Source organism: Poromitra crassiceps, assembly GCF_964638095.1.
Source record: "Poromitra crassiceps genome assembly, chromosome: 6".
Classification (NCBI taxonomy): Eukaryota; Metazoa; Chordata; class Actinopteri; order Beryciformes; family Melamphaidae; genus Poromitra; species Poromitra crassiceps.
The window spans coordinates 12,809,943-12,877,152 of NC_139627.1; the positions used below are offsets into that span (position 1 = coordinate 12,809,943).

Sequence of the window (67,210 nt, forward strand, 5' to 3'; positions counted from 1 at the left end):
TTATTATTTTACAAAGCCAACGTTTGTTCTGCTGGGCTTTCCAAGCATGAGAACCTGCTGGCTATCAGATGTCAACATCCATGTCCTTCTACCCATAATATCTTGCGTTTTGGGATTGTTTCCTGTAGTTATTTGTGGTGCAGTGGTTAGCGCTGCTGCCTCATCACGAGAAGGTCCTGGTCTACACACCACCAGCCACCCGCAGCAGGGCCCGAAATTAACTTTTTTACTCACCGGCCAGGTGGTGGGTAGATGGAAAAAATCCACCCGACAGGCATATTTTCTACCGGCCAAAATAATATATCGCATTTTTGTCACGTCAGGGATTCCGCTAGGCATTTTTGCAGACGGCCAATGCAGCCGGTAACCTTCCCAAATATTTACCGGCCATTGTTAAACAAAGGATGCTGTAAAATAATTGTTTAAAGAATCAATTTATTTCTCTATAGTCTATTTATTTTACAGCCTCTATACGAGGGATCAGCCGAGCAGCATTTTGGTAAACAAACCGCGTCACTGGGTGGCAACGGCAATCGAACCCTATAGAGCCCAAGTGGCGCGAGGCGTGAGTGGCTGACTCTAGCCCATACATGGGCACATACGGCCCGCGGGCGCCCCCTGTGTGGCCCGCGATGGAATTGCAAAAAAAAAAAATTTTTTTTTTTTTACAGTGCTCTTGAACGCAACATGCAATATACCTGCTGAATAAGTGTCCAAATGTTCATGTCATTCTGGGCAATACTCTTCTGTTATAGCATTTCAGTCTGAAATATGGAATATCTTTCAATAATATTTATGACTAAAAGGCTAAAAGTAATCTCATGTGTAAGAAATGACTGTTCTCTGTTCTTGTGTGACCCTCAACACAGGCTTTGAGAATCCCGGGCCACTTACTGATACTTATGCTTAAATTAACCCACTCATATTCTGGTTTATTTCAAGAAAAACATTTCGGCTAGTGGAAATTCTAATTGGCTGGTAACTTTAAAATCTAGCAGCCATATTGGCAGGTGGTGAAAAAAGTTAATTTCAAGCCCTGCAGGGAGAGCAGGTGGTGACATAGGAGTGAGTGAGGAAAAGGATCAAATATTGGTGGTTAAGACTGAATAATGAAAAAGGGGAAAAGCAAGCACACTCACAAAAAACAGTTGGTGGGTGCACGGCTCAAAATGGTCTATGAAGGAGAAGAAAAGCCAGCACTCTCAAAAATGTCCTTTTGTTAATTTAATTGAAGCAGATGGCAGGTACAAACGTTTCGACAGAAGTCTTCCTCACTGCTTCAATTAAATTAACAAAAGGACATTTTTGAGAGTGCTGGCTTTTCTTCTCCTTCATAAGACTGAATAATGACATCACAACTGTTAATTTAAAATGAGTTATTCCTCTAAACCTGGCTTCAAATGCCCCAAATTTTTCGTGCTGGCGCCGTTCAGCCCTCAGCAAAATCTGGTAGCGAGGACATTTTTTTGTGGCCCTCTCTATCATCAAAGTTGCCCATCCATGGCATGACAATATTTTTCGGCCCCCGGCAACAATCTGGGTTTCTCATGTGGCCCCCCATGAAAAATAGTTGCCCACCCCTGCTCTAGCCAGTTAACTCGTTTTAAAAACTTTTTTTTTTGTGATCAAATGTTTTTTATTTTTCACTTTCAGTTTCAGTTCACAGATCATACATGACAAAAAACAAACAGACAAGAACAAAACAATGATAAACAAATAGACAGACAAATTGTCAGGTAAAGCCATAAACTGGCAGCAAGCGACGCACCGGAATGCATCCATACCTCCTAACCTAGATAGACTATAGTCCATAGGAATCCCAGCACAGAGAAATCAATAGACCCCCTCAATATCTCCTCAGAATCTCAGTGCTAATTCCGCCGCAGCAGCAATAATGGATCACTGGGCTCATAAGGATTATATAAATTCTTTAGATAGCAACCACTGACATCACAGACTGCCAAATTCAGAGCACCACCTGTAAAAGAAAACAAAAGAAGAAGAAAACAAAACAGACTTGACGACAAATTAAAAGGAAATTAAATGAAAAGAAATCAAATGAAATCAAATGTATGGCGCCACCCTATACATCAAACTCTTGAGCTACTTCTGCTCTCACTCAGAATGTCAAAATATAAGCGATGCGATGTATAGTTTTTGAGATATTAACGTTTGTTTGACACAACTCATACTAATAACTGCCGCGGGGTTCTGCATTTCTGGGTGGCAAGCGACGTCGCGCTGATCCCTCGTATAGTCCCCGGCCGAGTCATACCAAAGGCTATAATAATGGGACCCATTTGCCTCCCTGCTTGGCACTCAGCATCAAAGGGTTGGAATTGGGGGGTTAGATCACCATATGATTCCCGAGCTCCCCCAGGGGATGGGTCAAATGCGGAGAACAGATTTCACACATTGTGTGACAAGCAGTGGGACTTTAAGACTTTACCTTATGCTCCTACTGTAGCCTATCTATCTGCATTTGCAGACACTCACGAACCCATATCTTCTGGACATTGCCTTGATGAAAACCCAACGCAGCTAAAAGTAAGAACTGCGACAGTGTCAGTGCAGACGGCGCACAACTTGAATCTCCAGCACCTTCATCTCTCCCGCTCCACACCTGGCACCTGCGTCAGCTCTCCTGCACTCGCTCTCGGGCTCCCACTTGGCTTTATTTGCTGTAAGCATTTTGATTCATCTCCTCGTATCATACGAGCGTCGGCAACAAGCGCGAGCGATTGATTCATTCGTAGGCTGTCAATTTAGCAGAGGTCAACAGCCACTTTTTACCGCTAAATTGACGACTGCATTTCATTCCAGAGTCACGTTTGGTCGCCTGTACAGGAGAGCCAGAATGAAACAGCCGGAAAACTAGAGACAGTCTCACAGAGCACGGTTCTCAAATGTTTTTTCAGCCAAGGACCCCTTACAAGATAGAAAATATACCGGGGACCCCCCTCATTCTGATTTGTGATTTTGGGCTAAACTTAATTGTTTCCACGGTAACGTGCTTGACTTTTAAATTGATAGGTTTGTTAGATTAGAATGTAAATCCATTAAGCATTTTAGATTTAAAGCATACAATATTTTCATTGAACTATGAAGCTTTTACAAAAAAGTTTTTATTTTTATTTTCCTGAAAACTTTTCATGGACCCCCTGGCAAAGTGCCACGGACCCCTGGGGGTCCCCGGACCCCCATTTGAGAACTACTGCTTTACAGTTCCTTTCTAACGACTAACTGCCATTCACTGTGTGTGTGTTTGTTTCTCTCCCTGTCTTGCCTTTTCCCCTCTCCCTCCCCTGTCTTTTCTTTCCGTTTCTCTGCGATCTCCCAGGAGAACAGCTGACCGCCTCCTCCCCGACCCCACCTCCACTCTCTCACCTCGCTGCCTTCCCTGCCTCCTCCCCGACCCCACCTCCACTCTCTCACCTCGCTGCCTTCCCTGCCTCCTCAAGGCAATGGAGGACGCCGCCAAGGACGCAGAAACCCTGCCGCCTCTCCTGGAGCGCCGCGTCCGCCAGCGTCAACCGCCGATTTCTGCCCTGAAATGGAAGCTGAAGCAGGGGGTGACGTGCTCCGTGCCCCGAGTCCGAGCCACCTTAACCGGGTTCTTCCCTGTGGTGCGCTGGCTACCCAAATACAAGCTGCGGGAGTACGTGTGGGGCGATGTGATGTCCGGGCTGATCGTGGGGATCATCTTGGTGCCGCAGGCCATCGCCTACTGCCTGCTGGCTGGAGTGGAGCCCATCTACGGCCTGTACACCTCGTTCTTCGCCAACATCATCTACTTCTTCATGGGGACGTCCAGACACGTTTCAGTGGGAATCTTCAGCCTCATGAGCCTCATGGTCGGCCAGGTAATTCTTCGGTGGGGAGAGGGAAAGTTTGTAAGCAATGGTTGATAATAATTAATAATTAATTAATAATAATTCATTAATAATTTTGTCCAACTGTGATAATAAAGCTGTTTCTGGTTCAAACAGATTGAAGTCTGCAGATTCTCATAGATACACAATTTTGTCGTCATATTACCAGAAATTAATTAATTACATTTTTGATAACCTATTAATATTTAAATTATACTATTTTATTTGTTGACTGGTTTGCTCAGGAGTCACTGGAAAACAACATTATATAGGCTAGCCTATACGATAGTATCGGACGAATCAGCGTGACGTCACTGCCACCCAAAAATCCGTAAACCCGCGTTAGTTAATGAGTATGAGTTGTGCCAAACAAACGTTAATATCTCAAAACGTATACATGACATCGCTCATTTTTTGACATTCTGAGTGAGCGCAGAATTCGCTCAAGAGTTTGATGTATAATATATGCAGCATGTCGTGTTAAAGTTGTGTGAACTGTCCCAGTTTTTAAATTGTAAACACGGTCAGCCGGCTAGAGTCAGACGCTCAAACTCAGGCTCCATAGGGTTCCATTGCCGTTGCCACCCAGTGACGCGGTTTGTTTACCAAAATGCTGCTCGGCTGATCCCTCGTATAGCCTATATATATTATATATATATATATATATATAGCCTATTCAAATTGATTGAGTTGATATTGTAGCTCCATAATATTCATTTTTTTTACATTTGATTCTGGCGATTGGGTTGCTTCATAATCGGGACATTAAACTATCCCATGTGCTTTTTGCTGGGTCGGGTGTCCAAAAATAATCTATTTTATAGCTCCATAGAGTGCGTTTACATGCACACCAATAAACTGTTTATTAGCGGATTTCTGAGTTACCTGATTATTCAAATGGTCATGTAAACAGCATAAACCGATAAGCTTTATCCGTTTATGGTCATAAACGGGTTATGAATAAACCGATAAACACACCTAGGTTTCTGGGCAATAATCGGTCTTCTCTCTGCATGTATACACCTTAACCGGGTTTCTTTCGGGTTTATATATCTGCGCATGTACGACTTGCAGGAGAGAGAAGCACAGGAGCGCGTGAGAGGCAGGGAGAGACGCGCTGCACTCACTGGCCCCTCGGCTCTCCTCCCGGTTCTCTCACCGGCATGCCGGTCTCTCCCCCGGCCACAGCGCACCACAGCCGGCTTGGCGAGATGACGGTGAGCACGGAGCCCCTGGCTGAGCGGAGCGGGGAGCTCTGCTCTCTCTTCCCGCACAGAGCCGGTGTCCCTGTAACGGCACCGCTGCTGCACTGCACTATGTTGAAATGTGGACATTCTACAGGAGGGGACGAATATTTGTCTCGGATTGCAAATAGAATGACGTAGCCTACAGACAACAGAGTCGTTCAAAACACAACACACACATAACGTTAAAATCCGTGACAAATTCTGTCCGTTTTCTGACAGGTAGGCTACAGTATTTCAATTCAACACACGTTGTGGGTCATAAACATTTGACGTGCTTAAGTCACCTCACCTGCCTGCCTCTGTGCTCGGTAAAGTTGGAAATATTATTGACAGATGCACTTCCAAAGCGACGCCTATTCCAATTTTAGTAAAGTAGACGAGATACACAACCTAATTTTCACCTAAACCATCCTCTGCGCTGGACAAATAAATTAGGAAAATGTGATTTTGCATTTTGCAACTATATTCTGTTGTTTTATTGCGGAATTACTGCCGCCTTTCTGGAGAGAAATCCGACTACCGTAAATTCCGCACTATAAGCCGCACCGGAGTATAAGCCGCACCTGCAAAGTTGACTGTTTTTTACATATATAAGCCGCACCGGACTATAAGCCGCGGGTGTTTTAATGTTTTTTTTTTTTTTTTTTTTTTTTTTTTTATTATTACCATATGTAAGGGTTCATGCACAGAGGGGATTGTCGGGAAAGAGATGGCTGTTTGAGGAAGCTCCCATTTATTAACATTTCAACAAAACAACATAACACAACACCACCTGTGTTGTGTTATGTTATGTTATGTTATGTTGTTAAAAGAGGGCAAGAGAGGAAATTAAAACAGAAGTGGATTTATAGTTAGAAAGAGTGCTAAAAAAGAGAGATTTTTTTTTTTTTTTTTTTTTTTGGGAAAAAAATCCATAGATAAGCCGCACCGTTATATAAGCCGCAGGGGCCAAAAAAGGCCAAAAAACGGGAAAAAAGCTGCGGCTTATAGTCCGGAATTTACGGTAATTGACTGAATCATGTAAACCCGGGTTTCTCCTATTGTCGGATTTTTAAAGTGCATGTAAACGCAGAAATCAGATTATTGCCATAAACTGATTATTCACAGTTATCAGTTTATTGTGTGCATGTAAACGCACTCATAGTCACGTTTAAGTGTTGAAGCTTTTTACACGGATCTGCTTGCAGATGCTGGCTGGTTGGTGCTTCTGTGACTCCGTTCCCAGCTTGGAAGCAGGCGCCCATACCGTCCATGTTAAAATAATCGCAAAATACCCAACCAAAACTTACTAAAATAAATGAATGTCTTCCTTTAATGTCGATACAAAGGATCACTGGGTCAGAATGTTGAAACACGCATTTCAAAACTCAATATTTGCAAAGATTGTCGTCTCCTCTTTCTCAAACCGGAAACCAGGAAACCAGTGCAGCGCGGATTGCAATACAAAATATTCTGAAATGTTGCCCACAAACGAATTCCAGAGCATCCAGAGTCATTCGTGTCGACATTAAACTCGGATATAAACGTTTGTTTGTAACTTTTGGCTTATTTCTGGCGGATTAACACCTTGATTGCCAGCGACGAGTGTAGTCGTCAAACACAATCCAGCTGTTCACTGCCAGCGACGAGTTGACTCGTCAAAAAAATCGATTTTTTTTTTTTGACGGTGGGATGTGCATCGAACCCTTTTACATCTCTTATATAGGTATTGGACGTGTACAACGTGTACAACCCATTCCACCGACCCACTAAGTGGTGACAGTGCTTTCCTGACTAGAGGAAGGCAAGCAAAAAGCAGTGTGACTGAAGCCATTCTCATGAAGGTGGATTGGCGAAGGCGCTTTCATTTCGCGCTGATTGCTGGCGGTGCGGGATTGCAGATTTGCATAGTGGATTGCGGGTGGGACACACTTTGAAACACGCAGCATAAATATGACCAGAATCGCAAAAGCTTCATCAAAGCCCTCAACCAAAACTCCAAGAAGCGAGCGAGTCTAACCAGACTTCCTCAAAGAGCGGCCGCACAGACAGGCTCACACCCGCACAGCAGCAGCAAAGCAAACTGGTGACAAGCGGGGACTGCCCCCTAGTCCGACACCAAATTGGAAACAAATCCCATTCTAAAAGGCTTTTAGAATGGGATTTTCAACCCATTCTTTTTTGTTTCTTTTTCGCTATAATTTAGAGTAATTTAATTTCTATTCAGAAATTTATTTGAGAGGTCGAGAGTATGAGAAAGTGCATTTGCAAAGGTAGGAAAGTGCTTGTGACATGGCGCTGCAGCCAAAAAGAACGCCCACAGGAGGGAGGAGTTGAGCAGAGGGAAGTTTACTGCTGTTATGGAGGAAATTACTGTTCAAAACTATTGTTTAGGTCTTACTGATGCCAAAAATGAATGGTTAAAGTGACAGTTCTATCGAATTTCACAAAAAGCCGTTTATCTCTGAATATTTTTTCTGACGCTAAAACCATGCTGTATTCAACTGCTAATGCTTACATAACTACTAACTCTACAAACTAACTCTTTTAGACAGAGAAAGTACACATTCTATTAGTACTTTTGAGATATTGTATGTTCACAAACTCCAAGCAGAAAATAATCCTCGGCTCTTGTAAAATGAGCCACAATCCTCAAAAAACGGCTTGGCAGAAGCTACCTACAGCAAGAAAAAAACGGCTGGCAGTCAATGTGTTAATAGCGATTTCCTTCTGCCCCTGGAAAATCTCTGTTTCGAGGGTTAGTAAGCCCTCCCCCTTCACCCTCGGTCTGCAGCAAAAAGGAATTGGGACAGCACTAGCACTTCACGTGAACGCCCAAAACGGAGGGTTAAGGGGTAAGTGGTTAGTTAAGTTAAGTTAGTTAAGTTAAGTTAAGTTAAGTTAAGGGGTAAGTGGTAGGGCCAAGGGGGGAATTGGGATTGGGCCTTAGGGTCTCTCTGGACCCCACGGCGTAACTTACTTGACCTTTGCGTCACCCCGACCAGGTGCGTCCGTGTTGGTTCCATAATACGCCCGAGGTGCCACGGTTTGTTTAACAGGGCATCCCTGGGCGTAGCAAATTTGCGCACAAGGGTACCCGGTGCATCCCATTCGGTGCACATTGGGCTGATTTCCGGTTTATCGGTCCGGCTCGGTGTACGAGCTTAAAGTCGAGCTGAACCCAAAAATGGCTTTTCTTTTCTTTTAGTTCAAATACCTGGGTATGCAGTGCACCTATTTAATAATGTATGCCAAAAACAAATCACAAAAATCTAATTTCTTTAGTTTTTCATACTTTTCACATCAAAAGTTCATTTTTCAAGATTTCATTGATAACAGTAATTTACAGTTTGCTGACGTCACCTAGTACTATCAGATTTCTACCCCATTTCAACCAATCATATCACGACATGGCAGCTGTAATTTTCTCTTCCAAATGAAGGGGAAAATGGCGCCTAGTGCCTGTCATCTGGCAGAATTTCTAGCCCATAAACGAACTAACTAACTTGAGCAATTATGCAAACTAAATCAAACGGTAATGTCTAAGAATGCAAAGAAATGTAACTGGCTCGTTAAAAGTCGCATTCCAGGAATATTATTTAATGCAATAGCGATATTGGCGCGCGCCTCGCCGCCTCACAGAGAGCCTGGTCGTCAGGGGTCGCCCCTCGGAGATTCCAGGCCGACGTGCTGCACTCTCCGCTCGGCAACACGAAGGCAGCTGGCTGCCTGCGGCTCGCTGAGCTCCACTCAGCCACTAACCTCGCGTCAGTCAGCAGGCTCTTCCCGAGGGGAGCGCCACAACACGCTGAATCCCACTCGATTTGGAGGCGGAACACGCCAGGATTGGCCAAAGCCCAATCCAGTCCCCAGAATTGTCAAATAAAGTCATCGACATGATACTATGACCCGCCTCTCAACTTGTCATCACGATTGTTTTGTCAGACAAATTATGTTTTCAGTCTGAAACGGACTCAGACGCTCGTGACGAACGGGTTCAGCTCGACTTTAAACCGGGTTGATTTTTTGCAAACCGACTAGGGATGCACCGATATGAAAATTTTGGCCGATGCCGATAACCGATATTAAGATTGCTGTTATGACCGATAACCGATATTTACCGATGTCGATATGATCTGTATAAAAACACATTTCTATGATGATAAAAAAAATGACATACTGAAAAACACATGTAAACACTAAATTTGAAAAAGTAATTTCTTTATTTCAAAAACATTTGTAAAAGCCCATAAATCATAGATTTACTGCATTATTTCATCTCAATGTGAAGAATTTGGCTTATACCGATAACCGATATTAACATTGCAACATCGGACCGATACCGATATGTTAAAAAATGACTAACATCGGCCGATACCGATATGACTGCCGATATATCGTGCATCCCTAAAACCGACTGAACCAACATTTGTCATTATGTCTGCCACTCAGCTGGGCTCTGGTCAGCAGTTGGGTGTGCGGTTGTTTAAGCAGTGCTGTGTAGGGTTGTTTGATGTCATCAAAATACCCATCGTGATTGTTTTACAGTGAAACATCGTTTTGGACGATGGCATCGTCATTGACGGGTGGGGGTTGGGGGAATAATTCATTATTTATTAAGTCGCTGCATTGCTGTAATGCCATTTGGCTAGCCGCTGCAATGCGTTCACGTTAACAACAGGACAGCTGAGCCTCGAGCTCAACATGATACCAGCGGGCTTGGATAGTAGGGCTGTGGCGATTCACTTATCTCCCGATTCGATACTATCACGATTCTTGGGTGCCGATTCGATTTATATTGCGATTCTTAAGTATTGCGATTCTACGATTATTGCGATTCGATATTACGATTTATTTCGATTTTTGTTTATTTTTTTCTTTTCTTTTTTCAGTTTGTTTGCTTTTTTACACTAGATTAGAACATGGGAAAAGTTGAATCATACACTAGAGACTGTATATTATATATCATGAGTAGGGCTGGGCGATATAGTTAAAAACAGGGGCGGACTGGGATCATAATTCAGGCCGGGCATTAGATACCAAGCAGGCCAGGCCGATATGGGCCAACGCGCGTGAAATTTGGGCCGTTTGAAGCCAGATTTGGGCCGTTTGAAGTCCAATTTTACAATGAGATGCACCCACTTTAACCCTGAAGTGTAATTATTACTTCAGACTAACTAATAAAGTAATAAAACCACTAGTAAACCAGTAGGCGGCGCCTGGCCTGCTGTTCAGTGAGTGGCCTGACTGCAAGCACCCAAAAAAAAAAAAAAATTTTTTTTTTTTTTTTTAAATTTGCGATTATCGATTCTGGAATAAAAGATCGATCCAAAAATCGTGACATTAAAAATCGCGATACTTAGGTGAATCGATTTTTTCCCCCACCCCTATTGGATAGGCTATTAGCCTCTGCTCTGTGCTACAGCACAGAGCCAGGTGACTGAAGTGGGCAGTGGCTGTCACTACCAGCTATTTGAACGGCGCAAAACAAATAACAAAGATCCTCACCAACAACGTGTGTGTGTTGAATTTAACTAGCTGGCAGAAAACTGACTGAATTACTGGCTGATATAACGTTAGATTCATGTGGGCTTTTGAACCTAATGTAATGAGAGAGAGTTTAGGAGGAATGGCTAGAGACACACAGCTGCTGTATCTATGGAGCGACTCCAACTTTCACTTTGGAAACAGGCAAGTTAAATTCACAGTTGAAGACTTGTACGGTACTCACTTTGGGTTGAAAACAGGAAAGAACGTGAAGTCTCTTCTTTGTCTTAAAAGGTTTTCACAACAACACAGCCGACTCCTCACGTGCAGGGGACGCCCCGGTGACAATTAAACAAGCGCACCCAGTTCAGAGAAGCAGTGGAGCTGAGGAGGAGGAGGGGGAGGGAGGCTTCCCTGAACTGATCTGGGTGCGCTTGTTTAATGCCACCGGGGCGTCCCCCGCGTGTCACAGTAAGTGGATTTGGCCTGTTTTATTATTAAAACGGCACAATTTTAATTCGAACAGATAATTAATTATGATGATCCGATGTAGAAGGCTCAGAGGTCGATGGGGGCTCGGCCCATCACGATGGTCGATGCCATCATTCATCGTGCCAACCCTAGTGCTGTGTGGTTGTGTGAACTCTGAACTGTGACGAGCATTATTAAATAAATACACTTCCACGTGTTCATGCAAAATGTATTTCCAAAAAGCACTCATTCAAAATAGTATATTATCCATAACTGGGAATGTGTGCGAGCAAAGGAAACGGAATCTAGCAACAGGAAACTAGCACGCTAACAGATACAGACAGGCTAGTCACAATTAGCTAATCGCAATTTTGAAAGCAACGTAACTTGTCCATGCATGTTTCACTAACATCGTGGCGTTTTTAGAGATCGTTTGTTACATGAATAGCCACAACTATGGGCAGCTGGGGATTTGCCCTACCACTGGAGTCATTTCATCCATGAGCTATAGACGGTTTTAACTTGACAACAAAAACATCCTAAATTGAACCCCAGCTCACTTCCTGTTGCAGTGTTTGCTATGGACAGGAAAAGAAAAAAAAAGAGAAGCAGAGCAGGACTGACGGTTCTGTGAAAACCGTCTATAGGAGCGGCTGCCCTGCTGGTCAATTGGTAAAATTAGGTATACCGTTTCGGTGTGATTTTTGGTATAATATCGAACTGGTGTAAAAAAAACTCTAATCGGCCCAACTCGATGCGTGACAGAGCGATGGTATAAGTGGGCAGAGTGAGAACAGAACTCTATGCGTGACAGAGCGATGGTATAAGTGGGCAGAGTGAGAACAGGCTTCCATACAAATTCAGAAAACAGAATACTTCCGTCGTCTGCTAGAAAAAATCTCATCACTTTCAATCTAAGTCATTTACAGAAACACAAGATCTCAAGTCAAGACTTTAGAAACCTTTTCAAGTCATCAAAGGTCAGAGTCGAGTCCCGAGTCACCAGAACCCAAGTCAAGCCACCTCTCAAGTCTTCTCTTGCTTTGCTTTCTGATGCTTTCTAATTGCCTTCAGGTGGTTGATAAGGAGGTGTATCTGGCAGGTTTTGACCCTAATGAAGACTCTGCTGCCAAATCAGCGGGTCGTCTTATCCTCAACGGGACGGATGGAACCAACCTGACGGGCGGGATGGAGCTGATGGGCCTGCCGTGTGGCAAGGAGTGCTACGCCATCAGCATAGCAGCTGCTCTCACCTTCCTGGCTGGCATCTACCAGGTGAAGCATCAGTTAAACTCAGCTTCCCATTTTAATTAAGCAAGCGAATAGTAAACATGTTAAACATGTGATGTATATTGTAGATCCACCCTTGGGTTAGTCCCATTCATTGGCAATGCCGCCCCCTAGTAGCACAAAGTCAACGTTACAGTGTTACTAACGGAGGGACAATAATTTCTTAAAACCTACGTATTTAAACACACTACTATTTTGCCCTCTTTCCTTTTGTCCGTTTTTAATTTTCAGCTAAACAAACTCTAAAAAGCCTCGCTCATGAACCAAACAAGCTAATGACAAAATTATTACTTTTCAGTATTAGGGATGATGATGATTATTATTATTATTATTATAATTAGTAGTAGTAGTAGTAGTAGTAGTAGTAGTAGCGGTAGTAGTAGTAGTAGTAGTAGTAGTAGTATTAGTTTGTCCTTGGTTTTTTCTGTATGTACCATTTTTTGTCTGTTTTATTTCTGTATACTGCTCTTTTGTCTTTGTGTAGCACTTTGTACCTCTGGTGTTAATATATACATAAAACGTTACATACTTAACTCATTCACCGCCAATGACGTCTTTGACGTGTTATCAGCAATGGCCTTCCCCGCCAAGGACGTGTTTGACGTGTTTTTGTTTTTATTGGTGCAGCGCCTGCAGCAAACACTTGCCCAGCCTGTCACACAGACACAGGTCCCTGCCTTCAAAGGGTAGCCGACAGCACGCGATCAAACACATACCGCAGCTGTTGTTTTGAAATTGAGCTAGAGGAAAAGCAGAGAACGGGTAACGCTTCCTTGTGCAGAGAGGAGAAACGCCATTGAAACGCCGAGCTGGAGTCGCCTTCCTCTGTGCCAGCCAGGAGAAAACGGGAGAAAGTAATCAAGAGATGTGTTTGATCATCGGAGGAATGAGGAAATGATCGATCAGTTTGCGAGGGCGGTGAGGACGTGTTGAATAGCCGAGGGGAAAACGGGAACGATCATAGATATGACAGGGAGACATGGACGAGGACGGTGTACCAGAACAAATCAAAATAAACACAGGAACAGCTAGGCAGCAGCGGGCAGAAGGCACTCACAGCAGCCCGCTGTCCTTCTCAAGAGCTCGTTCATGAAATCGCTGGGCTGCGTGCCCTCCAGTGTTGCTCCTGGCCAATCCCAGCGCCACAGGGCGTGGTTATTGCTTATCCTATGTTGGGTTAGAAATCTAAAAGGGGGATCGTGTGTGTGTGTGTGTGTGTGTGTGTCTGTCTGTCTGTCTGTCTGTCTGTCTGTCGGTGTGTCTGTCTGTCTGTCTGTCTGTCTGTCTGCACACTCACACCGAGTAAACTGTATTGTTGAATGTAAAAAAAAAGCACTTCATGTGTGTATATATATATATATATATATATTTTTTTTTTTTTTTGTCATTTGTGTCCTAACGAATAATATTTACATGTCTGATGTCAATACAGTTCAAAATAAAAGAATTGAGAGTGAGTTATGCCTGAGATTGTGCCCTTTTACAAAAATGCTTTTTTCTCCCTTTTCTCTTCCCAGACAGGCTTTTTTGGTGAACATGGGGTGTATAAAAAGGGTTATAAGTAGAGTACAGAACATGCTAAAAGCTAACTTTCTTTTTGGGGGTGAAAGTAGAGACTTAGATCTTCATTTCGAGGTATTGGACATCACTGTAGTCCTAGTACAGAATTTACTGTGGGTCTTGAAAGATGACCAAACATTATGGAAATACTTGGCCTGTGCCAAAAATGCCAGTCAGATATTGGCAGTGAATGAGTTAATACAGTGTTTTACTCTTTAGCATGGTGATATTATATCTTCACTACACATTTCTGTGTAGTGAAGATATACTGCTACTCTAATTAGCTAACTTAGGAGACAAGTTCTATCAATTTTGATGCAATTTCTACTTTGCTAAAAAAAAAAGTTGTTATGTTCCTTTAATCAGTCCCTCCAGGATTTTGCTTTTTTGTTTGTTTTTGTGATGAAAAAAAAACACTTGATTTTGCAGTGCCTTTTCTTCAAAATTGCTATGCTTTTTTCCCCTTTTAAAATTGCAGGAACTGGCAAAAATTGCAAGTTGAGGAGGAAAAATAAGATTGCAACTTTTATCAAAAATGTCAATGGAATTTTCAAAGTTATATGTTTTTTTGCGGGGGGGGGGGGGGGGGGAATTGCAGGAACTGGCAAAAAATTGCAAGTTTAGAAACCTGCCATCTTTTGCGGAGAAATCGCGAAAGATGCGAAATATGCGAAGATTGGTTGAATTTGCATTAATTATTGTGATCGCAAAATCACAATTTCCTGGAGGTACTGTTTAACCTAAAAGTAAAATACATTTTGCATGTTTATTAAAACTGGCACTTGCATTAGGAGTCGAGTGAAATATAGCGTGTTAAAAACACCCAAGTCTCATCCTCTAACCCTCTGTCTTTTCCTTTCTACTCTTTCTACTTTTTTTAATCTCCTCTTCCTCCTCCCCAGATCTTGATGGCAGTGTTCAGGCTGTTTAATCTCCTCTTCCTCCTCCCCAGATCTTGATGGCAGTGTTCAGGCTGGGCTTCGTCTCGGTCTACCTCTCTGGTCCCATGCTGGATGGTTTCGCCACCGGAGCCTCGTTCACCATCCTGACTGTTCAGGCTAAATACCTCCTGGGTCTGAAGATCCCCCGGCACCAGGGCTACGGCACTGTCGTCGTCACGTGGATCAACATCTTCGCCAACATCCACAACACCAACATCTGTGACCTCATCACCAGCGCCATCTGTATCTCCATCCTAGGTAAATACATATGTAAAGGAAAAACCCACCTCTTATACTGTTATTTGTACAGCTCTTCCCCAGTCCACATCTTGAGATATATTGTTTTGATTTCTGATGTTTCTTGACACCCTTGATTACACTGAAACAAATGTGTAATGTTTTGTGGTTTGTTTGTTTGTTTGTTTTTCCTTTTTTTTTTAAATATGGAATACACCTTGAATTTTGCATTGCAGTGGCAGGGAAGGAGATCCAAGATCGCTATAAGGATCGTCTGAAGATCCCTGTGCCTACTGAGCTGGTAGTCGTAGCCGGAGCGACGCTGGCCAGCCATTTTGGAGAGCTGAACAGCCATTATGGCTCCAGTGTTTCCGGGCACATCCCCACAGGGTTCATCCCCCCCAAGGTGCCTCGCTTTGACCTGATGCCACGAGTGGCGCTGGATGCCATCCCTCTGGCTGTCATCAGGTACTGTGTGACCATCTTAACACTGTGTGTGTTTGTGTCTATGAGGTCAAAGACTGCTGCAATAAAGTTCTGTTTTATCTTTAGTTTTGCCTTCACAGTGTCTCTGTCAGAGATGTTTGCTAAGAAGAATGGCTACACGGTGCGGCCCAACCAGGAGATGCTGGCCATCGGTTTCTGTAACATCATCCCCTCCTTCTTCCACTGCTTCACCACCAGTGCAGCGCTGGCTAAAACCATGGTGAAGGACTCCACAGGCTGCCAGACACAGGTGACATGTATATACTGTATATATATATATATATATATATATATATATATATATATATATATATATAAATATATATATATATATAATATATGTGTGTGTGCGTGTGAGGTTTCTGACCAAATTTCAATCAGGAAGGCCGCCATATTCTCTCTCTTCTCTCCCTCTCTCTCAGGTGTCAAGTCTGATCAGCGCTCTGGTGGTCCTCCTCGTCCTGCTCTTCTTCGCCCCTTACTTCTACGCCCTGCAGAAGTGCGTCCTGGCCTGCATTATAATCGTCAGCCTGCGGGGGGCGCTCAGGAAGTTCCGGGACGTTCCAGCCAAGTGGCGCGCCAGCCGCACCGACACCGTGGTTTGGCTTGTCGCCATGGCAGCCACGGCTCTGATCAGTGTGGAGTTGGGCCTCCTGGTCGGAATGGTTTTTTCCATGCTGTGCGTGATCTGTCAGACCCAGAACCCTAAGGTGAGTGATCTGTCAGACCCAGAACCCTAAGGTGAGTGATCTGTCAGACCCAGAACCCTAAGGTGAGTGATCTGTCAGACCCAGAACCCTAAGGTGAGTGATCTGTCAGACCCAGAACCCTAAGGTGAGTGATCTGTCAGACCCAGAACCCTAAGGTGAGTGATCTGTCAGACCCAGAACCCTAAGGTGAGTGATCTGTCAGACCCAGAACCCTAAGGTGAGTGAAAGACAAATGAACGGTTAAAGTCGGACGGAAGGGATTTCAAGTTGTGATGCACGATGGTATCGGCACCATGAAGGCTTTATAATGAAATATTGGCACCGGCCCGAAACAAACATTTCTGCCGATATGACAGGCCGATAAAATGATACTTTAACTCATTGAGTGCCAATGACGACAGTTGTCATCAATTCGAATACTAACGTAGAGTGCCAAAGACGACGATTGTCGTTGCGTTTTTTTTTGACGGTGGGACGTGGATCAAAGCCAGATCCATCTCCTGTAAAATTTTGGGGCATGTTGAATGTGTGTAACCTATTTTACCGACCCATTAGGTGGCGACAGTGCTCTCCAGATTAGAGGAAGGTCCGAAAACAGCAGGAAAAACGCCCGTGATCAAAGAGAAACCGCTCATGCTGCAGCCAGAGCCATATAGATGGCTCTGACTTGCAGCTGATGTTACCTGCGAACATCAGTCAATCCGCGCACACAACTGAGCTCCTCTGCCTCTGTCTGTCTGTCTGCATAGTTTCTTCACACGATTAGCCGCCAGAAAGGCAGCACCCGACGCCGAAGGGCCAAACCTTTCCCTGCAGTGTGGTTTGGCATTTCCTTGTCGCGCTGGGAGCCGCCCGGCACACAAAAACGAAGCGCTCCGAAAATAGACTGGGTGCGTGAGGCTGTGTAGTGTGGGGAGGAGTTTGCAGCTGAGGGGGGGAGAGGGGGGTGGGGCACGCAGGCACCACACAACTGCACCACGTCACTACATCAGAAAATATTATCTTCAGACTCAGTGAATGTGCTTGAAATGCTGCATTTCACAAAAGGCGGAATAACTCAGCTTCTAATTTGAAAAGTGTCTTTTTGCTCAAAACAGCCTATCTTCTCCGGCTCATAACTAAAGAACGGAAAATGGGATCAATAAACTTTTTTTTGCAGATGATAGAAGAGAGTCTCATCGTTCTTTGTGCGTGTTCGGTGTTTACATAGTAATATCACACAATATTCTGTGGGCCTCGAGAAATCACTGAAAACGCTCTGAAACTCTGGCACTGGGAGCGTCCGTTCTCCAAAAGTGGCTGGCACTCAATGAGTTAATTATGCCCAAATGCTCCATGCTTGACTAAATGCTAAGTGCTTGACACCATGTCTCCAGCCCGGGTTGGGTTAGCATTGTATTTATGTCTGGATCTGCCACTGGGCCATCACGATAGGAGTAGGCAGAATAGGCTAATGTGTTTATTCAGGAGAGACTTGATGTTCTTGAAATTAGGTGGGGGGAAAACGTGCGCAGCATCGGCAATCGCCCAATAAGTTGGAACATATCGTCAAAAAAATCCAATATCACGCATCCCTAATTTCAAGGCATTCATTGAAAATTCTGACATCAGGATAAATCAGAGCAAATCTTTCAGAAACAACAGTGTAACATCAAGCTACCATCTCATCTAATGTTCAACCCAGATGGGTTTTTGAAGGCTGATATCCATCATGCTATAGAGAGCCAAAGTCAAACGTCACTTCCTGCTTTCTCCCTGTACCAGCGCTGCGAAAAATATGAATGGCGGTGGACGGAGAATAAGGTTACTTTTTTGACCCTGTTTGAATTGGGCCACGGGGTGCCAATGGTAATTTTGTCAATTTAAAACAAAACTTTGCATGTCAAGAAAGTCACAGTTTGTGGTGCGCAAACTTCGCCAGCCGGGGAATGCATTAGTCTATAATAACGCATTTAAATCTTGCCGGTTATTTAATGAGCGTGGGTTTAGTCCCCATTTCAAGCAAAGCAATGACAAAGATAGAGAGAGAATACAGATCAGTGCCGGCCCGTCAGTGCAGCATGTTCAGAGGTTCTTTTTCTCATAGTTTTTCATCTCCACGACACATACCGTGACATCCCTAGTTAAGCTTCTATAAGTGACAGTGTGTGTTTGTAGGGGAGATGTGTGCACTGAGAGTGGAACGAGAACCAGATTTAGCCTAGGCCCCGCCCCCAGCTCCAAGGTCTGACTGCACAGAGACACAGCGTAGAAAGAGAGAGAGGGGGAATGTGTGCACGCACGCGCACACATACACACTCACAGTCACACGTGCGCACGCACACACACACACACACACACACACAGTCACACGTGCGCACGCACACACACACACACACACACACACACACACAGTCACACGCGCTCACGCACACACAGTTTAAGAAACGTCTGGAATGTTATGGAGAGAGCGGCTCAGAAAAGCTTTGTACAAGGAAGTGAGAGTGGAGACAGAAGGCACCAAGGAGCTGGTGAGGAACGCACACGCAACACACACACAGGTGCACGTACGTACGCACGGACAGATGGATGCCTGCACGGACGGGCAGATTCTCATGACCAAAAAAAACAAAACAAGGATTCAGTCTTTCCACCCAAAATACATACAGTATAAGTCTAACTCGACACTGAAACCAGACTGATGACATGCCTTTATGTTTATCAGCAGCAGTATTGAATAGGTCTACATTACTGCCAAATTAATCACAAAAATCATATAGCAATCAAATCAATAATAAAAAATATCCAAAGGAGACAACATTTCATTGCATGTTTTACAAACTGGTTTGTGCAGCCGTGGTCATGAAGGAGCTTCCTATCAGCAGGGGAAGAAATTGACTTCCTGACATCTGTCTGTCCCATACATCTCCAAACCAATGTGTGAATCTATCCCTAATCTAATCTAATCTAATCTCATGCCAGGTGTCTCTCCTGGGCCGGGCCAGTGATACCGAGCTTTACGAGGACATGGAGGAGTACAAGAACCTCACGGCGCCTCCTAGAGTCCAGGTGTTCCGCTTCCAGTCTCCTCTGTACTACGCCAACAAGGACTCCTTCCTCAGGTCCCTCTACAAAGCTGTTGGGGTGGAGCCTTTCCTGGAGCTGACCCACAGGAGAAAGGTGGAGAAGAAGGCCAAAGACATGGCCGCTAAGATGGCCAAGGCCGGAGCCAACAAAAACAATGCAGAAGTCATTATAGGACTTGTCCAAAGACAGCTGGACTTCCACACGATCGTTCTAGACTGCTCCGCCATTCCCTTCATAGACTCCACAGGCACTGCCACCCTTACAGGGCTGCTCAAGGACTATAGAGCCGTGGGGGTGAGCGTGCTCCTCGCCTGCTGCAACGCCTCCGTCGTCCACGCCCTGAGGGGCGGAGCCTTCTTTGGGGAGAACGACAGAGAGATGGGCAGCTTGTTGTTTCACACGGTGCACGCTGCAGTTCTCCATGCAAACAGCAGGGCGGCAGCAGAGCACACATCCGATGACTCTGTGGTGTAGAGGGGAGCTGGAAAAGGAGGCGGGAGAAGACTGAACGGTGGATATAGTCAGTGTAGTGCAATGAACTGTGGGAAATCTCACTAGTAAAGTCTGCAGCTACTGTAGCGTAGAGCGCCCCCTAGAGGCCCGAGTGATTGTGACCGTGCACTTCCACCAGTAGCCTACTGTGACACCATCACTCCCAATTATAGCTACTAATTTGATGAAAAGGACTGGTAATCAAAGTTTATTATACCAACATTTATATTTTTCATATTCAAATGTAGTAATTCTTCCATTCAGATGACACCAGAAACTTTGCTCTAGCTTTAAAACAGCCCGCTACAGCAATTTGATGGGGTACATCACCCAAATATGTGATATTAATCAGATTAGTATTGCTGGATGTGCAGTGTGCATCCTGGATATAGTTAGTTACAATAGCGTTAAATCAAATGCTAACGTTAAACAGTATGTGGATGGACAATGCCAATGCCATTAGCGCCATGTTCTGGGAAGTACAGTAAAATAAAAAAACAGATCTGGGTGGTCTACTCTAACCTAACCAAAAATGTCCGCCTTGTTTTGTTTTGTTTTTTACCCAGGGGCCACACTGAGTTAGGTCGGGGGCCGCCAGTTGCCCACCCCTGGTTTAGGGCATTCTCACTGCGAAATCAGCAAGTGCTTAAAGGGCTCTGATGTGAACATGTGGACCCTTCCGTGATGGTTCAGGTGCTCAACCATAACAAGTAAAAAAATAAATATATATATATATATATATATATGTATATGTATATGTATATGTGTGTGTGTGTGTGTGTGTGTGTGTGTGTGTGTGTGTGTGTGTATATGTATATATATACACAGTACACACACACATATACACACACACACACACACAGTGTCTTCTCACTGTTTTGGTGCTCCCAAAATGTATTTGGTTTGAAACGTGATTGAATAAACTGATGACAGTGGTCATGTGGTGCCAATGTGACCGGTTGAAATGTTTCACTGTCACTGTCATCGACGAGGGAAATAGTGGGCAGGCATTGCCTCTGGTGAATCACTGTTTTTTCCTTGTTGTGTTTCGCACCCCCCTGCTGGGGCCAAATGGGAATCATTCAAATAAGTTTCAAGTCCAGGAGGAGGCTAATGTTTCACCTGTGTAATCATTCAAAAAAGATATGTTGAGTCTCACAAGAACTATTTGCATCCAAAAGAAATGCGGAGATGGCCATTTCTGTTTGTGAATGTCAAGGGATCCCTTAAAATATTCATACATTTCATTTGTCAGAGATTTATTTCCATAGATTACTTTGACTTGGAATCATGATGACATGAATGATGACTGACACAATGCATTCAACATCAAAACGCTGCCTTAACTGATACTTGAATGACGCCAATATGTTTTTATTCAGCTTGTGTCTGTGATGGTGTTGTTGAGTTAACAGACTGATTACTGATTATTATGTGGAGGGAATATCCATTAACTATAGATGTTACATTTATTTTGTCCCAGGAAGGGACATTAACAAGTAGCACACATTAACTAACACTTACTGGCCGGCCATATTACAGAAACTTCCTATCTTAAAGTTCAGATAGGAAACTTCTAGATAGGATTTTTCCTGATTTCGTGTTACAGAAGCAAATCCTAACTAACTTTAGGAATCCTATCTTATCTTACTAAATCCTATATTATGTTAAATACTCAATCCAACATCGGTTATCAACTTTTAGGTCTGTAACCATAGCAACCGACACAAGTTTTCTCAACTGGTGTAGCTATATTACTGTGAATAATAACCTACAATAGAGGCATCTCATACACATAAGAGGGCAAAACATGTGTTTTATCATGCCATATAGCTTCAAGTAGCGACGGTTAAACTAGCTCCAATAAACTTGCAAAATGTAGGAGTTAAAATATAGTATAGCCTCTGAGTGAATAAAGATGAAGGCTACATTTTCGTCATTGACTGCATTGCTAACTTTGCTAGCTACTTGATGTTCTGTGCTACCTAGCTTACCTAAGGTTGCCTTTGTTGTGTTAGCTGTTGTTAGCTAGCAAGCAAACTTAAAGTTATTGATGTTTCTTTGTCTGCTCAGATAGGCTATAGTTGCTGTTCAGTTTGGATAATTTGTTGAATCAGTGTCCAAACTATTTGTTTGTGGTGTTAAAGCTCAAAGAAACTCAGAATCAAAGTAGTCCATTCTACGGTAGGCTACATGATATAGGCTAGCTATACTAAGGCATTTGTTGAGCGTTGACAAGTTAGGACAGCCTAACAGTTATCCTAAAGTTAGGACAGCATTTCTAAGATTTGGGGAAGTTAGGATGCTTCTGTAATACACGTTTCCTATCATAGATTAGGATAAGAACATTGACTTAGGAACTGTTAATCTGTAATGGCTATTTTCCTAAATCAGGCCCTAACTCTAATTACCATGGTTACGAAACAGTTAAGATAGGATTTGCAAGTCAGGAAGTTTATGGCCCCTGGACATTAACAGGTAGCACATCATTAACTAACACTTACTGGACATGGTTATTTCCTTCAGTAAGTAACTAGAGACTCCTTTCTAAACCCAACAAAGATGTATTTGCTGGTGCATATGAGATAAATGGGATCAAAGTCTGTCAATGCATTATTTTGATAATTAACACACAAAAAGACAAACGTCAAATAGCAAACTCCTCTATTCAACAGCTCAGTGAGTCGGACTTTTCTCTGTAAGACTTTGGAAGCTAACAATCTTTTGTCAAGTCTTTGCAATTTGCATGGATTATCATATGGAAAGATCACAACACATCATTTACTTTCTCATGGCTGTTACTCTCTCCTCCACTTTGACTCTTGTACTTGATACTGTTGCCCTACCTACAGTACTGTACCTTGTACTATTTTAAAGGGACCTGTGTTTTTGTAGTATTTTACAGTATTTTAGAGATGATTCTATAATGTTTGATTTTTCTTTAGATTGATTTTGATAAATCAACCTAATAAATGAACGAATTAATGGATTATGATCGTATTTGAAATGATTTCAGTTGATTGAATTAAATAAAATGATCAACATCAGAAATTGCCTTTGGAAATTAAGTTCATCCCCTTCAGTTAATTGTAAGTAAATCTGTATTCATATAACATTCATATAAATTTATGAAATGAAAAAGACATGTACACAATACACCTTCCACAGCAAAAGGGGCAAAAACCACATCAAAAAGAAATGTGACAAACCTCAACAGAAAGCTAGCATACTGTACACTGGGTACAGAGTACAGAGCTGCACATTATTTTCTGGATGTACCAGATGAGTTTTGAGACGTTTTAAAACGCACTGTAACTGTAACCAGAGGGCAGGAAACTAACTTGCCTTCTTCCTAAGGTTCACTAGGTGTTTTAGAATTGAGGTAGAGCGCACAACTCCTTGTAAGAAAAACAGACCGGGTGCCTGGATAATGAATAACAATGAAAAAGGAGAGCCGGCACTCACGGTAGGCTAATTGAAAAACAGCCTTTTATTGGGCAGTGAAAAAATTGGACGTTTCGGCTTCAAGCCTTTGTTGACAAAGGCTTGAAGCCGAAACGTCCAATTTTTTCACTGCCCAATAAAAGGCTGTTTTTCAATTAGCCTACCGTGAGTGCCGGCTCTCCTTTTTCACTAGGTGTTTTACCAGTCAACTCCATGTTTAAAACAACCAGACATCCTCCAATTATCTCCAAAGTGTCTGATAGAGACGACAACGTCAGCAGTTTGACCCGGGTCCAGGAAACGCTGTGTCACCAGACCCGGGTCCAGGAAACGCTGTGTCACCAGACACCCTTACACACAAATAAGCATTAGGCCATGAGGTGATCTGATGCTATATTATTTTCCAACATACCTAATTACCGTGTTTTCAAAGCCAATGGGAAAATGATTGTTTGTTGCAGCAGGGGCAAAGCGATTTTGGACGACAAATCAAAAAAGATGTTATAGGTTAGATTTCAAATTACGTTCTGTTGGTTATACTTTATGGACCAATGTTGATAGTCAACACCAAGTGATTATAATGTCACTAAGATGTCTGTTGTTTCATGTGATACTCATATTAATTGTGTGAAACCTCTAGGTTATTTACTCGGTGCTAGAGTTTCTTAGGGTTGGGGTTAAGGTTTAAAAATGGCATCAGGTTAGCCTATAGGTTACAGTCTGTGTGCAGATGCACCAAACCGGCAAGTGGCACTTTGTTGAGCATCTACTTTTTAGTATTTTTTTTATATTCTTCAGTTCTTATTGTTGTAATCTTTATATAAGGTAAATCTCAATTGAGATTAAAAATCTCTTGAAGGAGAGACCAGCCCAAGAGTGCAGCACATGGAGGACAAACTGTACAGAAATGTTGCTTATTTGAAACACATAACAAGAACACGTAGGTCAAAAGAATGGCTTCATGAAAAGTGGCTATAAACATTTGTATCTGATGGAGCCAGTGTCATGATGATAGGGGGGGGAAGTCAGGAGTGGCAACCAGGTTGACCTTGAGTTTCCCAAAGCTTTTTGTGAGGCACTGTATGAACCATAGACTTGAACTAGCTATGTCAGATCAGCTAAACTGCTAATCACTTTAAAGCTTTCATGCAGAAGCTACATTCTCTGTACAGTATTTCAAACAAAAATGAGCATGATTGCATAGATGCAGCAGCTGAAGTAGGTTCACAACTTCTTTGCGTCGGCTGGGTGTGGGTGGCCAGTGGCTTTCGGACTGTCGGTGCTGTTTGGACATCACTGGGAGCTCTTGTGCAGTACGTTAAGAATGCTTGCTCTGATGAGAGGAGGTCCCACAAAGAGAAGCAAATGTGAGGTTTATTCATTATAATTTATTATATTATATTTCTTATATATTATATTATATAGGCTATTTCTTATATATTGTAATTTCTTACTTCTTACTCTAACTGAAAATGCCTGATCTTTCTACAGTGTTCAGTTGTTGCACACGCACGCACGCACGCAAACACATACACACACACACACACACACACACACACACACACACACACACACACACACACACACACACACACACACACACAGACATACACACACACACACGCACACACACACACACACACACACACACACACACACAAAATCTTCAAAATCCCATCTTCTACTTATTAACTCTACTAATGTGCTGAGAGTAAATGCTTTGTCTGCCAGGATGTCAATGTTTAAAAGTCAGTTAATTATATAAAGAGGAGAAGTCACAAAGCACCAACTTCTAATCTGTGCTTCCTTTATGATGTTGCCTCACTGCAGTGAAACTGAATGAAAGTGATCAGGCTCAGATCATATAGCATGTTTGGGTTCCAAATAATAGCCTATTGACAGAATCTGATCTGATGCACCAGATATGGTGAAAGATGTGAGTCAGAAAGCTGCATTCCAGCAGTTTCTGTTTTTACTCAGACAAACAAATAAATCCCCGTTCCCTTCGAACTGATGAAAACAGCAGCTGGGTTAGCTTCATAACTCGATGAATGGTTATAGTGAGTGCTCGCTGCCCTCCAGTGGTGAGAGAGAGTAACTGCAGCACTGATTTTGTTAAACAATTTTAGACTGTTGCAGCCTGCAACAGTGACAGAGCAGGTCTGAGAGCAGGTCACGTGGAGGCTGGGTTTACCCAGGCTAGGCTCTATGGCCTTATTCAGGCCAGGCTTTCAAGGGTTAAATCACCTTGGGCCAGTGAAAACACAACTCTTACATACTAACAGGAACATATAATATTATGATTATGTGGAGTGCAGTCTGGCCTAAGGTGATTTAACCCTTGAAAGCCTGGCCTGAATAAGGCCATAGAGCCATTCTGGACATTATGAAAATCAGTCTGGTTGCCAGACTGCACTCCACATAATCAGACAGTCTACGTTCCTGTTAGTATGTAAGAGTTGTGTTTTGACTGGCCCAAGGTGATTTAACCCTTGAAAACCTGGCCTGAATAAGGCCATAGAGTCATTTTGGACGTAGGTTGCGGGTGTGAAAATGCAATTGGGCCAGACAAATGCTATATTGGGGGCCCGTAAAGGCTGGCTCACACTACAGGATTTTCGGGCCGATTTATGCCCGATTCACCCCTCCCGACAATCGGAGGAGAAATCTGGCCTGGCAGCTTGCCAAGCTTGGTCGGGCCCGACGTTCGGCACCGATTATCTTGTAGTGTGAGCTGTTTGCAGATCCAATCTTAACCCTCCCGATCTGCTCAAAGCCTCATCGGGGCCGTCCCGATCATATCAAACATGTTTGATATTTAGGACTGAAAATCTGCGCGAATACATCATTCTGCTGCTGCGCGAGACTCCCGTCGTTAATTGACGCGGCTCATTTGATGCGCTGCACTGCAGGCATTATAGGCTACCAAATACCAACAGCACAGAACCACGAGTATTTGGGGGAAAATGTCACTCATTTATATCACAATGAATGACCAATGAATAAAAAGTTGTTATATCGTAGTTTTGAGCCCCTGCCAGTCAGAGGCTGTAATCTCCTACCTGTCTATCAGCCAGGCAGTGTGGGGAAAAGGCATTGCTGCTGCGGGAAGCAATCCAGTACTATCCAAACTTTTGCCGATCTCATGACATGCAGCAGGGAAATATATTTTGTGTGTGTGTGTTTGTGTTCTCACTTGTACAGACAATAGAGTCGCGTTGTTTACACGCATGCTAACTACCGTGAGATTCATTTGTTTGGCGAGACGGGCATGAAAATGAGGAAACGAGAGAGAGAGGTGAGGTGGGGGCGGAGCGCTTTGGTCACTGCTGGAACCCCAAAAACGAAACAGGTTCGTATGGCCGGGCATCAATGTGATTATCCTGCCGATAATCTTAATAATATCCTGTAGTGCGTGGTGCGCCACATTTACAAATCTTGTAGTGTGTGCATGTTTGAGATTCTAGGGAAGATAATCTGGGAAGATTCTCCTGTAGTGCGTGTCACAGCCAGATTTCAAAATCGGCTAAGATTGTCAGAATCCTGTAGTCTGAGCCCAGCTTAAGGGAGGTGGACAGTATGTGTGAACATTGATATTGCTGGCCCAAGGTGGATAATGCCTCCATATTGCAGTCCAAACCTGAGTTTTGTGACAGGAATGGAATTTGAATAAGTTTTTGTGCATTCCGGAGGTCTATTAAACCATGAAAATCAGTCTGGGCCAGACTGCACTCCACATCATCAGACAGTCTATGGCCCTGTTAGTATGTAAGGGCGTTTTCACGGTTTTCACACATATTTGGGTCGAGCCAGGCGCTGCCGCAGCAGTGAAAAGTGTTACAATGTTTCAATTTTCAACTAGAGCGGCTCCGTTTCACATTATGCTTTTTATCACCGCGCCCAGGCCGTCGTTCTACAGAGTGGAGCGTCATGTATCCATGCCAACCAGACGGAAGTAGACGCGTATAGCGTAATTCCACCCGGAAAAGAAGCCGGATGTAAACAAAACTGAACGATGGAGATAGGCCTGCTGGGGCGGAGGTTCCGAATGTAAACTTCCAGACGGTCCGAGTTGTCATGAATGCGAGACCGGAGATCAAAAAGCTCTGGTGACGCGAGGTTACTGGAGACGAGGTGACGAGGCTCCGTTTAGCACTGAGAGGAAGAACAAGCTCCTCTCTCTTATGGACTCGTATGGATGGTTTAGCCGTGAAGCTATCGGAGCTAACGTTTAGCCTATTGGAGCTTTGAAGAACCTTGTTTGTCAGTGAGTAAAACGTTCAGGAGGAAAAGTTCCTGTGTCACTGTATGGAAATGTCTAATGTTGAAAACCGGACAGTGTTGGTGAACTAACGCCTAACTGCTAACTGCAGCCACTGAAGAGATATTTGGGCAGTTTGAAAGAAGATAGCAGAGTACGAGGAGGAAGCTTCTTTGCCTGAGTCCAGACTTTCAGATCTTCCCACTCCACTGAGTTGACTGCTTCTGAAGAAGGAAATGGCTTGTAATGAGTTAACAATGCACTCTGATATCAGGCTAGAATCTTCTGGTTCCAAAAAGAATGAGCAACAACAGAAGCTGCTGGACACTGTTTTTAATCCTGTAGTGCGGTTACACAGAGTAGCCGTACCTCCAGACCTCCAACAGCTGTTGGTCATTAAAGAAGAAGTTCCCCCTGAGCTGCAGGAGTGGAGCTCCAGACCCTCCAGTCTGGACCAGGAGGACCCAGAACACCCACACATTAAAGAGAAACAGGAGGAACTCTGGACCAGTCAGGAGGGAGAGCAGCTTCAGGAGGACCCAGAGCCCCCAGACATTAAAGAGGAACAGGAGGACCCAGAGCCCCCTCACATTAAAGAGGAACAGGAGGAACTCTGGATCAGGAGGGAGGGAGAGCAGCTTCAGGAGGACCCAGTGCCCCCAGACATTAAAGAGGAACAGGAGGACCCAGAGCCCCCACACATTAAAGAGGAACAGGAGGACCCAGAGCTCCCACACATTAAAGAGGAACAGGAACTCTGGATCAGCCAGGAGGGAGAGCAGCTTCAAGGGCTGGAGGAGGATGATATCACCACGTTCCAATTCACTCCTGTTTCTGTGAAGAGTGAAGATGATGAAGAGAAACCTCAGTCCTCACAGCTTCATCAAAGCCAAACTGAGGAGAACAGAGAGGCAGAGCCTCTAGCCAGCAGCTCAACTGAACAGATGAAAACAGAAGCTGATGGAGAGGACTGTGGAGTATCAGAACCAACGCATGCTGGCAAGACTTCAGACTCTTCTGAGACTGAAGACAGTGATGGTTGGACGGAAACTAGTCAACCTCACTCTCTCTTAGACAAGCAGAAAAACCTCCGACCAGGAAGTGCAGCGTGAACGCAGCTGATGGAGAATGAACAGCAACGCCGTTTGCTCCTGGTAGCCTACTGCTTTTTGCATTTTACATCGTTTGTCTCTTTCAATATCGGGAAACTATTGAATTTGAAAACGAGGCACGGCTGCGTCTGGAAAACAATGTTTTCATGTACTGGAGGCGGCGGATGCGAATCTCCAGACAAAGCAGGACAAGGCGCAGATTGCTTCTGTTGAACCGTGAAGCCCTCACCATACGCAGATATTATCGGCGAACAGCCAGGTAAGTTGTAAACATTAACGTTTGTAACGCTAGGCTTGCTTGGTGGTAATTTGTCCAATAACTGTTTATTCAATGTTTGTGAACGCCCCATTGATGTTAACATTAGAAATAAAGCATTAGTAGCTAGCAAACACATGATGATACTAAACGTTACATATAGTTATGCCGTGTAACCCTATTATTTGTAATATAACACTGTCAATAAATCAAACTTTGTCATATAAGGTGCCACCAGTTGGAACATTAATTTGTAAACGTGATGTTTTTGAAAGTGGCCTATTGAATGCTGTAATAACCTCCCACCGCTGCAGTCTTCTACACAGTATATTACCAATCATAAATGAATAGCTTACCAATTCTACCTTTCTGTTACACAGAAGCATATGGACCTTCCCACGCACTCATGATTGGTGGCAGCACATCAGCACTAATTGGGACGACCGAGAATGGCGGAGACACTTCAGAATGAGAAAAGACACCTTCGATCTGCTGTGTGATACTCTCCGGCCCTGGCTATCACGGCAGAACACTCCATTCCGAGCGGCAGCGCCCGTAGAGGCTCGTGTGGCTATTTGTCTTTGGAGGCTAGTCACAAACCTCGAGTATAGATCTATTGCACAGCTGTTTGGTGCAGGGTTATCAACATGCTGCCTGATCACCCAGGAGGTTGTGACTGCCATCAATGTTCTCATGCGGCCCCAGTACATCAAGCATCCCTCTACAGCAGAGTTCAGGGAGATCATGCAAGGTTTTCGAGACAGGTGGAGGTTCCCCCAGGTGGGGGGGTGTATTGATGGGACTCACATCAAGATCAGGGCTCCCAGTGAGAACTCAGCTGATGATTTTAAATCGAAAGGGAGACCATTCCATTATTTTACAGGGGTGGACCATAGGCTGAGGTTTTGGGACATTATTGTAGGCCGACCGGGAAAGGTGCACAATGCCCGTGTTTATGCCCTCTCCTCACTGTATGAACGTGGACGTGCAGGCACCCTTTTCCCCAACTGGACTGAAAGATTTGAGGGGGTCGATGTACCTGTTTTCCTCCTGGGTGATTCGGCCTACCCTCTGTCAACCTGGCTCATGAAACCATACCAAGAGGGACCAGGAGTGACACCCCACCAGCTGGACTTTAACCACAAATTGTCATCATGTCGCATGGCAGTGGAACGAGCATATGGCCGACTCAAAGGCAGATTTCGTTGTTTGCTTAAATTAAACAAGACCCACGTCACCTTTATTAGCCAGATAGTGTCTGCTTGCTGTGTTCTACATAACTTCTGTGAAGTCCACAACGAGGAATATCTGGGGAGAGATGTGGAGGAAGCTGAGGAGGGAGATGCAGAGGAACAGCAGCAGCACATCATCAGAGATGCACTGTGTAGATATTTTTCTAGACTGTGAAGTAGGCTGACAAGCAACACAGGCTAGGAAAGAGACGGTCCCGAGCACACTGATCTACTAGAACGTTTTGGTCCCAATCGACCTTTGTCAGGTATATTATCACACAAGACAATGGCACAGGTATATAATATAAAAGCTGTAGGAAATAGCCACACCCTAGCTCTGGTGAACCATTAGCAGCTGCAGTGGATGATGACAGCTACTGCTAGGGTGTAGCTACTTCCTATATATTTTATATTCCTGTGCCATTGTCTTGAAAACGTTGTATAACTGAATAAAGACTTTACTAGTAGATCAGTGTGCTTGGGACCTTCTCTTTGCTACTTCAGTCCATGGACATTTTCTGATGCACTTGATTAGTGTTTAGCGAGGGAGTGCAGTAGTCTTTTCACACTTTAAGCAACACCAGCGACATAAAAAAAATACTCTAAGCAACACAGGCTACACAGCATGCCAATTTGGATGGTCAATACTATTCAATCTTTCCTTGAGATTTTTTTCTACTTCTATTTTTTATGTGCTCATTAAGGAGCAAACTTTATAAGATTTGTATACAAATTGATGCATATGTTTGTTACTGTAAATGCTGTTTATTTTTTTAACAGTCTGAACATTTGTTAATAAAAGAACATTTCTCAACATTTTGGGACATCTTATTATAAATATGCAATAACAAGGGCCTAAGAGGTAGTGCAATCAAGACATTTTCTATAAAAATAATCTTTCTCCAGAATGAGGTAGCCTATTTGTAAACACTAACGTCTGCATAGGATATTACAAACGAAAAGGCTACATTGAATGTAAACATCTTTCTCTTATCAGTAGTATAACAATTTTAATAATATGTTTTAAAGTGATATCACTGGGTCTCATCCATTCCCTTTCTATGTGGGTCTATTTGACTTGTCACCCCCCCTACCTCTCCCCCTCCTCCCTCTCTCCCATCCTTCATGTCTTCTCTCCCCTTTTCTCCATCTCTCCTGTGCTGCGGGGGTGTTCGACTTGTTGACGCCTCGCCTGACTGTGCTCGCCTGCTCTCGTCTGCTTTCCAGGCGAGGCGGCAGTCAACTCAAACGAGCCTAATTGCTTCGTATGCACAACCCGGAAGAGTGCATAGCTTTCGGCACCTCTGCGCCGTGAGCAACAATAAGACGAGCAACAATAAGCATTTCCGGTGACCGTTTTTCAGAGTAAAATAACCTTTTTGCACAAGCCTAGAGGACACAGAAGCCATTGAAAAATGATAAATTTGCACAGTAAAACTATTAATTAAGCATTTAAACGAAGCTATACAATACAAACTCTGTTTCTGTATGACAATAACTGTTTCAATAACATTGAGAACGTTCTTCTCAGTATCTAAATAGATAAATGCTGTTCACTGGACTGCATAGCCTTTACAAATTGGACACTGGACACACCCATGTCCAAGGTGTCGGAACAAACCATATATGCACGCGCTCAGGTAGACCTCCTCTATGACATCCCACTCTCACTTAAGGCCAGTAGGAGTAAAAAAAAAAAAACAATATGGCGGCCCCTCAAACCCACCCAAACACACTAATAGACTATTAGTGACATTTCTGGACAGCTATTGGACACTGGACACCTCTGTGTCCAAGATGTCAGCACAAACCATATATGCACACGCTCGAGTAGACCTCTATTAGTGCAGGAACAAACCCTCAAAAAAGGCCTTCGTTTTTGAGATACCCCTAGGTAAAACAAATCGTGACCTTGTTTTTTCGTAACTTTGACATGTCCCCTTCATAAAATGGATGGTCACCAAATGTACTTTTACTGCAAAAGTCATCAAAATGATCAATAAAGTGCTTCACCACATAGCTGAAAAAAGTGCAAAAAAACGCCTATCCTGAAAGAGGGACTCGTTCCAAGTTAAGCCCATGTCATTTACTGCCTACTGGTTGTTTTTACATTCTACTTGCACAGATGGTCAACAGGTATTGTCCCTACATCCCAAAGCAACCAGAATGTCAAAATATGGTTATATTGTGAATCAACAGCCTTTTATATAAGACCTTATTATCAAGGGCGCCGGAATGAGTTTTGAAATGGGGGGACAATAAAATAAACAAAATATTCCCAAAACATCCCCACCCCCTCAGTCCTCCTACCAAACACCAGCCGGCGCACACACACGCAGAGTCACGGACACACACACACACACACACACACACACACACACACACACACACACACACACACACACACACACACACACACACACACACACACACATACATACACACACACAACACACACACACATAACAATGAGTTATAGCCATGATTGGGAAGTTGAAGACCGAGTCGCTCTCCCCTGAGGAGCGCTGGCTGCCGGCACCGCTACGCTGTTAATTCTCCTGTCTTTTCCCCCCAGTCTCTCTCATTTTGGGGGGGACAAATTGTCCCCTTGTCCCCCCATTTCCGGCGCCTATGCTTATTATAGGCGGAAATATCAAATATCAATAAAAAAAAAAAATCTAATCCTATAAATCCTCCTGTTTCAGAAAGAATATAACGAGAGATGTTCGCTAGAGCAGAAAGTAGGAGGGCAGCAGGAGGGGAAAGCCGTCCTTGTTTTGGGTCTGTTGCTAGGCAGAGCGAAACGGTTTACAGCAGCTGTAAACAGTTGCTAGACAGAGCGAAACGGTTTACGGCCGTAGCAACAGACCCAAAACAGCTGCCCTCGTTACTTTCTGCTCTAGCGAACATCTCTCGTTATATTCTAACAGTTTGTTTGAAAGTAATTTTGTAATTTTGTGGTTATGGCCGAAGTGGCTGCCGCAAACAGTTTCATTTCACTTCCTGATGACATTGGCCCGCAGACAGACTAATCATCAAAAATCATCAAGACAACACTCGCCGATTCACTCTGCTTTCAAGCGTGACTACTCTGCGTTGGTCTCGTCTAATATTAGAGGTAAGATGTGAGGCATCGATATTAAATTTAGACTGTTTAATAACAATCGAAAATCTTGCTCGTAGCTGCTTTAAATGCGTAGTTTATTGTTTAAATGTGCAAACTTAACACCTTTTCAGTGTATTTTAAAAACATACTGTAGCGATCCAGGTAATCCAGGTAATTACAGGTAATGTGGTGTTTCCGTGTTTAGCTAGGAACTGATGTGTGGGGGTTGTTCCTAGGGGGAAGTGTGTGTATGTGACCATCCTGTCTGACGCATGTTGAGTCAAGCTAGGCGGAGAGCTAGTGTGGTCGTGTGTGGAGCTAGCAGCAAGGCTACCGCTGGAAGCTAATATAATGAGCCTGTGAATGAAAGCCCTGTACCAACTCTCCTGGTTCCTGAGGACGAATACCGATTTGTTACAATACATTACGTCGCTTTTAATTTGAAGGCAATCGGAAGTCTTATTGTTGCTAGCTCAAGGGACAGGAAGTCTTATTGCTGCCAGTAGTGAGGAGCTACATTCGGCACTCTAATTCGGTGGGCGCTCTTATGTTGAAAGTTGTGACAGGAAGTGCTATTCTGTCTTGCTTGACGCTGGTAGAGGCGTCCCGTGTATCAGGAAGGAAGTCTTTAATGTAAAATATGATATGACAGCTCCTCCGCGACAGTAATGCTGCATTAGTTTATGGCAGAAACAGAGCAGAGCAGTGGAGAGGATACTTTAATTTAAAGTGCAGAAGAAGAAGATGGAGGGCAGACTGGGTGGAGAACCCTATGGTGGAGAAGGAAACCCGGACTGGATGTCTCAACTGCCGCAGGAGCTGCTAGATGTCCCGCTGTGGAACCTGGCGATACCCGGTACGATACCAAGAACAATATTACGATACCAAGAACAATACCGATCAATATTATGATAGGCTACCTACCTGGAACAATACAGATCAATATTATACCAAGAACAATACAGATCAATATTACGATACCAAGAACAATACCGATCAATATTATGATAGGCTACCTGCCTGGAACAATACAGATCAATATTATACCAAGAACAATACAGATCAATATTACGATACCAAGAACAATACAAGGGATCAGCCGAGCAGAGTTTTTGTAACCAAACCGCTGGGTGGAAATGGCAATGGAACCCTATGGAGCGAGCCTGAGTGCTCACTCTAGCACCAGCAGTGCGGTGTAAATAAAAACAAGGCCAGGTGGAAACCTGGCATAGGCCCGTGTGCTGCTAATTTGAGTGGGAAGAGGGAGAGGATTTGCTAGTGTAACAGACTGTTCTGTATCTGTTAATGTCTACTCTTATTATGATTCAGTGCCATTGAACTTAGGCTACTTCAATGATTGCAGTAGCCTAATGGTACAATGTCTGTATGTAGTCAACGGCTGACTGTTAAATCAAAATAAACATCAACAAAGTTTATTTAGTTTTCATATTTAACTGGATTAATTATAAATAAAATAACTAGCCTACACTAATAATAAATACGGTACATGTTCTTTTCTCAATTCAAGTAAAATAATGGCTGCATTTAAAAAGAACATACAACAGAGTGCTTTGGGAAAATGTGCATCTTAAAAGTTCTTTAATTTGAGAGAAAAAATCCCCTTTTCTTCCCTTTACGCCACCTTTTCTATTGAGAGAAGTGAGCTCCCTATCTGTCTGTCTGTCTCAATGTCTGTCTCTATCTATCTATCTGTCTGTCTGTCTCAATGTCTGTCTCTATGTATCTATCGGTCTGTCTGTCTCTAGTCTATGTATCTGTCTGTCTGTCTGTCTATCGATCGTTCGCAATACAAACGTCACATGCCGTTGGCCAGTGAATGTGTGATTGTGCCCTCAGTCTGGATTTGAGTGTTTGCTCGTGTGGCACTTTCACAGACAGGTTAGGATCGCATCGCACTTCACATGAGACATACATACTGCCTGGTTTTGAGCTGCCCGTGAGAACAATGAATGAACATCTAAGAGTCTGCCTGCTCCGGATTAAAACGAAATCTTTGTTTTTGCGGTCTACTCGTTTCTTTTGAGCACGCCATGTGAAATGACTTATATCTCTCCCATATTTCTCACCTCTACTTCGTCCATGTGTCACTGACACACTCTCGCCTGCAGCACTGGAACCGTCTGGAACGGGCAGAATCGAATCGGATATTTGATTGGCTGTGTAGCATCACGTGTGATGATTTACAGCGCATGCATTGGTCTGTGAGCTTCCTGGCAGATAAACCAGTACCGTAAAGGGTAGAAAAGCATGTGCCGGTTAAAAAAGAAAAGCTCCGTGAAATGTAACAATTCTCAATGATTTATAGGTTATAGGGCTCGGTCCGGATAGGAAGGCGTCTGGGTCCGGATGCGGACCGGAGTCCGGACTTTGAGGATCGCTGGCCTACACCATTCAGCATGCATTTCGATATTTCAAACTTTAAGAATGTTCCTCCTAAGACCAGCTTCGAGGTGCATTACCGCCACCTACCGGACTGCAGAAAGGTGCAGGACCAGCGGCCAAATAGGCAAGTAAATAGGTGAGCAAAGTCATTCCCGACAAACGGGAATCTAAGGCACTGTGTTCTCCACACACGGGCCAAAAACTGTGACAGTTCACACAACCTTAACTCGACGTGCATATAGGCTATACATCAAACTCTTGAGCTACTTCTGCTCTCACTCAGAATGTCAAAATATAAGCAATGTCATGTATAGTTTTTTAGATATGAACGTTTGTTTGGCACAATTCTACCCTCAACGCAAGACTCATCAGTCATTCTTCCTTCAGAGTCTCGGGTCTGGACCCCCTATATCTACTGGACCCCCTATATCCACTGGCTATTGATTGATTGATTGATTGATTTTTATTTAACAGTTGTTAAAAATACAAATAGATCAAGGCCTCACTGGCCACACCATCAGTATCACATTGTCATAGGAATTAAACACAATAAAGTCCAGGACTTATTTCCATTGTGGTCCCCGTATGTAGAAACTAGCTAAATGTAGGCTAAATGGCTGCACGCGATATACACGTTATCAATCACAATAAAACTGTACTCACACGGGCGGCTGTAGCTCAGGAGGTAGAGCGGGTTGTCCACTAATCGCTTTGGATAAAAGAGGTTGGTGGGTCGATTACATATTATGTATTAGTATTAGGGGTGTCAAAAATAATCGATTATAAGATGCATCGTGATGCGGACGTGCACGATTCTGCATCGATTCACAAATGTCAAAAATCGATTATTTAAAAAAATAATAATAATAATAATTAATAATCAAATAAAATATAATGGAAGTACATGCAGTTGTTTATTTTAATTATGGATCATAATACAATGCAATTCCAAATGCACTTTTATTTTAAAAGTAGCCACACAGTGAGAAAAAAGAAAGTGAGAAAAAATAAATCACGTATTGCGGAAAAAAGTGATGCATCGATTTAAGATGCATCGAGATGCATCGATAATCGTACTCGAATCGAATCGTAGCCCTCTGAATCGTAATCGAATCGAATCGAATCGTGAGGCCAGTGAAGATTCACAGCCCTAATTAGTATTAGGTAATTTCTCCTGTTTCACAGGTTTCCACAGGATCTTAAATTTATCGCAGCTAGTGTGAGTATGGCACTCACTTTTTTATAGAAGAATATTGTGTTTTATAGAGTTTTATGTCAGGGAGTTTAGAGACATTTCTCTGACATTTTCATACTTTCTCTGTGTCTCTACCTGTCTTTCTCTCCAGGAAGTCATGACAGCATGTCCTTCTGTCTGGACGTCTCCTCTCCTGTCCAGCGGTCAGAGTCCCGCCTCCTCAGAGTGATTGACAGGCTCTTCCCCTGCTGCACACGCCCCTGTGTCTACCGCTGGGCCACCACACAGGTAGACAGACAGAAGCCCCCATCACACACGGGACTCCCTAGGAATACGCCATTTCATGCATCGCGTCCTGTTTTGTGTGCCTGGTGCTCATTCTGTATTGTACAGCAGATTTCTTTTTCTGATTTCTCCCCAATTGTACTTGGCCAGTTTCCCCCTGTTGCCCCGGTCGCTGCTCCCCACCTGCTGATCTGGGGAGAGCCGTAGACTAGCACCATGCTTCCTCCGCAACATGCGCAATTGCCAGCCGCTTCTTTTCACTTGACAGCGGGGAGCTTCACCGGCAGGACGTACAGCAGCACGTGGAAGGATCACGCTGTTCCCACCAGTTCCCTTCCGCCCCGAACAGGCGCCCCGACCGACCAGAGGAGGCGCTAGTGCAGCGACCAGGACACATACCCTCAATCCGGCTTCCCACCCGCAGACACAGCCAATCGTGCCTGTATGGATGCCCGACCAAGCCGGAGGTAACACGTGGGCGTGAACCTGCGACCCTCGTGCTGGTAGGCAGGGAATCTACTGCTACACCACCCGGACGCCCCGCCACAGACAGCACATTGAAAACTCCGGTAGGCGATACTGAGGAATACAGAGAGTTATCTGTTGCCGATAGGCTTCATCAAAATGGGAACTCGTTTGGCAATGAACCCCCAATATGTAAAAGGTACGCACTCCAGCTTTAAAGACTAGTTGTGACTGTACATCTGATCTGCTCCAGTAAAGTCTGTCTATCACACTCAATGATAGACGTGGTTGTCGGTGAGACATAAACAATAATAATAATAAATATAGCCGCAAGCGGCGATGCGGGGTCCAAGCTTCCGGTGACTTGGGGGGTATATGTCAGATAGTGCACATTTATTCAGACTAATATGCACAAGTAAACAAAGTTTGGTTGAGATCCGGTGACCTGACGGTTTCCAAGCAGTAGTAGTAGCAGTAGTAGTAATAGTGTTGGTAGTAGAGGGAGTGGTAGCAGTAGTAGCAGCAGAAGTACTAAGAATAGTAAATGGTAAATGGACTGCATTTATATAGCGCTTTTATCCAAAGCGCTTTACAATGTGCCTACATTCACCCATTCACACACCGAAGGCAGCCAGCTGCCACGCAGGGTGCTGGCACAGCCATCGGGAGCAATTTGGGGTTCAGTGTCTTGCCCAAGGACACTTCGACGTGCGGACTGGAGGAGCCGGGGAACGAACCACCAACCTTCTAATTAGTGGACAACCCACTCTACCTCCTGAGCCACAGCTGCCACTAGTAGCCAATAGTAGTAGTAGTAGTAGCAGCAGCAGCAGTAGTAGTAGTGGTGGTTGGCTGTTATAGCGCCACCATCTGGTAGATTGGTGTAATTTTTTCCTCTGAGTAGTGGGTGATGTCTTGAAACTTGAAGTAGTACTTGGATAGAAAGCAGTTTTTGTGTACAATATCCCTTTAAGTATCTGGACAGAAAGTGGTATTTGGGTAGAACATACTGTCAATACGACAAGTACTTCTCTGGCTCTGCAGATACATATAATATGGTCTACAAAGTTAAATACAACAGTCTGGATAGCTCACTTGGTAAAGCACATGACTTATGCTAACTAAAGACCATTGCCGCTCAAAGTTCAAACCCCATGTGGGATGAAAAACTTTCAACTTCAGACAGTTAAGTCAGTGACATTAATTAAAACCCCACATGCTGCCTCCTTATTTTGCGGTGTTTCATGAACTTTTTCAATATCTTGGAAATGTTAGCTGGAGATTGCGTGGCTGTGTTCAAGAACGTGTTTTGCAACAGGAGAGGTTAGTTCTTGTCTCATGATGGAGCTTTTGTGTTCTGAAATCAGAATTTTCAGTTGTCATTGTGTCTTTCCCACACACACATCAAACCATAGGGCGTAGTGGCGTCCACTACAGAAGGTTGATGGGGTTTATCCCTGAAATTGCTTTTGGTGACTATAGCCAGCACCCTGCATGGCAGCTTGTCATGCAGTCCATTTACCATTAAGGACATTTTTGTATTACACACATAATGCACCACTTTACATTAAAAGTATGCCCTGAATGGAGGTGTTTGAACTAATTGGTGTGGGTTGTGCTGTTACAATGAGCACATGAGTGACAAGGATAATTCAGATTGAATTCTCTTTTTGGACCTTTCACATGTGAAGACACAATAATGTATTGGAATGTTTTTCCTCTCTCATCTGAAAGAAGGCTCCCAGCAAACACAATTACATCATGATGATGTTCTGATATCATCTTTCAGTGACGTCCAGGACTAGGCCAAATCACAGCCGATTTGAGGATCATTTAGACATCTACACAGGAATGTCAAGATGACGTCGAAATATGACATTACCATGAATAGGCATATTCAGTTATTCTGCTATGTACACAGTGTGTATTCAGCAGCGTTATACATAATTATATCCAGATTAACCTTTATTCTACATTTTCAAAAAATAAAACAGTTACCTGGCCGTGGTTTGAACCCAGGACCTCCATCCTTCCACAGCAATGACGAGGCACGGATGTAACGTTATTATGGCATAAACTTGTTTTTATTCAAACGTGGGTGTCAAGTCTTTGTGGATCGGGCATTACTGTGTGACATCTAAACCAACTGTGTATTATGTTACAGCAGATGCAGAACCCCAAAACACATTAACCCCACCCAAAATGCTACATTCCAACTTCCAGTAGTAGTAGTAGTAGTAGTAGTAGTAGTAATAGTAGCAGAAGTAGTAATAGTAGTAGTAGTAGTGTTGGTAGTAGTGGGAGTGGTAGCAGTAGTAGCAGCAGTAGTTGTAATTGACCGGTTAATGAGTTGTGGGCAATTTAGTGTTAGCGTGTGTTTCATTAAAAGTTTCGAGATTTAGCATTTCAAAACGGTTTCACGTATCCAAAATCCTTTACTAACCTTAGGTCGGGGTAGTCCATAGATGGCCCAGAAAAAGTTTTGTGTGATTTGGCCAAACGGTCTAGGAGGAGCTCGCAAAAGTAGGTTTTTGATCAAATTCAAAATGGCGGAAAATCTACCACGCAGAAATGGGCGTGGCCTAGTGGGTTAGATACATGATGCTCCAGGGAAACCAGTAGATGTGGAATTTTGATTCTACAGCTCGCAGTTCAGAAGTTATGGACCGACAAACGTGAAATTGGCTGTTATAGCGCCACCATCTGGTGGATTGGTGTAATTTTTTTACTCTGAGTAGTGGGTGATGTCGTGAACCTGTGTGGAAAGTTTGGGTGATGGGGGGTGTATGGTTTCTGAGATCCACACACTTTTAGGGCAGGAAAAGAACAAAAGTAAATACACAAAAGTTTAAACATTTATCATTTCAAGACGGTTTCAGGTATCCAAAATCCTTTAATAACTTTGAGTCAGGTAAGTCCAGAGATGCCACAGAAAAAGTTTAGGCTCATTCAGGCAAATGGCCTGCGAGGAGATAGCAAAAGTAGGTTTTTGATAAAATTCAAAATGGCGGAAAATCTAGGCACACGCAAATGGGCGTGGCCTATATGGATAGATGCGTATTGATCCAGGGAATACAGCCGAAGTGGAATTTTGATTCTACGCCTCACGGTTCAGAAGATATGGACCATAACGCGAAATGGTCTGTTATAGCGCCACCATCTGGCCGATATGGGTAATTTTTTGTTTTTGAGTAGTGAGGCACATTTACAATCTATGTGCCCAGTCTGGCTACGCTGAGCATTACAGTTTCTGCTGTACATACAGTTTTACCGGAGAAGAAGAAAAAAAATAATAAATATAGCCGCAAGCGGCGATGCGGGGTCCAAGCTTCCGGTGACTTGGGGGGTATATGTCAGATAATATAGACACTGAATAGTGCACATTTATTCAGAGTTGGTATGTGCAAGTAAACAAAGTTTGGTTGAGATCCGGTGACCTGATGGTTTCCAAGCAGTAGTAGTAGTAGTAGTAGCAGTAGTAGTAGTAGTGAGAGTGGTAGCAGTAGTAGCAGCACTAGTTGTAATTGACTGGTTAATGAGCTGTGGGCAATTTAGTGTCGGGGTGTGTTTCATTAAAAGTTTAGAGATTTATCATTTCAAAATGGATTCAAGTATCCAAAATCCTTTAATAACTTTAGGTCGGGTTAGTCCATAGATGACCGCGAAAAGTTTTCGTGTGATTTGGCCAAACGGTCTAGGAGGAGTTCGCAAAAGTAGGTTTTTGATAAAATTCAAAATTGCGGAAAATCTAGGCACACGCAAATGGGCGTGGCCTATATGGATAGATGCGTCTTGATCCAAGGAATCCCTGAGAAGTGAAATTTTTAGTATAGGACAAACGGTTCAGAAGATATGGACCGTAACGCGAAATGGTCTGTTATAGCGCCACCATCTGGTGGATTGGTGTATTCTTTTTTTTTCTGAGTAGGGGATGACCTCTTGAACCTATGTGCAAAGTTTAGGTGATGTGGAGGGTATGGTTTCTGAGATCCACACACTTTTAGGGCAGAAAAAGAAGAAAAACAAATAGACAATATAGCCGCAAGCGGCGATGCGGGGTCCAAGCTTCCGGTGACTTGGGGGGTATATGTCAGATAATATGACACTGAATAGTGCACATTTATTCAGAGTTGGTATGTGCACAAGTAAACAAAGTTTGGTTGAGATCCGGTGACCTGACAGTTTCCAAGTAGTAGTAGTAGTAGTAGTAGTAGTAGCAGTAGTAGTAATAGTAGTAGTAGTAGTAGTGGGAGTGGTAGCAGTTGTAGCAGCAGTAGTTGTAATTGCCTGGATAATGAGTTGTGGGCAATTTAGTGTCGCGGTGTGTTTCATTAAAAGTTTAGACATTTATAATTTCCAAACGGTTTCACATATCCAAAATCCTTTGATAACTTTAGGTCGGGGTAGTCCATAGCTGATCCAGAAAAAGTTTTGTGTGATTTGGTCAAAAGGTTCACAAAAGTAGGTTTTTTATCAAATTCAAAATGGCGGAAAATCTACCAGACATAAATGGGCGTAGCCTAGTAGGTTAGATGCATGATGCTCCAGGGAAAGCAGTAGATGTGGAATTTTGATTCTACGGCTCGTGGTTCAGAAGTTATGGCCCAAAAGACGTGAAATTGGCTGTTATAGCGACACCATATGGTGGATTGGTGTAATTTTTTTCCTCTGAGTAGTGGGTGATGTCTTGAACCTGTGTGGAAAGTTTGGGTGATGGGGGGCGTATGGTTTCTGAGATCCACACACTTTTAGGGCAAGAAAAGAACAAAAGCAAATACGCAAAAGTTTAGACATTTATCATTTCAAAACGGTTCCACGTATCCAAAATCCTTTGATAACTTTAGGTCGGGTTAGTCCATAGATAACCCCAAAAAGTTTTCGTGTGATTTGGCCAAACGGTCTAGGAGAAGTTTGCAAAAGTAGGTTTTTGATCCAATTCAAAATGGCGGAAAATCTAGGCACACGCAAATGGGCGGGGCCTATATGGATAGATGCGTATTGATTCAAAGAATCCGTGAGAAGTGAAATTTTGAGTATAGGACACACGGTTCAGAATATATGGACCATAATGCGAAATGGTCTGTTATAGCGCCACCATCTGGTGGATTGGTGTATTCTTTTTTCTGTGAGTAGGGGGTGAGCTCTTGAACCTATGTGGAAAGTTTAGGTGATGTGGAGGGTATGGTTTCTGAGATCCACACACTTTTAGGGCAGAAAAAGAAGAAAAACAAATAGACAATATAGCCGCAAGCGGCGATGCGGGGTCCAAGCTTCCGGTGACTTGGGGGGTATATGTCAGATAGTGCACATTTATTCAGACTTGGTATGTGCACAAGTAAAGAAAGTTTGGTTGAGATCCGGTGACCTGACGGTTTCCAAGCAGTACTAGTAGTAGTAGTAGTAGCAGTAGTAGTAATAGTGTTGGTAGTAGAGGGAGTGGTAGCAGTAGTAGCAGCAGAAGTACTAAGAATAGTAAATGGTAAATGGACTGCATTTATATAGCGCTTTTATCCAAAGCGCTTTACAATGTGCCTACATTCACCCATTCACACACCGAAGGCGGCCAGCTGCCACGCAGGGTGCTGGCACAGCCATCGGGAGCAATTTGGGGTTCAGTGTCTTGCCCAAGGACACTTCGACGTGCGGACTGGAGGAGCCGGGGAACGAACCACCAACCTTCTAATTAGTGGACAACCCGCTCTACCTCCTGAGCCACAGCCGCCACTAGTAGCCAATAGTAGTAGTAGTAGTAGCAGCAGCAGCAGTAGTAGTGGTGGTTGGCTGTTATAGCGCCACCATCTGGTGGATTGGTGTAATTTTTTCCTTTGAGTAGTGGGTGATGTCTTGAAACTTGAAGTAGTACTTGGATAGAAAGCAGTTTTTGTGTACAATATCCCTTTAAGTATCTGGACAGAAAGTGGTATTTGGGTAGAACATACTGTCAATACGACAAGTACTTCTCTGGCTCTGCAGATACATATAATATGGTCTACAAAGTTAAATACAACAGTCTGGATAGCTCACTTGGTAAAGCTCATGACTTATGCTAACTAAAGACTATTGTGGCTCAAAGTTCAAACCCCATGTGGGATGAACAATTTTCAACTTCAGACAGTTAAGTCAGTAATAGTAATTAAAACCCCACATGTTGCCTCCTTATTTTGCGGTGTTTCATGAACTTTTTCAATATCTTGGAAATGTTAGCTGGAGATTGCGTGGCTGTGTTCAAGAATGTGTTTTGCAACAGGAGAGGTTAGTTCTTGTCTCATGATGGAGCTTTTGTGTTCTGAAATCAGAATTTTCAGTTGTCATTGAGTCTTTCCCACACACACATCAAACCATAGGGCATAGTGGCGTCCACTACAGAACGTTAATGGTTTTATCCCTGAAATTGCCTTTGATGACTATAGCCAGCACCCTGCATTGCAGCTTGTCATGCAGTCCATTTACCATTAAGGACATGTCTGTATTACACACATAATCCACCATTTTACATTAAAAGTCTGCCCTGAATGGAGGTGTTTGAACTAATTGGTGTGGGTTGTGCTGTTACAATGGAACTAAAGTAAAGGTAAAGTCCCACTGATTGTCACACAATGTGTGAAATTTGTTCTCCGCATTTGACCCATCCCCTGGGGGAGCGGTGAGCGGCAGCATGCGCCGCGCTCGGGAATCATATGGTGATCTAACCCCCCAATTCCAACCCTTTGATGCTGAGTGCCAAGCAGGGAGGCAAATAGGTCTCATTTTTATAGTCTTTGCTATGACTCAGCCGGGGATCGAACTCACGACCTCCCAGTCTCAGGGCGGACATTCAGACCACAAGGCCACTGAGCTGGACACATGAGTGACAAGGATAATTCAGATTTAATTCTCTTTTTGGACCTTTCACATCTGAAGACACAATAATGTATTGGAATGTTTTTCCTTTCATATATCTGAAAGAAGGCTCCCAGCAAACACAATTACATCATGATGATGTTCTGATATCATCTTTCAGTGACGTCCAGGACTAGGCCAAATCACAGCCGATTTGGGGATCATTTAGACATCTACACAGGAATGTCAAGAGGACGTCGAAATATGACGTTACCATAAATAGGCATATTCAGTTATTCTGCTATGTACACAGTGTGTATTCAGCAGCGTTATACATAATTATATTCAGATTAACCTTTATTCTACATTTTCAAAAAATAAAACAGTTACCTGGCCGTGGTTTGAACCCAGGACCTCCAGCTTTGGTGTCTGCTACTTTACCCCTACACCATCCTTCCACAGCAATGACAAGGCACGGATATAACCTTATTATGGCATAAACTTGTTTTTATTCAAACGTGGGTGTCAAGTCTTTGTGGATCGGGCATTACTGTGTGACATCTAAACCAACTATGTATTATGCTACAGCAGATGCAGAACCCCAAAACACATTAACCCCACCCAAAATGCTACATTCCAACTTCCAGTAGTAGTAGTAGTAGTAGTAGTAGTAGTAGTAGTAATAGTAGCAGAAGTAGTAATAGTAGTAGTAGTAGTGTTGGTAGTAGTGGGAGTGGTAGCAGTAGTAGCAGCAGTAGTTGTAATTGACCGGTTAATGAGTTGTGGGCAATTTAGTGTTGGCATGTGTTTCATTAAAAGTTTCGAGATTTAGCATTTCAAAACGGTTTCACGTATCCAAATTCTTTTATTAACCTTAGGTCGGGGTAGTCCATAGATGGCCCAGAAAAAGTTTTGTGTGATTTGGCCAAACGGTCTAGGAGGAGCTCGCAAAAGTAGGTTTTTGATCAAATTCAAAATGGCGGAAAATCTACCACGCAGAAATGGGCGTGGCCTAGTGGGTTAGATACATGATGCTCCAGGGAAAGCAGTAGATGTGGAATTTTGATTCTACAGCTCGCAGTTCAGAAGTTATGGACCGACAAACGTGAAATTGGCTGTTATAGCGCCACCATCTGGTGGATTGGTGTAATTTTTTTACTCTGAGTAGTGGGTGATGTCGTGAACCTGTGTGGAAAGTTTGGGTGATGGGGGGTGTATGGTTTCTGAGATCCACACACTTTTAGGGCAGGAAAAGAACAAAAGTAAATACACAAAAGTTTAAACATTTATCATTTCAAGACGGTTTCACGTATCCAAAATCCTTTAATAACTTTGAGTCAGGTAAGTCCAGAGATGCCACAGAAAAAGTTTAGGCTCATTCAGGCAAATGGCCTGGGAGGAGATAGCAAAAGTAGGTTTTAGATAAAATTCAAAATGGCGGAAAATCTAGGCACACGCAAATGGGCGTGGCCTATATGGATAGATGCGTATTGATCCAGGGAATACAGCCGAAGTGGAATTTTGATTCTACGCCTCACGGTTCAGAAGATATGGACCATAACGCGAAATGGTCTGTTATAGCGCCACCATCTGGCCGATATGGGTAATTTTTTGTTTCTGAGTAGTGAGGCACATTTACAATCTATGTGCCCAGTCTGGCTATGCTGAGCCTTACAGTTTCTGCTGTACATACAGTTTTACCGGAGAAGAAGAAAAAAAAAAATAATCGGAACAGATACAATAGGGATCCACGCACTTCGTGCTTGGACCCCTAATAATCGGAACAGATACAATAGGGATCCACGCACTTCGTGCTTGGACCCCTAATAACAGCAAATGTACAAATTGGCGATGAGCCTTCTGCGTGACAGCCATGTTTGACAGATTTCTATGCTGTGTGTATATATTTCTGTATTTATTTTCTCTCTCTCCGGTGCGTGTGCATGTGCGCAGCAGTGTCCCCTCAGTGTTCAGTGTGACCTCGGCGTTCGTTTCTTCGACCTGCGGATTGCCAGGAAGCCAGCAGGGGGCAGCAGACTGTTCTTCGCCCACGGCATCTACACACTGCTAACTGTCAAGGTGCACGCACGCGCACACCCACACACACACACACTAGGGATGCAGGTTTCTCTGACGACTAGTCTACTTTTTTTTTTTTTTTTTTTTGACTAGTCTATAAGCAAGAAAACACTCAGAAACTCAGCCAAAACTGAGTGCAATTTAATCTATAAGGTTAAATCGTTGTCAGATTTTGTTTTTTCATATATATTTTTTTTCATATTTTTATTGTTTCACAAAAAGTAATTTTTTTTTACAATACACTCATACACATTTCTTTTCATTTTTCTTTTTACAAAGTCCTGACTCTTACGTCTTAAGGGCAGTTTAGAGTCCAGCGATTTATCATAGCCCAACGGGCATCGCTGAACGTCCATTCCAGTATCGCTCGACGCTGATTTTGGACGCTGACGCTCGTAAAAAGTATAAACACCCAGGCGATATGAGAACACATCGCAGAGGCACAGAGCAGGATGTGTTGTGATATTTTCACATGGATTAATGCCGGACGGACAGACAGAGAAGCTGCCAGTCAAGATATAACGTTACCGTTTTGATTACAACATTACAAAACTGTCTATCTGCTTGCTAACATGCTGTGTGATTATCCATGCTAACGATGTGGTAGCTGTTACTTACCGTCTGTGTTGAGAATGTCCGCTTTCCAGGCATTTGCCTTTTGAACAGCATCTTTATAATCTGCCCGGTCGTCAGCCCAAAGGCACGGGAACCGTGTCCTTGTGTTTATTAAGTTTTCAACAAATATGTGATCTTCTTCCATTGTTAATTCAACTAGCTGGCTAACTAGTGGCTTCAGAAACTGCAGTAGGAGAGAAACAAATCATGGTTGTCATGACAACGAAGCTAACGATGGGGTCAAAGTTGAATCCAGATGAAGTCTTGACGATGGTCACAACGTTCATCACAACGATGGCATATCGCCCGTCGCTGGAAGTATAAACACTTGTCGTTATCACCAACGATGGAATGTGATCATGGTCGGTCGCAACGACCATAAATCACTGGACTCTAAACTGCCCTTTATGTTGCAATATATTTGATCTAATGGAATGTAACTAGAGATTTCATTTAACTAATGTGATCCTGTAGGATTAGCAGGGCAATCAGATTTCCAATGGATTGCAATACACTTCTTTGCAGCGATCAAAGCAACGTCAATATTATTTTGTTGAAATTCACTCCAAGGGGCCATATTACCTGTGCCCAAAAGACACAAGCGAGACCATTTGACCATGAGCATCTAAACATAGTGTTATAGTATCAATTACACATTTCCAAAATGTTGACAACAAATTACCAAAACGTGATAAAAATCGCCTTTTTGTTTTCTGCAGAAAGGACATTTCATTGTTCATTTTATGAAGTTTTTCCGGTGTTTAATGAGTTAATAAGTTCTATGCAGAATTTGGAAAGGAGAGTTTGTGCCTCATATTGTAAGAAAACATATGGGCTTTAAAACAAAAGAAAGAGCAGTCCTCTTGACTCATATCCACATCTAAATTCTTTTCCCATTAATGTTTAGTTTAGTTTAAATGTTTAAGCGACTAGTGGCCTACACACACACACACACACACACATGCACACTCACACTCACACACTCACAGTCTGTGGGTTTTTAATTGAATAGAAAAAAATATGATGATGAAGATGAACACACTGACAAATGTGTGTGTGTGTGTGTGTGTGTGTGTGTGTGTGTGTGTGTGTGTGTGTGTGTGTGTGTGTGTGTGTGTGTGTAGGAGGCTCTGGCTGAACTGGCCTCCTGGTTGGACAGTCATCCTAACGAGGTCGTCATCCTTTCCTGCTCGCATTTCGATTCACTGACGGACAGAGACCATGCCCACCTGGTGGATTACATCATCACTCTGTTCAGAGAAAAACTCTGCTCTCCACAGGTAGACAGACAGATAGAGATACAGATACAGACAGACAGACAGACAGACAGATAGAGATACAGATAGAGATACAGACAGACAGATAGAGATACAGACAGACAGATAGATACAGACAAACAGACAGACAGACAGACAGATAGATGGATAGATACAGACAGACAGACAGACAGACAGACAGACAGACAGACAGACAGACAGACAGATAGATAGATAGATAGATAGATAGATAGATAGATACAGACAGACAGACAGACAGACAGACAGACAGACAGATAGATAGATAGATAGATAGATAGATAGATAGATAGATAGATAGATAGATAGATAGATAGATACAGACATATAGAGATACAGACAGACAGACAGATAGATACAGACAGATAGATAGACAGGCAGATACAGACAGACCGATAGATAGACAGACAGACGGATAGATACAGACAGACAGACAGACATCAGATAGATAGATAGATACAGACAGATAGATAAATACAGACAGACAGACAGATAGATACAGACAGACAGACAGATACATACAGACAGACAGATAGATATAGATAGATAGATAGATAGATAGATAGATAGATACAGACAGACAGATAGATACATACATACAGATACAGACAGATAGATAGATACATACAGACAGACAGACAGATAGATACAGACAGACAGATACATACAGACAGATAGATATAGATAGATAGATAGATAGATAGATAGATAGATAGATACAGACAGACAGATAGATACATACATACAGATACAGACAGATAGATAGATACATACAGACAGACATATAGATACAGTAGATACATACAGACAGATAGATACATAGATAGATAGATACATACAGACAGACAGACAGACAGACATATAGATACAGTAGATACATACAGACAGATAGATACATAGATACATACTGTATATACAGACAGACAGACAGACAGACAGATAGATAGATAGATAGATAGATAGATAGATAGATAGATACAGACAGACAGACAGATGCATAGATAGATAGATAGATACAGACAGATTACATAGATAGATACAGACAGATTACATAGATAGATACAGACAGATAGATGCATAGATAGATAGATAGATAGATAGATACAGACAGACAGACAGACAGACAGACAGATTACATAGATAGATACAGACAGATAGATAGATAAATAGATACAGACAGACAGATATATACATACAGACAGATACAGACAGACAGATAGATAGATAGATATATAGATAGATACCGGTAGACAGATAGATAGATAGATACATACATACATACATACATACATACAGACATACATACATACATACATACAGACAGATAAATACAGACAGACATAAACCATATTTGAGGGTGTTTTGTGCAACCTGCCCCAGAACCTGTGTGTGTGTGTGTGTGTGTGTGTGTGTGTGTGTGTGTGTGTGTGTGTGTGTGCGCGTGTGTACAGGACACGCCCACGCTGCGTTCCTGTTGGTCCAGCTCTCAGCAGGTGATCGTCTCCTATGCCGACCAGCAGGTGGAGCAGCAGCAGCCACAGCTCTGGACTGAGGTCCCATACTGGTGACTGACTGTTTCTACTCAGCTGACTGTTTCTACTCAGCTGACTGTCTCTACTGACTGACTGTTTCTACTGAGCTGACTGTCTCTATTGACTGACTGTTTCTACTCAGCTGACTGTCTCTACTGACTGACTGTTTCTACTGAGCTGACTGTCTCTATTGACTGACTGTTTCTACTCAGCTGACTGTTTCTACTCAGCTGACTGTCTCTACTGACTGACTGTTTCCACTGAGCTGACTGTCTCTATTGACTGACTGTTTCTACTCAGCTGACTGTTTCTACTGACTGACTGTTTCTACTGAGCTGACTGTCTCTACTGACTGACTGTCTCTACTGAGCTGACTGTCTCTACTGAGCTGACTGTCTCTACTGACTGAGTGTTTCTACTAGGGATGGCACGATACCACTTTTTCCATATCCGATCCGATATCTGATACCACAATCTTGAGTATCTGCCAATACCGATATCAATCCGATCCAACCTTTTTCCCTCGCTTATACAACTAAGCTGTTAATAATACATTTACCAATGCACTTTGCTTAACCCAGCCATCTAAACAGCATGTTCAATCTGTGGAACAATATTTATTCCTTAAATGAAAGACTATAGAGACACTGCGTAACGCGTCATCATTCAGAAACCACGCCCAAGACGGGGGAAAACAGAAAGCCCCCCTCCAATCCAGGCGTTCCCCTATGTCACGTGCATGGTTGCGTGTTGCACACAAAGATCGTATATACAGAAGATGAACACTCCAACTTACTGTTTGTCCATTGCACTCTAGGAGAGAGCAGAGCAAGGAACTAACCATTCTACACTAAAATGGATATTAGTGTGAGGGGTATATATACCACTCTCATAACATGTGTGTATCACTTAGGGTGTCGAGTCATAGTCTATTTTTTTATTTGTCTTTATTGAATGTTCCAAAACTGCATGTTTAACTAAGAATAGGCTAATGATTATTTCCACTCACCACTTATTTAATGTGGTTACTTTACTTTGTGGTCAAAAGTTTGGAAGGAACAATGCATGCTGGGGGATATGCAAATATGTTTGTCCAATGGGTCCAATGGTCCAATGACTCTAATTGCTGGGTCCAAATTGATTTAGCATAATAAGCACCCGGGCTCTTATTGGCAGAATTACGGTATATATATATATATATATATATATAGTATATATACTGTGTGTATACAGTATATATACAGACTGCAACAGACGGTCAGGACTGCAGAAAAAACCATCATTGGCACAAACCTGCCCTCCATCCAGGACTTGTACTCCTCCAGAGTAAAAAAAAAACAGGCCGGAAAGATCATCACAGACCCATCTCACACTGGTTACGACCTGTTCGAACTCCTCCCCTCTGGTAGGCGCTAGAGAGACAGTCCGCATGTCTGGGAACGCCCACAAAATGTTAAACGGCTGGCGCGCGAGTGGGGTAAAACCGCCCATATATCTCATCGGCTGACTTACCAAAAGACGGTGCTGCGGCTCTAAACTACAGGTTTGGGGGTTCTAGAGCAGAACACAAGACGTCTGCTCAGATGTGCGTTTACTGCGGTCGTTAAATCCCCGATCGTGTCTGCCTGGGCTGCGCTATCAGCTAAATTCTAACTTTGCTGAATGGATAGAACGGGGGTTTTTACCCCACCCTGACCACGCCCCCAGCCAGCTAAACCAGCGTCTATGACGAGACGTGGCCTCAACCTATTGACTACCGTACTACACCAAAACAACCAGACATACTGTAAGAAACATTGTTCCCTCAGGCCATGAACACTTAATCCAGTCAGTTGATCACTTCATTCCAAACCCTTCACTGTATGCTTGAATCACTTTACTTTGAATCACTTTACTTGGTGCACCTACCTCATGCACACACACACACACAGACACTCCTCTAAGGTGAAACGTCTTAACTGTCCGAAAGCTGTGTCTCAATATAACTCAATAACTGTGAATTACTGTCTGAAAGCTTTGCTTATATAGATCGATAAACAGCTGTGCAATATCTGACTTACAATCCAATGTGGTTTACATACTTGAGGCTGTTACACATCAAGAGCGATGCGAATATACGGCACAAAATTGCGATGCGAATTTTGACCCACCTGTCAATCACAGCAACAGATGTGCACACGTCGGAAGCAAATTTCGGAAAAATCGACCGTGGTCCGGAAAAATAAACGCCGCAATAACGCTCAGCGAAACTTTGCCGTTGGTATGCACGGTTGCATAGACTGATATAGGTTTGGAAAATATTATTGACGTGCAAATTAATCGCACGGGGAAAAAATACGCTCCCGATGTGTAAGGCCCTTTAGTCTACACATAAGTATACAATTATTCAATTTTTTTCTCCTATACATATTTATATACATCACACTTATTGTATATAATGTAAATAGCAGTTGACTGTGTGTACCTTTGATCGCTGTCCCTGTTTGTTCATTTTAGCTTGTATACATAACCTCTTTTTCCTTTGTAAGTACATTGAGAGCAATGTACATGTATAGTACCGGAGTCAAGTTTACATACTTGGCCAAGAAAGCTGATTCTGATTCTGAACTCCCGTGAATTGTCGACTATTCGACTACTGGTTGGGAGTAGTTGATGTCGTGAATGCCCTAACACTAACAGATATCAATAGCACCACATGAGGGACGTCTCGTTTTCAGAGCACAGCCAGAACTACATAGTGTACTGTATTTCTAATCACACGAGCTTGGGTTAAAAGGGCTCTTACTTTGGTTAAATAACATAATACCGAAATAGTGTAGCGCCGATGCAGCACCACCAACATTATCCACTAGGGCTGTCACTTTTTATTCGAAATTCGAATTTAACTTCGAATGTGGGGGAGGAGGGGCATGTTCGAATGTAATTTGCCATGTTCGATTTTTTTTTTTTTTTTTTTATTACTTTTTTTTTTTTTTTTTTAAACCAAAATTAACCAACTGCTGCTTGCTGGTAATGTTAATCCCATGTCAGAAAAAGTCTCCAGATTTGTCGCGTTAGTCTCTTCTGAGAAAGATTGTCTCCAGGGTTTGAAAAGTTGTCTCGAGTTGGATGCAGCCAAGTTGTGAGGCAGTGTTGTGACTGTGAGCGTCCAAGCTAACACAGCAGCGGAGAGGAGCTGACTGACTGGACCATGAGGACAGCTGAGGATTTTTTTTTAATATTCTTTTAATATTTTATATTATATTATATATATTTATACGATGTAACCGGCAGGCGCGGAATGCATAATCGGGCACGTCGAGCCGATGCCCGGTGGCCTGGCATGCAAAAAAAACATTTTTATTTTTTTATTTTTTTTTATTAACCAAAAAACTTTGAATATATTCGAACATTTTGCGGGCAATTCGAAGTTCGTTCAAACTTTATTTTGGGAAAAAGTGACAGCACTATTATCCACCCAGACGGAAGTTCTTATTTATTGTGACGTCACACTGATATGGCCTATACTCAGTATGTGTGTACTCTGTGAGTATGTGTGTACTCAGTGTGTGTGTGTGTGTGTCCTCAGGTACGCTGACAGCTCCGACCCTCAGCAGGTGATCAAATACCTGGAGGAGAGGAAAAGCAGAGGAAGACCAGGTCAGTCTGTTTACTGGCTGGCAAGCTGTTTTGATATTTATTAGCTAAGTTTGACTATCTGGAATTAACATTACAGATATCAACGTCATTTTGACTAGTCATAATGTGACTAGTCAGAATTTTCATTCACGATATCTATAACAATAGTCTTCCTAGTCAAAAAGAAGATTTCGGATATCCACGTCATTCTCATAGGACAAATGACGTGACTTTTGCCGTTCATGTGTATGGGGTTTCTCATTACTGATATCTATTTAAAACTTAATTCAAGATATCTAAAAAGGACAATGTCGATAATCGAGAGGAATTCACGCTATCTTGAACTGGAAGTACAGCTACTCTGATTTTTTGTTTTGCCTTTATTAGGATAAGACAGTGGGCAGACAGGAAAGGTTGGGAGGGAGAAGAAGGGGGATGACATGTGGACCTCGGGTTGGATTCGAACCCGCGTCGGCCACGTGAAGGACTGAGCCTCCGTCGTACTGTATGTGTGCTACCAGGTGAGCCACCAGCCACCAGGACAGGTCACAGAGAGTCTATTTTAATGGGGCACTATCTAGCAGTAGGACCCTGAACTGCGGGGTCCCACAAGGCAGTTGTCTTGGCCCTCTCCTCTTCTCCATCTTCACAAATGATATGCCATATGCAATCAGTAAGGCTAGTTTGACCATGTATGCAGATGATTCTACTATTTATTATGCGGCTAACACATGTACTGAACTTAATCATGTTCTGTCTAGTGAGCTAAGTATTATATATAATTGGATAAAAGCAAATAAACTTATACTGAATATATCAAAAACAATGTGCATTATTTTTGGCTCTAATTATAGATTATCACAGAATCCTAAAATTAACATACTGATAGATGATCAAATTATAAAGCAAGTAAAAACAGTCAAACTTCTAGGACTCTGGCTGGACTGCACATTGTCATGGTCTGATCACATCAATAAAGTGGTTGTGAAAATGGGCAGAGCTGTTGCAATTACTAGGAAATGTGCATTATTTGTTACATCATCCGCACTTCGCCAAATTGTTTGCTCATTGGTTCTGTGTCATTTGGAATACTGCTCTGTGGTATGGTCATCTGCAGCTAAAGGTCTTCTTGAAAAATTACAAGTTGCACAAAACAAAGCAGCTAGGCTGGTCCTTGGGTGCTCCCCTAGGTCTAGCGTAGCTGAAATGCATACACGTCTCACATGGCTCACTGTTGAGCAGAAACTCTTATCAATCCTACTTGTACATTTTCACAAGGTTATCCATACCCAAACTCCTGGCTTTCTCTTCGACAGCATAATTTATAGCTCACGTACTCACACACACTCCACCAGAGGGGCGAGCAGGGGTCAGTTGACTTTGCCTAGACGCAAAACCAACTTTATGAAGAAAACAGTCACATACAGATCGATAATGTCCTGGAATTGTCTGCCAGTAAACATTTCCTCCATCCATGGGAGGGTAGGTTTTAAACGGAAACTTAGATCCCATCTGCACTCACTAACACCAGCAAACACACTTTGAACACACAACTTACTTTACTTTCCATTATGTCTTTCCTTTAATATTATGTCTTAGAATAGTGTCTTTTAGATCAGCTGATCTAATGTAGCTGGCCAGCTACATAACTAGCTGACCAAACTGTTGTTGTTGTTTTGTTTTGTTTTATATATTGCTTTTTACTCTGTGATTCTCCTGTATTGCACTGCTTTTTACCATTTCTTATTTTTTTACTATGTTATTTTACTACTGAACTTTACTGTCTACAGTTACAATTGCTGTGATGTATTGTGTATTGTGTTTGGACCCCAGGAAGACTAGCGGTCGTTTTGGCGGCAGCTAATGGGGATCCTTTTAAATAAACAAATAAACAAATAAACAGGACGCACACGGCTGCTCAGAATTAAATTGCAGATACTGTATCTGAAAGTGGAATTACAACTAGTCTAGTCATAATCCAGTTCCAGGTCTCCGCAATTCAGATGACAGATATCTGCAACTGAATCTGTCTGTCATAAGAAACATGAATGGCAAAAGTCATTTGTCCTAGGAAATGATGTCATTTGTCCTAGGAAATGATGTAATTTGTCCTAGGAAATGATGTAATTTGTCCTAGGAAGAATGATGTGGATATACAAAATGTTCTTTTTGCCTTGGAAGAATTGAATTAGGGCTATCTGTATCTGCAATACATACTGTATCCAGTCTAGCTATTAAATGTTAAAACGGCTTGCCATAGTTTAGTGAATGTTTACCGACTGACTGTTTACAAACTGACTGATCTATTGACTGACTGGTCTAGTGACTGACTGGTTTACTAACTGGTTTACCGACTGGCTGGTCTACTGACTGGTTTACTGACTTTGTTTACTGACTGACTGGTTTACGAAACATGTTTCCTGACTGTTTTCCAGCTGGGTTCTTCGTGAGCGGTCTGAACCTGACAGAAGACGCTCGCTGCGTTTTTCTTCATCCCTTCCTGACCATGAGGAAGATGACGCTGAAGGCTCTCTCTCCTCTGCTGCGCTGGGCGAGCGAGCAGCAGCCAGGGCCGCAGGGGGGCGGAGTCAACATCCTCTGCTGCGACTTCATAGGCGTCAGCGCCTTCTGCTCGCTGGTCATCGGCCTGAACTACAAACTGCTGGGCAGCCCCTGCACCAGGTAGCAGCCTGGCTGTTAATGTAGCAAGCCGGGTTGATAGGGCTGGACGATATGGCCAAAATCCATATCAGGATATACCGGTGCATCTCAAAGAATTTGAATATCGTGAAAAAGTAAATTTCCCCCCCATAAATTAATTCAAAAAGTGAAAATTTCATATCCCGTATTCTAGATTGGTTACGCATGAAGTGAATTAATCCAGCCTTTTTTTATGATTACGGCTTACAGCTCATGAAAGTCAAAACTCCAGTATCTCAAAATATTAGAATATTCCCAATGAAAAGACCAATAAAAAGAAAGGATTTATAATACAGAAATGTTGAACTTCTGTAATGTTAATTTATGCACTCAATACTGATTGATTGATTTTCTTTATTTAAGTGTCATGCTTCGAATGAAGCCCAGCCCACATGGGCTTACAGGACACTTTTACTGTTCATCATTTAAACAAACAATGATCAAAACATAAAACCAACAGAAAACACCCAAAATACATACAGTAAAGTTGTACAGCATGAAAACCACCACCTGAACCTACTTAAAGAGCTGTGCTTGCCTTCTATTCCAGGCCCTAGAGATAAAGTTAGCAGTCTTAAATACCTCAGTCTTAAACAACCACTCCAACTTCTGGCCATCATCTGCCCAGAAGAGCTCAGGTCTTTGCTTTTGCATTTCGTCAAATAAGGAAATCCTCAAATCATCATATAAAGTACAATAAAACATGAAATGAAACTCATTTTCAACATCTTTTAGATCACAGACATTGCATATCCTGTTCTCTTCTGGTATAGCTGTGAACCGCCCTACTTCAATGGCAAGAGGCAGGATACCAATTCTCAGCTGAGCACATAAAGACCTCTGGTTTCTGGTTAGAAAGGAAGTGACATAGGGCTCAGGACCAAAACGCTGCTTCATCTGAACATATGATCTAAGCTTAGGTTTAGACCATATGTCGTTTGCCCATCCCTCTCTGTAATTAAGAGATAACTTTTGTTTCAACATATTAACATTACAGCAAAGCATGTTGTGAAAAATATATGCCAGGTCTGCCTCTCTAGTAGAACAAATTTCCTTTATCCAGGGGTGACTGTGAGCCTTGTCCCAGTTGAAGACCTTCTTTGTTAACCTACTCTCTGGCATATTAATGAAGCGGTTCCATAGCCGTATCATTTCTCCCTTTAGTCTAATCTCCACCGGTTCCCAACCCATATCACCCTGTATGGCAAGAATAGGGGCAAATGCATGTACCCCACATACTTCTTATTTTGCTTCTTTTGCATGAATTACTCCATCAGTCTGTTTATGGTATTTTATTTTCATGAGCTGTAAGCTAGAAATAATCAAAATTAAAACCAAAAAAAGGCTTATAATATTTCACTTTATGTGTAATGAATCTAGAATATATGAAGGTTTCACTTTTTGAATTAAATTACGGGGAAGAAAGAGCTTTTCCACAATATATATATATTTTTAGATTCACCTGTACTTTTTCATATCAGTCGATACTTTTTCATATCAGTCGATATGATAATTATTATGACATTAGTCAATTACTGTGTTAACCCTATAAAGGTCACAGGAAACCTGCCAAGGATGCCATTTATGTGATGTCACAACTGCACCTAGCATGATGTCACAACTGCACCTAACATGTTTGAAAATGTGCCAATAAGTCGATTACATTCTGCTTGAACGCATTCCACTGACTCCGCACCCTGTAATGAAAGATGATGATGATGATGCTGTAAATTATGTATATCGAAAATATTGAAAATGCATTAAAGAAATATATCATTGTTATTGAGGCATATTTACTTGTTTTCCTAGTGATCGACAGGTCGTAGACTCTGGACCAATAGCAGGCGGCTCTGTGTCGACCCTCAGCCTCTCTGGCTGCTCCACCTCAAAACATGTCACATAAGGACTGTAAGTAAGGGATAATCAACAACTAGGGGTGCATTATACGATTTTAATGCACGACGTGGAGGCAAATTACCATCCGACACCGCAGTCGGAGGGGTGGTTGCCTCTGCGAAGTGCATTAAAATCTATAATGCACACCTAGGAGTTGATTATCCTGCTTATAGCCTACCATGGCCAACAATATAAAATAAAAGCATTCGTGGATTTTTGGTGCAAGTTTAGCAATCATCACCTTGCAAGCCATAACTGTTTACCCAGCAATACTTGGGGAACCGACTAACACCTGGAACAATCGTTACCATCCTGTCAGCTTCTCATGCAATGGAAAAATTTGCTGTTCCAGTAAATAGGACGAACCTTGGAGACGAGCTGGTATGGTGCAGGGAAGCTATAGTCCGCTCAGCTCGTAGAAGCTGAGGTAGCGAGTTGAACAATGTTTACTGTGCTGTTTGATCAAACAGCTGTGTAGGTTGGTAACGTTACTGTGCTGTTTGATCAAACAGCTGTGTAGGTTGGTAACGTTACTGTGCTGTTTGATGAAACAGCTGTGTAGGTTGGTAACGTTACTGTGCTGTTTGATGAAACAGCTGTGTAGGTTGGTAACGTTACTGTGCTGTTTGATCAAACAGCTGTGTAGGTTGGTAACGTTACTGTGCTGTTTGGGGAGCAGATGAATTTACATGTGATTAGACTGGAGCGTTACACGGTCATAAACCAGATCTTTAGCAGGCTTCCCACGTGTCCTGGAAACCCTGGAAAATAGTTGACACATTTTCCAGTCATGAGCAAAACGGATAATATTGCCATCTGAAAGGGCTAAGTTATGTTCAGGATCATATTAACATTCAAATGGTAATTTATGCGTGAGAGTATTTTGAATGGGTGATAACCTGAATGCGTTGGAATGCATCCGGAACTAAGGCCCTTTGAGGCCGGCCAGAGTGAGTTCTAGCCTTCTACTCTGAAATGGCTTATGTATATATATATATATATATATATATATATATATACATTATATATGGATGTCACAATATATCGCGATATCAAAATGTGACAATATGTATCGTTGAGATGAAATCTCATATCGCGAGAAAAAGAAGCTGAACATGGTGGCACTGATCTGCATCTAATTGCATGTTCGCTCTCCTTTTCATTGCTTTGTTTGAACAGACGAGGGACGTTACAGACACGGAGGATGAAAATGGTGAAATTACTCAAATGAGTGTGGAGGATGCCCCCTCAACTTACAAAACGATCGCAAAAAAATATTGTTAAAATATCGTATCGTTATCGTGAACCCAATATCGTGTATTGTATCGTGAACTGAGTGTATCGTGACACCCCTAATATATATATATACCGGTATATATATATATATATATATATATATATATATATATATACCTATATAAACAATACAGAACAGGCTCATATACTGGAAAAGAAAAGAAAACAAACAAACAACAATGTCTAGCCTACATAGGCCTATACACTCGATATTACAACGTGGTGCTACTAACCACAGAAAGTGTTTATGTGCTTGTAAGGAACATTATGCATGGAATCCCACGCAATGGGTCCACGAGATACCAGCCAGGCAAGTCAACTGTGGCCCCTAACCTCATCGACTCCTCATGCTTCAGCCAGGCAAGTCAACTGTGGCCCCTAACCTCATCGACTCCCCATGCTTCAGCCAGGCAAGTCAACTGTCGCCCCTAACCTCATCGACTCCCCATGCTTCAGCCAGGCAAGTCAACTGTCGCCCCTAACCTCATCGACTCCCCATGCTTCAGCCAGGCAAGTCAACTGTCGCCCCTAACCTCATCGACTCCCCATGCTTCAGCCAGGCAAGTCAACTGTCGCCCCTAACCTCATCGACTCCCCATGCTTCAGCCAGGCAAGTCAACTGTCGCCCCTAACCTCATCGACTCCCCATGCTTCAGCCAGGCAAGTCAACTGTCGCCCCTAACCTCATCGACTCCCCATGCTTCAGCCAGGCAAGTCAACTGTTGCCCCTAACCTCATCGACTCCCCATGCTTCTTGAATAAATGCCTCCTAACCTCATCGACTCCTCATGCTTCTTGAATAAATGCCTCCTTGATGACCTGATCAGCCACAGCCTCTGCTGCTGTCGTTTGAAGGAACAAATGTGGGAGAAGTAGGTTTGAATTCAAAATATTGTCAAAAATTCAGTTTTTGAGATACAATTCTAAGATTTTACACACTTCAACTACTGTGACTGCAACATTTTGTCATTTTTTTGGTGAACGTTCTAGCTTTATTTAGCGAGGATTTGCAGTAGCTGTTTACAGTACTGTTTATAACATTTCAAATTCAATGCACTGCACTCAGTTTTTGATCAATCAAAAATCTGTTTGATCCTTTTGTGTAGGACAGTCTAATGATGTAGATGCACAAGTTTGGTGTCATTTGAAGAGAAAATGTGGGAGTAGGGTTTAATTAGTTTTACAGTTTTTGCAGTCTTTGGACTTCATAATTTGCTATAGGTTAGGCAGGGATACTCAACTTGCTTTGTAAGTTTTGTAAGGCCAGAGGCCAGTTATTAAACAAACATTAACCTAACTAACTATCCTGTGTGCACAAAATTATAAACTCTGGCTGACACTGCAAAAACCTACAATCGCTACAGAAGAAATAATATTAAGTTAAGTTAGTTAGGTACATATAAGTGCCTGGGTGGCGAAGATAGGGCGCTATTTGACATTTTAACTGGAGCTCAGTCAAACTTGATTGTTTTCATTATGAATTAGAAAATGGTCGGGGGGCCACTATCGCGGGCCGCACCTGGCCCCCGGGCCACAAGTTCAGTATCACTGTGTTAGAGTTTACAAAAGTTTCTCCTCACTCGGGCCCACAATTTGGTGAAAGTTGCAAAGTGAAAGTTGGGGGGGGGGGGAGCTAGGCATGTGCTGTAGCCTGATGTATTTTTCATTTTTTTATATTTTTCATTTGCAGGTTAAACTGTCAGCTGAGCTCTGTTATTGAAGCTTTGGCTAAAGGCCTGGGCCCAGTTGCACAAAGCATTTAACCTTAGGTTAAGATTTCCCTTAGAGTCAGAGTTAAGGTGTCCATAAAATAGAATCGGCTGCACAAAAACACCCTTAAATCTTGTGCTTATTTTTCCTTAAAATGTTTAACCTTATGGAGAAGATTTAAGGGTGTTTTGTGCAGCCGATTCTATTTTATGGACACCTTAACTCTGACTCTAAGGGAAATCTTAACCTAAGGTGCTTTGTGCAACTGGGCCCTGAATCTTACAATGATGTTTTTGAAATAAATGTATAAAAATCGATTGTGTGTTAAAAGCTTGTGTTACGTTTTCATTGGCGTTAATACACTAATAATTCAATTCAATGTCCGCTATCAAGAGCAATTCAGTTGGTTCATGAAATGGCTGGGCTGCGTGCCGTGCAGTGTTTGTGGTGTGGAAGATTCCAGCTGTCAGAAGAAAAAAGACTTGCTCCTGGCCAATCCCGGCGCTTGACTGCTGCGTAGGCGGGCACAGGGCGTGGTTTTTGCGTAACCTATGTGGGATTCGAAATAACACAGCAACGAGCTCGAGTTGTTGTTGTTGTTTCATAGCGACGGAGGGATTTGAGAGCGACACCCAGGGAGCGGAAAGGAAATCCATTAATGGTCAGAGCCGGTCGGTTGGAGCCAATGGCAGAGCTCGCAGGGAGCGGAAAGGGATTTTCTTTCCGCTTCCGACCGCGCCTCTTGAGTTCCTGTTGCACCACATTGAAACGGGGCTGCCCCATGGATGCGGCTGCATTTTTTTGTTTTGTTTAACCGATGGGTTCCCAGATTGGGAGACATGTAGCATGGTGAGAGAACCAGGAGGAGATGCAGCGGGTCATGGGTTCAAAAGGCTTTCTGTGTTTTCATGTTCAGAAATGTGAACACTTTCGAGCTGATGATGTGTCTACAGTGAGGTTAGTGCTCAAAGTAGCAGCGCTTATGAAGCTTCCCAGTAGATGCATTGAATTTGAGATGGTCAGATGCCTCATTTAGAACACACTCGAGGGCAATATGACCGTCTTTCACCCTATTATTGAAAGGCTCAAAGTATTTGTGATGTTACAAATCATGATTGTAGAAATGGCCTTTAGTGTCAAACTCTGCACAGACATCATTCTGCACACGGTCAAGCTCAGACATCCAACTGGAATAGACAGAATCAAATAATGTATTGAATTATCAAAACAAAAAAAAGCTCTGCAACCCAATTTATTTTACGGCATTCTTTATTCATTCAAAATGTTTAAAAATATATATTTTTTTACAGAGGCACTGAAATCAATATAATACACCTTATAAGTCAGTGCCAGCATTCAAAATCTGCGGTTCACCGTGCTTTGAAACCTTTACCACACACACAATATGAAAGACAAACACTAACAAGCAAACGGGATAAAACAATCAGGAAAGGTCATTTAAATCAGGAGAGGTAATTTAAAATAAATCAACCAAATCATGAACATCAAAAGGCCATGTTCAGAAATCATAAGTAAAACACACAAAGGCACACACACACACAAAAGTTCTCTCAACACTTACAGTACGTTTCCCAGCTGTGTGAGCCCAAATTAATGCATTGCTCACTATTCAAAAACATTAAAAAAACAAAACAGTTCATGATACTGGCCTTGTGGCGTGACAGTAAGGATGATAAGTTTGATAGCAGTCGTTTTTTTGTTTCTTCGTGAACAAACACGAACTGATCCATTTCATTTCACAACAGTGAATACAGATTGTAACAGGTTTTTGATCTGTACGCTCAAACACACAAAGAAAATAAGGCAAATTAAGTGCAGACATGATTGAGTTGATATATAAAAAAATAATAATAACGTGATAAAATATGGAACCGAACCTGTACCAAAGTGTACTGTGGAAAAACACCTATTAAAAGTACTTTAAACCCTTTACAGAGAGGCTTTATTTCAGCACATTAACCAGTCCCTCCCTTTTGCGACAATGCCAATTCAACTAATGTCCGCAATCTTTGCAGGGGCTTGCACTTTTATTTTTTGAACCCTAACCCGCAATTTTAGAGAAAAGCCGCTGCAAAATCAAAGCATTTTTGATCGCAACAATCACACGGAAACCGCGGCCGGCAGCTACGCGTAAGGGAAACTCTCCGGTAATAAACAATGACATCATCCCCTAAGACACTTTGCTAGTCTATTAGTTATTACAGAATTCCAAACGGCTCGTTTAGAGCTGCCTTTTTTCTAATATGGATTGTGTGGATTTAGTTGGCGACCGTGCGTTTAAATACTTTCACCATGGTTTGACAGACCATGCAACTCTACAACTATACTCACAGAGGCAGGGAGAGTCCTGTTTTCCACGGTATGGCACCTACAGCATATGTGTTGAATGGACAGCGTCTCTGTTAGTGGGGACATAGTCTCACAGTAGCCAGCCATACATAGATACCTACGTCTGCTGCACAACTCCTGAAAAGTGGTTGAGGACCGCCCCCTAAGACCAAAACAAAATGTGTGACAGGCATATGAATTGAGACTAGTGGGGACACGACTCTCTTCCCTCCTCTTTGTGAGTTAAGATGAGACAGGTGGGGCGTCCGGGTGGTGCAGCAGTAGATTCCCTGCCTACCAACACGAGGGTCGCAGGTTATCGCACCCCCGTGTTACCGCCGGCTTGGTCGGGCGTCCATACAGGCACGACTGGCTGTGCCTGCGGGTGGGAAAGCGGTTTAGGGGTATGTGTCCTGGTCGCTGCACCAGCGCCTCCTCTGGTCGGTCGGGGCGCCTGTTCGGGGCGGAAGGGAACTGGTGGGAATAGCGTGGTGATCCTCCCATGTGCTACGTCGTGCCGGTGAAGCTCCCCGCTGTTAGGTGAAAAGAATCGCCTGGCAACTGCGCATGTGTCGGAGGAAGCATGGTGCTAGTCCACAACTCTCCCTAGATCAGCAGAGAGTGGAGCAGCGACCGAGGCAGCAGGGGGAAATTGGCCAAGTATAATTGGGGAGAAAGTGAGGGGGAATCAGAAAAAAAAGACGAGGCAGGTGTATTTTCCTCTTTGTGAGTTAAGATGAGAGAGGTGTATTTTCACAGAAACATCTTACCTATTGCAGCTTTAACACACTGTAAAGGGTTATCAAAGTACATACTTGTCAGATTTGTTCCAGACTCCAGATAACAGAGCATAACAGAAAAATTACACAAAACGTTTCAAGTATTGGAGAGAACAGAATACACTGTGGCCTATATAGGGTTACATATTTTCTGTTTTTCGTTTCTGCACTTTATTACATAGTGCAGATTGATCATTCATTGTTTTACACCTTTAACTGTTAGTTGCAAATTTGCCAATATTTAGAGGCATAGCAATGGGCAATTCACAGTGCGCTGGTGAATTTATGGTTGTTGTTAACTTTTTTGTATTTTATTTGACTGGAGCTTGATATTTCATACTTTCTGTACTTGTATAGAAAGCCTTGGATAAAAACAAAAACACTAAAAAAAAATCATTGTTCACACAGGCTATTTAGTTTTAAGATCCTGCTGGAACACTGGATGTGTTCAGAGTTCAAAATTAGAGAAAGTATGATGAGGTTTATGTCCAAAATAACCCCAGAGGTACTGACAAACGCAACAAAATCCACATTCCTGATTGATAGAAAATGTTTGGCCAGGTTCCACTCTGGTCCAGCCTCGGCCACTTCTCTGAGCTCAAAACAATTGACGGCAACATGTAACATTGTCCTCCATAACACGAAAGTAGAGCGATTCAGATGCCCGGAAATCTAAAAAACCAGGTGGGCTTGAACCCACAGTCACGTAGCGACAGCCTGGAGTGGAAGAGAACCGCAAAGCTCTGGCTGTTTCTAGGAGGAACTGAAGCTCCTGCCCCATGGCCTGGTCCACAGCTTGTGATCCATCTCAGAGTCTTGTATGCCATATTTTCATGCCGTTAGGAGAACCTGGCCTGGTGACACCTGTCTGCAGTCTCTGAGGATTGAACCAGCCACTTGGTGGCTCTGCTAGCCGCTTGCCAACAGTCACACCGTACTAGACAGTCCAGACACTGCTAGCCTTTTGTGATAAACAATTTTGCACTTGAACTCCTAGCCACTGTTAGCCAATGAGTACTGGTTGCCACAACAGCCGGCCAGGGGCTACCAGCGGCGCCGCAGTAACCAGTGACTAGATAACGAATAGCTAGCCAATACTGTCCTGTGGTTACCTGTCACAGCCTGGCAGCTACAGTAACAGTCAGGATCTCATGGCTGTTACTAGCTGCTTGATAAGTAGTTAGCAGCTGCTAATCTGCAGCTAATTGGTGAGAAGAACCCTTTGAATGCATCATCAGCTGCCAGCTGGAGAGTTTGGCTGCGGTCAAATAGTCTTTTCCTAACCACTTTTCCTTGATCATCGATGGAAAACGTCATGAGGTCAAGGAAAGACATGAAGGAGAATTCATATGGAAAAGATAAGCTAAGAGAATCCAACTGCAATTGCACGACGGTGAATGTTATAGACGTCATGCGTCTGTACACTCCACCATGGTGAAACAATCATGACATCATGACATCACGGAGTGGACCTCCACCGGGGTGAGACAATCATGGCGTTTTCAATTCGAATATTTAGCATAATGTAACATTATCATGTTCTTGTTGCATTTTCATGATTCAAGCTGGCAGACAGGGGGTTGTACATAGTCCAAGGGAAGATTAATCTAAACACGCACTGCTCTGCAAGCGACACGGACATAGGACTAACGGCTTGGGTGGGTAAGATCTGTTTGTGTGGGAGCGCGCTCACAACGGACAATAATGTGTTCATACATACAGCACATCCGAGTAACGTCTGGATATCTTCAGGAGTTCACTGCATGAGTAACGTCTGGATATCTTCAGGAGTTCACTGCATGAGTAACGTCTGGATATCTTCACGGGTTCACTGCATGAGTAACATCTGGATATATTCAGGAGTTCACTGCATGAGTAACGTCTGGATATCCTCACGGGTTCACTGCATGAGTAACATCTGGATATATTCAGGAGTTCACTGCATGAGTAACATCTGGATATCTTCACGGGTTCACTGCATGAGTAACATCTGGATATCTTCACGGGTTCACTGCATGAGTAACATCTGGATATCTTCAGGAGTTCACTGCATGAGTAACGTCGGGATATCTTCACGGGTTCACTGCATGAGTAACATCTGGATATATTCAGGAGTTCACTGCATGAGTAACGTCTGGATATCTTCACGGGTTCACTGCATGAGTAACATCTGGATATATTCAGGAGTTCACTGCATGAGTAACGTCTGGATATCTTCACGAGTTCACTGCATGAGTAACATCTGGATATATTCAGGAGTTCACTGCATGAGTAACATCTGGATATATTCAGGAGTTCACTGCATGAGTAACGTCTGGATATCTTCAGGAGTTCACTGCATGAGTAACATCTGGATATATTCAGGAGTTCACTGCATGAGTAACATCTGGATATATTCAGGAGTTCACTGCATGAGTAACATCTGGATATATTCAGGAGTTCACTGCATGAGTAACATCTGGATATATTCAGGAGTTCACTGCATGAGTAACATCTGGATATATTCAGGAGTTCACTGCATGAGTAACATCTGGATATATTCAGGAGTTCACTGCATGAGTAACATCTGGATATATTCAGGAGTTCACTGCATGAGTAACATCTGGATATATTCAGGAGTTCACTGCATGAGTAACGTCTGGATATCTTCAGGAGTTCACTGCATGAGTAACATCTGGATATATTCAGGAGTTCACTGCATGAGTAACATCTGGATATATTCAGGAGTTCACTGCATGAGTAACATCTGGATATATTCAGGAGTTCACTGCATGAGTAACGTCTGGATATCTTCACGAGTTCACTGCATGAGTAACGTCTGGATATCTTCACGGGTTCACTGCATGTCTGAAAAGAGCTTTAGATACTTTGCCCCTTGTGCTCTTACCCTGTTGTTCATGCAGGCTGTATAAACATGGACAAACG

At 42.9% G+C, this 67,210-nt stretch overlaps 2 protein-coding genes across 3 annotated transcripts; both read left to right on the plus strand.

Annotated features, from left to right (window-relative positions):
* Positions 1–3,464: 3,464 nt before the first annotated feature.
* On the plus strand, positions 3,465–19,961 carry slc26a1 (solute carrier family 26 member 1; the record flags this gene model as incomplete). The annotated part of the gene is made up of 7 exons (XM_083638736.1): positions 3,465–3,863; positions 12,131–12,331; positions 14,859–15,105; positions 15,321–15,552; positions 15,637–15,820; positions 15,993–16,280; positions 19,242–19,961. The coding sequence occupies 7 exons, from the start codon at positions 3,465–3,467 to the stop codon at positions 19,818–19,820; spliced, it is 2,130 nt and encodes a 709-aa protein (XP_083494862.1). The 3' UTR covers positions 19,821–19,961.
* Positions 19,962–33,879: 13,918 nt separating this feature from the next.
* Positions 33,880–57,971, plus strand: LOC310778061 (PI-PLC X domain-containing protein 1-like). Of its 2 annotated transcripts, none has more exons than XM_083638380.1 (7): positions 33,880–34,105; positions 36,999–37,135; positions 46,370–46,495; positions 48,235–48,390; positions 49,857–49,969; positions 53,506–53,576; positions 55,991–57,971. In XM_083638380.1, exons 1-7 carry the CDS (start codon positions 33,994–33,996, stop codon positions 56,239–56,241), a joined length of 966 nt encoding a protein of 321 aa, XP_083494506.1. In that variant the 5' UTR covers positions 33,880–33,993; the 3' UTR covers positions 56,242–57,971. The 2 variants fall into 2 exon arrangements, with proteins under 2 accessions (XP_083494506.1, XP_083494507.1); XM_083638381.1 differs by having other exon boundaries at positions 46,373–46,495.
* Positions 57,972–67,210: the final 9,239 nt, after the last annotated feature.

Coding starts and splice junctions, on each gene's coding strand:
- LOC310778061 (XM_083638380.1), top strand. CDS start 33,994: ATGGAGGGCAGACTGGGTGGAGAACCCTATGGTGGAGAAGGAAACCCG. Junction 37,136..46,369: donor ACCGCTGGGCCACCACACAG/GTAGACAGACAG, acceptor GCATGTGCGCAG/CAGTGTCCCCTCAGTGTTCA. Junction 46,496..48,234: donor ACACACTGCTAACTGTCAAG/GTGCACGCACGC, acceptor GTGTGTGTGTAG/GAGGCTCTGGCTGAACTGGC.